Source organism: Nesoenas mayeri (assembly GCF_963082525.1).
Source record: "Nesoenas mayeri genome assembly, chromosome: 3".
Classification (NCBI taxonomy): Eukaryota; Metazoa; Chordata; class Aves; order Columbiformes; family Columbidae; genus Nesoenas; species Nesoenas mayeri.
This window is the reverse complement of record NC_137544.1, coordinates 110,188,057-110,260,145: the sequence shown is the minus strand read 5'-3', so window position 1 is coordinate 110,260,145 and position 72,089 is coordinate 110,188,057. Positions and strand designations below refer to the sequence as shown.

The 72,089-nt window shown below is 47.2% G+C and overlaps 2 protein-coding genes across 2 annotated transcripts; one reads left to right on the top strand and one right to left on the bottom strand.

Annotated features, from left to right (window-relative positions):
• Window positions 1-35,737: 35,737 nt before the first annotated feature.
• On the bottom strand, window positions 35,738-40,068 carry LOC308038724 (tau-tubulin kinase 1-like; the record flags this gene model as incomplete). The annotated part of the gene is given in 5 exon segments (XM_080341498.1): window positions 35,738-35,894; window positions 35,896-35,984; window positions 35,986-36,172; window positions 37,279-38,861; window positions 40,033-40,068. Coding segments are annotated over 5 exon segments (2,052 nt in total).
• A 24,499-nt stretch (window positions 40,069-64,567) lies between these two features.
• LOC308038723 (tau-tubulin kinase 1-like) lies at window positions 64,568-66,148 on the top strand (the record flags this gene model as incomplete). Its single annotated transcript, XM_080341497.1, has 1 exon — window positions 64,568-66,148. One exon carries the CDS (start codon window positions 64,568-64,570, stop codon window positions 66,146-66,148), a length of 1,581 nt encoding a protein of 526 aa, XP_080197623.1.
• Window positions 66,149-72,089: the final 5,941 nt, after the last annotated feature.

Sequence of the window (72,089 nt, the reverse complement as noted above, 5' to 3'; positions counted from 1 at the left end):
CAAATTTCTTGGCCATAAAATCTGGCATGTATCACAGGGGCCCTGTCTGTGTACAGATCCACCTGCCATTTGTCATATCTTCAGATCACATTTTAAAAAATAAAATAAATGATGCGGCCATTTCTTCTTCCTATCAGACACAAGTGTCATTAATTTTGTTTTTAAAAGGGGATTCTTGATCATGCCATTAAAAACCTGTCTACCTTTTCATTGGTGTCTTCTCCCATTTGTTGGTGTTGCCATGTGAAGCAGAAATACCACCTGAATTGCTGCCAAGGGACATTGGCTAGGTCTAGGTTTCTACATCACAACAACTCAGCTGGCTGCAACCAACCGCAAAACACAATGTGGCAAGGAAGAAGAGCCTTCCCTTTTTTCAAGAGGAGCATCAATGATGTGGCTCCTGCCTTTTGCATGTAAATAGGTATGCAAAAGCTTAGAGCTCTCTGAAGCCTAGATGTCACAGCCAAGTGACATTTGTGCATCTGTTTGCGGGAGCAACACCTGGTTGGTCCATGAGGATTTTCACTGAACTGCAGAGCTGTCCAGGGCCAGTGTTTTACATGACCGGACTCTTCTGTTTTATATGGTCTTCCAAATTTGAGCACTACTGGGAGCATTGCAATATTTTACTGGCCCTATCTGTAGTCTTTGCTGAGACCAGCCAGCTGGGGCTGCAGTTGGACCTGTACATTAATATGCTGTAAGTGGAACAGAAGCAAACCAGTAACTTGGCATGGTTTGACTTTTAATCCCCTTTGGCAGTCTGACATATAAGCTGAGGACAGCTCTTGTTGTCCCAAAACCAGGGTTCTTAGCCAGTGTGCACGCAAATAAGCCAGATTTAGCATGCAGAGACAAGATAGTGTTTACTATAGAGCTGTGCAAGTCTGGATGCTGAAATAAAGCCAGCACACCAGAAAGGAAAGTAAAAGCCATTATATACAAAACCTTTTCGCTACATTCACACCCTCAGGGCAAGTCCTAAGAGCCAGTTGGTTACATATTTGCATATTGGTTACATAATCATTTTACCACTACGCATACTTGTTGAGGAAGGGTCCCAGGCTGGGCCTGCGTCTAGGGGTGTGTATTTTACTATTATAATGAGCACAGAATGAGCAAAGTTCAGCTAAAGGACACTTTAGCTAAGAGTTTTGAGATACATGTTCATGATTAGGCATTTTGCAAGTTACTCTTACATTTGTTAGAGGAGCAGACTGACCAAAACTGAGAGGATTTACCTGTCTTTAGGGTAGCAGTTGCTGGCAGGATTCATTTTTAGTAATAATGACTACACTTCTACAACAGTAATTTCACCATGTGCACGTTGCCTGGTGGCTATTGTGTGCAGACCACATCCAGGTATGTGTAGTATAGTTTCTTACCAAGTTTGGGAAGGACTGGTGGAAGGGGGAACAGGGTAGCCATGAAAGCTCATTTTCATCAATTGGTAAGTTCATACGCTTTCATCACCTTCACTTAGGTACCTTTACTGAACACAGGAGATTCTGCAGGCAGGACTAGACACAGCCTACAAGGAGACAGCTGTCGTTTGTAGCCTGATGTACGCAGTACAGGGCTCAAACACATTACTTGTCCAAACATTCATAAACTCGCAGCCACCTTGCAGGCACACAGCAGACGTCTGCTGGTAAGTTGCTGTCAGCTTCTGTGGCTTCCTGAAATAGGCTCATTCTCCTGTTGCTCAGTTGTCACCTCAGTTTCTCTACTGCTTTTTTTTGAAGGTCTTGTCTGTGAGTTCTTGTGCTACACAGTGGCATTATCTCAACGATTTTACCTTTGCTTTTTTTTTTCTTGTTCCTTTTTACTTTACTTTTTTAGATTTCCTCTCTGGCATTGCTTTAGCTTAAAGGTTCTCTCACAACAGTCTTTCCCACAACCTAAATATATTGTTGCTAAACTTGAACCAGGGTTTGACATCAAATATGGTCTTAGTTCCCAGAAGTCTGAATGTTTGGTTGAGGGTTGTAAGTTGAGCTAGCAAAAATAGGAGCTCAGACCCCAGTAAACACAGAAGTATTTATGCATCCTGTCGCCATGGAATGGGACATTAACCTAGCTTGATGCTACAAACATATTTGAGTTTCCTTGAAGCCACCTTGTGTCTGATTCAGATTACCTTGTGTGTAACTATGCCTGTATTTCCATGCCTGTGACTCTGTTAATGTGATCAACACAAGCATATTTCACATGAAGCTCCATGTAGTGGATTTGCTTGCCTTTTCTAAGTAAAGAATAAAAAGTATCATATATATTATTATAACAATATTATATATATATTACATATTATTATTATAACAATATAAGTAGTGCTCATTATATATAGTGGCTAAAGGCTGAAAACAATCCTGCGGCCTTCAAAGAAGTGTGCTTCTTTGATGCTGTGTGACTTCTGATGTGTGCAGGACTGATGGCTGTATACGATGGATGTGGATGTAGGAACAGGGTACCTGTACAAAGCCCAAGAGAGCCTGAAAGGTATTGACGGAACCCGACTAAGCCCAACAGTGCCTGACAAAGCTTGACAGGGCCCAGCAGAGCCAGATAAATCCTGACAGAGCCCGGCAGATGTCCACAAAGCCATACAGAGCTAGACAAACCCGACAGAGTGTGACAGGGCCTGACAGAGTACTACAGAGCCCAACAAAGCTGGACAGAGTTCCACATTGCCAAACAGAGCCTGACAAAACATGACAGGTCCTAACAGAACCATACAGAGTTGGACAGAGCCTGAGAGAGTCTGACAGAGACAGACAAAGCTTGACTGAGCCAGCTGGAACCTGACTAAGCCTGAAAGAGGCCAGCAAACCCAACAGAGATCGAAAAAGCCTTACAATTTTTGACAAATCTGACAAAGCCCTACAGAGTCTGACACAGACAGACAGATCCGCACATGACTAATAAAAGCCCGACAGTACTTGACAGGACCCAACAAGGACTGACAGGGTCAGACAAATCACAAAAAACCCGACAGTGCTCGACAGGGCCTGACAGAGCCCGACAAATCCTAACAGAGACCTACAAATCCCAAAAGAGCTTGACAGAGCATGAAAGGACCTGAATGAGATGGCTCTTTATGGCTTTGTGGAGATCTGTCAGTCTCTGTTGGGCTCTGTCAGGATTTGTCTGGCTCTGTCGGCACCTGTCAAGCTTTGTCAGGCACTGTTGGACTTAGTCGGGCCTTGTCAATACCTGTCAAGCTGTATCAGGCTTTGTTGGCCTCTTTTGATCCGTGTTGAACTCAGTTGGGCTTTGTTGGGCTCTGTTGGGCTTTCTTGCCCTTATTCAGGCTTTGCTGGGCTCAGTCGGGCTTTCTCGGGATCTTATCGGGCTCTGCCAGGCCATGTCAGGATTTGTCGGATTTTGTCGGGCTCTATTGAATATTATGCAGCTCTGTCAGGCCCCACTGAGTGCTGTTGGGCTCCTTGAAGCTTTGTTGGGCCCTGTCAGGCTCTGTCAGGTTCTGTTGGGATCTGTAAGGCACTGTCAAGCTGTGTCAGGCCCTGTCGTGCTCTGTAATGCTTTGTTGAGCTCTGTCGTGCTTTGTCAGGCTTTGCCAGACTCCGTTGTTTGCTGTCAAGCGCTATCAGGATTTATCAGGCCCTGTCAAGTTCTGTCTGGTTCTTTCAGGCTCTGTTGGGCTCTGTTGGGCCCTTTGAGACTGTGTTGAGCTCTGCCAGGCTTTCTCAGGTTCCGTTGGCCTCTCTAAATCCTTGTTGAGGTCTATTGGTCTCTCTCAGGCTTTGTTGGGCTCTGTCATGCCGTGGCAGGTTCTCTCAGTTTCTGGTAGGCTCTGTTAGCGCCTGTCGTGCTCTTTCAGACCCTATCAGGCTCTTTCAGGCCCTGTCAATTCCTGACAGGTTCTGTTGGACTCTTTCAATCTCTGTCTGGCCCTTTTGGGCTCTGTCAGGCTCTGTGGAGATCTGTAAGTCTCTGCCAAGCTGTGTCAGGCCCTGTCAGGCTCTGTAATGCTTTGCTGAGCTTTTAGTGTCTGTTACACTTTCTCAGCGTCTGTCAGGCGCTGTTGGGATTTGTTGGGACCTGTCGAGTTTTCTCAGGCTCTGTCAAGCCCTCTTGGGCTCTGTCTGGCTCTGGCAGGCTTTGTCAGGTTCTGTCTGGCTTTGTCATGTTCCATAAGTGCTGCAAGGACTGGACGCTCTTGCGATGCTTGTATTCATACAATTATTGCATATTCATTTTAATTTGGGGCAATTTTTAACATACAAAGCATCTACAGTAAGAAAGAATTACGTAAACCAGGTGAGGTGCAGAAATGACCTTACAACCCTAGCAGCTGCAGCTGGCCCACAAACAGACAGCAGCTCCCACTCAGGTACTTTTCCCACTGCGGAAACTCTGGCCACGCATGAGACGTCTCTCTATGGTTTACTGGCTCCCCGCCACATGCAATTAAATGCAATTTTATTACAACATACCTTAACTGCTGTCGTGGCCGTTGTACCTCATCAACAGTCTACATTGCTTTAGCAGCTTCGATTCATATCGCTTCTGTGTCCACATGCAAGCAGGGGAGAGGTCAGCTCCGTATATGCAGAAATTCCTCCCTAAAAACTCACAGTTGTGCACATGCTACAGCTCTTGTATAAAAAATGTTTCAAAAAAACCCGCACAAGCCTATACACCCCATGGAAGGTCTCACAAGCATTTACAAACACAGGACCATGTCCAAAAGTTTGCACCCCTACCATCGTGTGTAAACGTACAATCACATGTATGTCTGTGCAGACTGACACATTTCTATGCAGATGTTTGATACACGAATGGCTACACATGCAGCCATATCACACAGGCTCTGCTACTCTTTCGCTAAATGACCTCTTTGGAAGTGCTGCTCGGGTAGGTCTACCTCAGATTTTTTCTGGTATAACTGTGAAAAGTCAGCGCAGGGAAATCGCCTACATCAAACACACTTCAAATCTGCCTTGTTTTGCTTTTGTTGCCTCTACCTAGATGATTCCCATTTTCTCTGTTCACTTGAGGCGTCATGATTGTTCTGTTGCACACAGCACAACCAACACACACAAAGTGTCAACAGACACACTCAGTTGAGCTCAACACCAGTGCAGATGCACATAGGCAATGAAATTAACACCCATGAGTGTGGAGAGAAAGACATGTACTCACATGCGTGAGGAGACAAGGATAGATTCGGCAGGTGTTTCCGCACACCAGCTTTCAGGGACACTGTCTCTACCCGCACTGGGTCAAATCTGCAGGTATCCTAGATATTAATAGTAGTGCCACCACCTGTAACTGTGCAAAACTACCAGACAGTGACAAGAAAGACACTGGCTCTCACACAAGCACACAAGTGTTTGCCCTCAGCTATATATCGGGACAAGCTTATGAAGGGATGCTCTGCTGCTCTTGCTCATTACAATACGTTTTGTTTCATTTCTCTTGTAGATTGATTGCTAAGCATATTTCCTTGGGTGACAGTGAAGTGTTTGCCATGGGAGAGAAGTACCATGGCACAGCATTCAGTTCTGCCGATGTCTGTCTCTGATTCTGGACTAGCAGAGCTCCTTCACGTCTGTCCACAGGAGAAATGCAGGACTGTGCAACTAGACATACGTGGAACCTTTCCAACAAACAGCTCCGCAGTACACCCACTCAAGCTTAAACATGAAAGGAACCTACAACAAGGCACACGCATGTGGACAGACAAGCATTTATAAGCACAGATGCTTCCACACAGAGGGTCGTCCAAGAACGTGCTCATATCTCAGGTACCCTCCAAAAGTGAATTCTCATGCAGCCATTTAAACTTGTGTGCACTATCCCAGCCATCAACAGACATGTTTACCCTCAAGCATGAAAGTGCATTTCATGTACGTTCTCCTGTAAATATATGCGAGAGGGTATGCTTGCGGAAGTGTGCATGTGTGTGGCCACAGGTTTTCTTAATATGTCAGTGTGTGAAAATGTGCTTGCTTTTCTTCAGCTGTGTATGCATTCATGGTGTGGTGGGTGCACATACCTGGATGCTTGTGGAAAGGTTTCTGCGTGTTTTTGGGTGAGGAATCCTATGTGTGCACGTGGACAAAGAGAAGGGACAGCAACTAGGTTCCAACACTGAAGAAGGTAGATGGCAAATTTTCCTACGCTATCTCGGTCTTTTGGTGTACCTAGTCATACAAAAAAAAAAAAAAAAACGCTAAGCCAGCAATCGAAAAGAGAAATACAACAAAACATGCTGGACAGAGAATAAAGAGCAGAGCATCTGTTCACAACTTTGTTTCTGACATATGGTTGAAGGCAAACCTTGGTGCTTCAATGAGATTAAATGCTTCCATCTAAATTTGTGATGGCGCACACTGGTGCAAGTGCTTGTACAGACATTCAGCCCTTGTGTGCCGGGCTTTCAGAAGTGTGCCTGTAGGCACGTCTGAATATATGCCACTCTCTAAACATGCACACTGGATTGTTTACCAAAACATATGCAGACGTGTTTCAACACGGAGTTTTGCATGCGCACAGGTTGTCACTCTTCTGAAGTGACAAAGTAATCCCGTGTGCACACACAGCAAAAGGCGGACCACTTTGCCTTTTTATGAACATTCAAATTCATACGCTGACCTCTGTATACTCACAGACACATGAACTTGCATATGTGCAGTCACATAAGCACTAGCTTTTTAAGACAGCCTCTTCTGGGGATATTTTTCAAATTTTAGATCCCCCTGCATGACGAGCAAGCGACAGAAGATTAAGTTGTATAAAAGCATATTGCTTGTATTATGTTTTAGTAGAAATTAATAAATGTATTGTAAGTAAGAAACTAATAATTTACTTAATGTGTGTACTAGTTGCACTTCCGAGGAGAGCTGCCAACGTGGAGAGGTCAATCATCAGACAAATGAAAAGATCCCCCCCGAAGCTCCGCTTGAAACAGACTGCATGTACTCTAAAAGATGCTAGATGGCAGCAAAGACCGTGAAATAACTAAATCATCCTTACCCTAGATTTATGCAATTCTTTCTTAATGTAGATGCTTTGTATGTTAAAAATTGCCCCAAATTAAAATGAATATGCGATAATTGTGTGAATACAAGCATCGCAAGAGCATCCAGTCCTTGCAGCACTTATGGAGCATGACAAAGCCAGACAGAGCCTGACAAAGCCTGCCAGAGCCAAACAGAGCCCCAGAGGGTTTGATAGAGCCCGAGAAAATTTGACAGGCCCCGACAAATGCCGACAGTGCATGACAGTGAACAAAAGAGTCTGCCAGGGCCATACAGAGGATGACAAAGTGCCACAAAGCCAGAAGTTCAGTACAGCATGACGGAGCCCAGTGGGGCCAAACAAAGATTGAAAGAGCCCAACAATGCCAAATGGAGCCTGACAGATCTCATAAATACCTAACAGGGCCCGACAAAACCTGACAGAGCCCTACAAATCCTGACATGGCCTAACAGAGCCCGATAGACCCGAGAAAGCCCGACAGAACCCGACAACTCCTGAATAAGGGCAAGAATACCCGACAGATCTTGACAAAGACTGACAGAGTCCGACACGGGTCAAAAGAGCCCAACAAAGCCTCAGAGAGCTTGACAAGGCCCGACTAAGTCCAACAGTGCCTGACAAAGCTTGACAGGGGCCAACAGAGCCAGACAAATCCTTACAGTGCCCAACAGAGATAGACACGTCCCTGCAATGCCTTAAAGAGGCAGACAAAACCTGAAAGAGCGTGACAGGGTCTGACAGAGCACTACAGAGCCCAACAAAGCCCAACGGAGACCCACATTGTCAAAAACGGCCTGACAGAGCACGATAGGGTCCAACAGATACCAACAAAGCCTGACTGAGCCAGATGGAGCCCGACAAAGCCAGATAGAATCCGGCAGAGCCTGACAAGGCCTGACGGAGCATGACAGGGCTTTACAGAGCGTGAGAAAGCCTGGTAGGGCAGAAAGTGCCCAAAGGAGCTTGACAGAACCTGACAGAGCCTGAGAGAGACCGATAGATCTTGACAAAGCCACACAGAGCTCGACAAATCTCAACAAAGCCTGATAGAGCCCTACAGACATTGAAAGACCCCAAGAAAACCTAAAAGAGCCCAATAAGTCTTGACAGAGCCAGCCAGATCTTGACAGAGCATGAGAAATCCCGACTGAGTGCAGCAGACATCCACAAAGATTGACAGAACCCAACAGGGCTTGACAGAGCACGACAGGGACAGAATGAGCCTGACAAAGCCTGAAAGAGCCTGAAGAAGTCCGACAGTGCTCAACAGAGCTCGACAGAACCCAGAAGAGCCTGACAAGGCCTGACAGAGCATGACAGGGCCCAACAAAACCTTACAGAGCCCAACAGAGCCTGACAGGGCCTGAGAAAGCCCAACAGAGCTTGACAGAGCCTAACAGAGCTTGATAGAGCCTGACAGAGCCCAACAAAGCCCTATAAAACGCAACAGAGCCTGGCAAGGCCTGAAAGAGCATGACAAGGCTTTAGAGAGCCTGAAGAAGCCAGGTAGGATAGAAAGAGCCCAAAGTAACTTGACAAAGCCCAACAGAGTCTGAGAGAGACCGACAGATGTTGACAGATCCTGACAGAACCTGACAGGGCCTGACAGAGCACGACAGGGCCCAACAAAGCCCACAAGAGCCTGACAGAGCCAAATAAATCCTGACAACACCTGATAGCGAAAAATAGAGCTTGGCAGGACCTAACAGAGGCTGAAAAAGTGTGACACACTCTAAAAGAGCTCAACAAAGCATTACAGAGCCTAACAAGGCCAGACACAACTTGGCAGAGTCTTACAGATCTCCACAGAGCTTGACAGAGCCTAACAGGGCCAGACAGAGATTGAAAGAGCCCAACAGAACTCGACAGGAATTGACTGCACCCAACTAAGCCCGACAATGCCTGACCAAGCTCGGCAAGGCCCAACAGAGCCAGCTAAAGTGTGACAGAGACCGAAAGAGCATGATAGGACCTGAAAGAGCCTGACAGAGCACCTGACAGAGCACTACAGGGCCTAACAGATCCTACCAGAAACGGAGAGAGTCCACCATGGTCTGACAGATCCCTCCAGGACATGACAGAGCCTGAGAGAGCCAGACATATCTCGACAAAGCTTGACAGAGCCCAACAGAAACTGACAAAACCTGACAGAGCCTGACATAGTCTCACAAGGACCAAAAAAGCCCGATAGAGCCCAACAGGGCCTGACAGAGCCCGACAGTACCTGACAGAGAACAACAGAATCCGGCAGAGCCTGACAGAGGCCGACAAAGTGCGACAGAGCTCAACAAAATGTTACAGCGCGCAACAGGGCCTGAAACATCTTGACAGAGCCTAACAGACCCCAATAGAAGCTGACAGAGCCCGACAGGGCCCAACAAAGATTAAAAGAGCCCAACAGCACCCAATGGAGACAGAGAGAACTCCACAATATGAAACAGAGCCCAACAAAACCCGACAGTGTCCTACAAATCGTGCTATGGCCTGACAGAGCCCAATAGACTCAAGAACGCCCAACAGAGCCCGACAATGCCTGAAGAAGGGCAAGAAAGCCCAAAAAGCTTGACAAAGTCTAACAGAGACTGACAGGGATCAAAAGAGACTAACAAAGCCCAAAAGAGCCTGACAGGACCTGACAGAGACAGCCAGGTCCTGTCAGAGCCCGAGAAATCCCGACTGAGCCCAACAGAGTTCGACAGAGATAGACAGAACCCAACAGGGCTTGACAGACCACAACAGGGCTTGACACAGCCTGACGGAGTGCAACGGTGTCTGACAAGGCTCGTCAAAGCCCACGGAACCTGACAGGGACAGAATGAGCCTGACAAAGCCTGATGGAGCCCGAAGGAGTCCAACAGTGCTCAACAAAGATCGATGGGGCCACACAGAGCCTGAAAAAGCCCGACAGTGCTCAACAGGGTCTGACAGAGTCTGACAGAGCCTGAAAAATCCTGACAGAGACCTACAAAACCAGAAAGAGCTTAACAGAGCCTGAAAGGGCCTGAATGAGCTGACAAAGCACAATAGAGCTTGACAAAGCCTGACGAAGACTGACAGAGCCCAACACAGATAGACAGAGCCTGAGAGAGCCTGACAAAGCCTACATAAGGGCAAGAAAGCCCAACAAAGCCCGACAGAGCCCTACAAATCCTGACATTGCCTGACAGAGCCCGACAGAGCCCAACAACGCCTGAATAAGGGTAAGAAAGCCCCACAGAGCCCAACAAAGCCTGACAGAGTCTGACAGGTATTGACATAGACTGATTAAGACCAACAGTGCCTGACAAAGCTTGACAGGTGCTGACAGAGCCAGGCAAATCATGACAGAGACCAACAGAGATCCACAAAGATTGACAGAACCTAACAGGTCTTGACAGTACAAATGGGCCTGCACAGCCCAACAGAGATCCACAAAGATTGACAGAACCTAACAGGTGTTGACAGTACAAATGGGCCTGCCACAGCCCAACAGAGCACAACAGTCTCTGACAAAGCTCAACAAAGCCTGCAGAACCCAAGAGGGACAGAATGAGTCTGACAAAGCCCAACAGATGTCCTCAAAGTCACACAGAGCTAGAGAAATACTGATACAGCATGACAGGGCCCGACAGAGTATGACAGAGCCCAACAAATCTGGACAGAGTCCCATGTTGCCAAACAGAGACTGAGAGAGCACAACACGTCCTGACAGAACCTTACAGACTTGGATAGAGCCTGACAGAGTCTGACAGAGCCAGACAATGCCTGACTGAGACAGATGGAACCTAACAAAGCCTGACACAGCCCAGCATACCCAACAGAGATCGACAAAGCCTGATAATTTTTGATAAACCAGGAAAAGCCCTACAGAGCTCGACACAGATAGACAGATCCACACATGGCTCACAAAAGCCCAACAGTACTTGATAGGACCCAACAATGACTGACAGGGTTGGAAAACACACAAAAAAGCCCGACAGGGCCCAACAGATACCAGAAAAGCCTGACAGAAACGTACAAAGCCCCAAAGAAGGAAGCGTTTAATCTCACTGTAGCATCAAAGTGTTTGCCTTCACAAACAAGGTTGTGAACAGATGCTCTGCTGTTTTTTCTCTGTGCGGTGTGTTTTCTTGTGTTTCTCTTTTCGATCGTAGGCTTAGCGGTTTTTTTTGTCCTACTAGGTCTACTGAAAGACAGAGATAGCGTAGGAAAATTTGCCGTCTGCCTTCTTCAGTGTTGGAACCTGGTTCCTATCCCTTCTCATTGTCCACGTGCACACATAGGGTTCTGTGGAGGGGTTTTGATAGATAAAGACTTTGTTGCTGAATTAGTCTGGCTCAAAGGAATCTCAAGGCCGCTTCGAGAAGCTTGGAAAAGAATCTGCTGTGAGAAAGGGGGGCATTCCTCAATCAGTGGGATCCTGGCATGGCATGAATCATCAGACGTATCATCAGTGAGACTCCAGTGCATGGACAGCCCATGATACTGATTTAGCAAATCCATGCTTGAAGCGTGGACGCATGATTAGAACATAGTTGCATGTATAGGGAGGCTTGTTTCTGTAATAAATGGCTTTAGCGTGATTCACATTGAATCAAATTGTTTGCTAAGTCCTTTATCGCTCCAACAGGATTCCTCACCGAAAAACAAGCAGAAACCTTTCCACAAGCATCTAGATATATGCGCCCACCACAAGGTGCACGCATACGCAGCTAGAGAAAAGCACCTACCTTTTCACACACTTACAAAATAAGCAAACGCATGGCAACACGCATGCACACTTCTGCAAGCACGCCCTCGCACATCTATTTACAGGAGGACGTACGGCAAATGCATTTTCATGCTGGAGGGTAAACACGTCTGTTTGAGATTGAGACACTGCACACATGTACACATGGCTTCACATTTGGAGGGTATGCACAGATATGCTCCTGTTTGGGGATGAAACTGTGTGTGAAACGCTTATAAATGCTTGTCTGTCCACATGTGTATGCCTTGTTGTGGATTCCATTCGCATTTAAGCTTGAAGGAGTGTACAGCTGTGGTGTTTGTTGGAACGCTTCTGTGTCTGTCCAGTTGCACAGTCCTGCATTTCTCATGTGGAGAGACGCAAGGGAGCTCTACTAGGAAAGAATGAGCGAGAGACATAGGCAGAACTGAATGCTGAGCCACGGTACTTCTCATCCATGGCAAATGCTTCACAGTTGCCCGAGAAAAGATGCTTAGCAATCAGTCTACAGGAGAAACCAAACAGAACATGGCATAACGAGAAAGTGCAGCAGAGCATCTCTTCATAAGCTTGTCCCTGATATATAGCTGATGGCAAACACTTGTGTGCTTATGTGAGAGGCAGTGTCTTTCCTGTCACTGTCTGGTAGTTTTGCACAGTCACAGGTGCTGGCACGACTGTCAAAGTCTAGGATACAATTGCCTAGGACGTGCCTGTACTCTCCTCCCTTCCAACCCGACTCATCAGCCGTTCTGGGATACTCACAGGTATTTCGTTTGTCCCTGTGCACACAGACGACTCCTCACAGAGAACCAAGCAGAATCCTTCCCACAATAACCCAGCTCTGTGCACACATCACCACGTACACACACACGCAGCTAGAGAAAAGCATCCAGCTTTTCACGCACCGAAAGGCACTGAATAAGGCAAACGGTAAGTTCTCCTACGCTATCTCTGTCTTAGCAATCGACACACAAGAGCGCAGTCCTGCATTTCTCATGTAGACAGATGCAGTGAGCTCTGGTAGGAAAGGAACAAAGACAGTCGCAGGCAGTACTGAACGCTGTTCCGTGGTACTTCTCCCTCTCCTATGGCCAATGCTTCACAGTCAGCCAAGGAAAGACGCTTAGCCTGCTTTTGAACACAGGCTCTGCTGGTTTGGGCACTTTTCAGGCACAGTCCTGACTGCCGCGCACACTGCCGTTCATTCGCTACATCAACTCCACGGAAACATTTCTCCGGTCGACGTACCGCTCAGATTCCTTCTGGTGTAACTGTGAAATGTCAGCGCGGGGAATCCGTCTCTGTCGAGCAAACGTCAATCGCGAATGGGTTTTGCTTCCTTGCTTCTACCTAGGCGATTTTCCTTTGTTCACTTGCGCACTCATGACTGTGCTGTGTTACACACAGGCACAGCCAAAGCACACCAAGCGTCAAGACACACACTCAGTTGAGCTCGACACTAGCACAAGATGTACATGTGCGACGAAATCCACCCACATGCTTTTGGAGAGAAAGACATGGACTCACACGCGTATGGAGCGACGGATAGATACAGCAGGCGCTAACGATCGCAGACTTTCAGGCACACTGTCTCCACACAAGCAGGGACCGGTCTGCAGGTATCCTACACCTAGATTATCGAGCTTGAGCACACTAGACCTGAGCGAAATTCTCCAACACTTACAGGAAAGACAGATGATCTCCCACCAGCACACAAGGGTTTGCCCTCAGCTATAGATCAGAGGTATATCTTGGAAGAGACGCCGTGCTGTTCTTTCGCTTCAAGGCGCTACGTGTTTGGTTTCTCTTGTGGACCGATTGCTAAGCGTCTTTTCTGGGGCGATTGTGAAGCATTTGCCATAGGAGATGGAGAGGTATCACGGAGCGGCATTCCGTACTGCCTGCGGCTGTCTTTGTTCCTTTCCTAGCAGAGCTCCCTTGCATCTGTCCGCATGAGAAATGCAGGACTGCGCAACACGCGGAACTTTGACAAGAAACAGCACAGCTGTGCATTCCCTCCAGCTTTTAAGCATGAATGGAGCCTGCAGCAAGGCACACGCATGTGGACAGACAAACGACTGTAGGCACAGATGCTGTCACGCACAGGGTCGTCCAGGAACAGGCGCGTATCTGCAGCTATCCTCCAAAAGTGTATTCTCGTGCAGCCACCTATGCTTCTGGCTGTACGCTACACATCAACAAACGTGTATACGCTCGAGCGTGTCACTACGTTTCACGTACGTCTTTCTGTCAAGAGACGGGAGTGGGCGCGCTTGCGGAAGGGTGCGTGTGTGTGGCCAGGCGTTTGCTTTGCGCATCGGTGTGTGAAAAGGTAGGTGCTTTTCTCTAGCTGCGTGTGCGTGCACGTGGCGATGTGTGCACACAGCGGGGTGATTGATTGTGGAAAGGTTTCTGCGTGGTTCTCGGTGAGGAATCGTGTGTGTGCACGTGGACAAACGGAAGGCGTAGCAACTAGGTTCCAGCGCTGAAGTAGGCAAAAGGCAAGCTTTCCCATGCTATCCCTATACATAGTCGTGCAAAGCAAGCCGATAAGCCTGCGACCGTCAAGAGAGCTACAACGAAGCATGCCGAACAGAGCAAATACCAGCAGCTCATCTGATCACACATCCTTGCGGATACATGCTTGAACGCAAATCCGTTCGTGCTTCTGTGAGATTAGAGACGTCCGCCTTGAATATGTGGTTGCGCACACCGATGCAATTGGTTGTTTCTACGTTCAGTCCACGGGGGCGGGGCCTTCGGAACTGGGTCTGTGGAGACGTCTGCGGAGATGCCGCTATCTCAACACGTCTACTCCATTGGTTACCAAAACACAGGCAGACGCGTTTGACCACGTCGTTCTGCATGCACAGAGGTACCGGTGTTCGGAAGAGACAACGTTATCGCGTGTGCACGCACAGAAGAAAAAGCGGACCCGGAGCCTTTGTGTTAAAATGAAACTGCCGTCTATACATTCGCAGACACGGGAACGTGCCTCAATGCAGTCACATCGCCACCAGCTTTTGAACACAGGCTCTGCTGGTTTGGGCACTTTTCAGGCACAGTCCTGACTGCCGCGCACACTGCCGTTCATTCGCTACATCAACTCCGCGGAAACATTGCTCCGGTCGACGTACCGCTCAGCTTCCTTCTGGTGTAACTGTGAAATGTCAGCGCGGGGAATCCGCCTCTGTCGAGCAAACGTCAATCGCGAATGGGTTTTGCTTCGTCGCTTCTACCTAGGCGATTTTCCTTTTCTCTGTTCACTTGCGCACTCAAGACTGTGCTGTGTTACACACAGGCACAGCCAACGCACACCAAGCGTCAAGACACACACTCAGTTGAGCTCGACACTAGCGCAAGATGCACATGTGCGACGAAATCCACCCACATGCTTTTGGAGAGAAAGACATGGACTCACACGCGTATGGAGCGACGGATAGATACAGCAGGCGCTAACGATCGCAGACTTTCAGGCACACTGTCTCCACACAAGCAGGGACCGGTCTGCAGGTATCCTACACCTAGATTATCGAGCTTGAGCACACTAGACCTGAGCGAAATTCTCCAACACTTACAGGAAAGACAGATGATCTCCCACCAGCACACAAGGGTTTGCCCTCAGCTATAGATCAGAGGTATATCTTGGAAGAGACGCCGTGCTGTTCTTTCGCTTCAAGGCGCTACGTGTTTGGTTTCTCTTGTGGACCGATTGCTAAGCGTCTTTTCTGGGGCGATTGTGAAGCATTTGCCATAGGAGATGGAGAGGTATCACGGAGCGGCATTCCGTACTGCCTGCGGCTGTCTTTGTTCCTTTCCTAGCAGAGCTCCCTTGCATCTGTCCGCATGAGAAATGCAGGACTGCGCAACACGCGGAACTTTGACAAGAAACAGCACAGCTGTGCATTCCCTCCAGCTTTTAAGCATGAATGGAGCCTGCAGCAAGGCACACGCATGTGGACAGACAAACGACTGTAGGCACAGATGCTGTCACGCACAGGGTCGTCCAGGAACAGGCGCGTATCTGCAGCTATCCTCCAAAAGTGTATTCTCGTGCAGCCACCTATGCTTCTGGCTGTACGCTACACATCAACAAACGTGTATACGCTCGAGCGTGTCACTACGTTTCACGTACGTCTTTCTGTCAAGAGACGGGAGTGGGCGCGCTTGCGGAAGGGTGCGTGTGTGTGGCCAGGCGTTTGCTTTGCGCATCGGTGTGTGAAAAGGTAGGTGCTTTTCTCTAGCTGCGTGTGCGTGCACGTGGCGATGTGTGCACACAGCGGGGTGATTGATTGTGGAAAGGTTTCTGCGTGGTTCTCGGTGAGGAATCGTGTGTGTGCACGTGGACAAACGGAAGGCGTAGCAACTAGGTTCCAGCGCTGAAGTAGGCAAAAGGCAAGCTTTCCCATGCTATCCCTATACATAGTCGTGCAAAGCAAGCCGATAAGCCTGCGACCGTCAAGAGAGCTACAACGAAGCATGCCGAACAGAGCAAATACCAGCAGCTCATCTGATCACACATCCTTGCGGATACATGCTTGAACGCAAATCCGTTCGTGCTTCTGTGAGATTAGAGACGTCCGCCTTGAATATGTGGTTGCGCACACCGATGCAATTGGTTGTTTCTACGTTCAGTCCACGGGGGCGGGGCCTTCGGAACTGGGTCTGTGGAGACGTCTGCGGAGATGCCGCTATCTCAACACGTCTACTCCATTGGTTACCAAAACACAGGCAGACGCGTTTGACCACGTCGTTCTGCATGCACAGAGGTACCGGTGTTCGGAAGAGACAACGTTATCGCGTGTGCACGCACAGAAGAAAAAGCGGACCCGGAGCCTTTGTGTTAAAATGAAACTGCCGTCTATACATTCGCAGACACGGGAACGTGCCTCAATGCAGTCACATCGCCACCAGCTTTTGAACACAGGCTCTGCTGGTTTGGGCACTTTTCAGGCACAGTCCTGACTGCCGCGCACACTGCCGTTCATTCGCTACATCAACTCCGCGGAAACATTGCTCCGGTCGACGTACCGCTCAGCTTCCTTCTGGTGTAACTGTGAAATGTCAGCGCGGGGAATCCGCCTCTGTCGAGCAAACGTCAATCGCGAATGGGTTTTGCTTCGTCGCTTCTACCTAGGCGATTTTCCTTTTCTCTGTTCACTTGCGCACTCAAGACTGTGCTGTGTTACACACAGGCACAGCCAACGCACACCAAGCGTCAAGACACACACTCAGTTGAGCTCGACACTAGCGCAAGATGCACATGTGCGACGAAATCCACCCACATGCTTTTGGAGAGAAAGACATGGACTCACACGCGTATGGAGCGACGGATAGATACAGCAGGCGCTAACGATCGCAGACTTTCAGGCACACTGTCTCCACACAAGCAGGGACCGGTCTGCAGGTATCCTACACCTAGATTATCGAGCTTGAGCACACTAGACCTGAGCGAAATTCTCCAACACTTACAGGAAAGACAGATGATCTCCCACCAGCACACAAGGGTTTGCCCTCAGCTATAGATCAGAGGTATATCTTGGAAGAGACGCCGTGCTGTTCTTTCGCTTCAAGGCGCTACGTGTTTGGTTTCTCTTGTGGACCGATTGCTAAGCGTCTTTTCTGGGGCGATTGTGAAGCATTTGCCATAGGAGATGGAGAGGTATCACGGAGCGGCATTCCGTACTGCCTGCGGCTGTCTTTGTTCCTTTCCTAGCAGAGCTCCCTTGCATCTGTCCGCATGAGAAATGCAGGACTGCGCAACACGCGGAACTTTGACAAGAAACAGCACAGCTGTGCATTCCCTCCAGCTTTTAAGCATGAATGGAGCCTGCAGCAAGGCACACGCATGTGGACAGACAAACGACTGTAGGCACAGACGCTGTCGCGCACAGGGTCGTCCAGGAACAGGCGCGTATCTGCAGCTATCCTCCAAAAGTGTATTCTCGTGCAGCCACCTATGCTTCTGGCTGTACGCTACACATCAACAAACGTGTATACGCTCGAGCGTGTCACTACGTTTCACGTACGTCTTTCTGTCAAGAGACGGGAGTGGGCGCGCTTGCGGAAGGGTGCGTGTGTGTGGCCAGGCGTTTGCTTTGCGCATCGGTGTGTGAAAAGGTAGGTGCTTTTCTCTAGCTGCGTGTGCGTGCACGTGGCGATGTGTGCACACAGCGGGGTGATTGATTGTGGAAAGGTTTCTGCGTGGTTCTCGGTGAGGAATCGTGTGTGTGCACGTGGACAAACGGAAGGCGTAGCAACTAGGTTCCAGCGCTGAAGTAGGCAAAAGGCAAGCTTTCCCATGCTATCCCTATACATAGTCGTGCAAAGCAAGCCGATAAGCCTGCGACCGTCAAGAGAGCTACAACGAAGCATGCCGAACAGAGCAAATACCAGCAGCTCATCTGATCACACATCCTTGCGGATACATGCTTGAACGCAAATCCGTTCGTGCTTCTGTGAGATTAGAGACGCCCGCCTTGAATATGTGGTTGCGCACACCGATGCAATTGGTTGTTTCTACGTTCAGTCCACGGGGGCGGGGCCTTCGGAACTGGGTCTGTGGAGACGTCTGCGGAGATGCCGCTATCTCAACACGTCTACTCCATTGGTTACCAAAACACAGGCAGACGCGTTTGACCACGTCGTTCTGCATGCACAGAGGTACCGGTGTTCGGAAGAGACAACGTTATCGCGTGTGCACGCACAGAAGAAAAAGCGGACCCGGAGCCTTTGTGTTAAAATGAAACTGCCGTCTATACATTCGCAGACACGGGAACGTGCCTCAATGCAGTCACATCGCCACCAGCTTTTGAACACAGGCTCTGCTGGTTTGGGCACTTTTCAGGCACAGTCCTGACTGCCGCGCACACTGCCGTTCATTCGCTACATCAACTCCGCGGAAACATTGCTCCGGTCGACGTACCGCTCAGCTTCCTTCTGGTGTAACTGTGAAATGTCAGCGCGGGGAATCCGCCTCTGTCGAGCAAACGTCAATCGCGAATGGGTTTTGCTTCGTCGCTTCTACCTAGGCGATTTTCCTTTTCTCTGTTCACTTGCGCACTCAAGACTGTGCTGTGTTACACACAGGCACAGCCAACGCACACCAAGCGTCAAGACACACACTCAGTTGAGCTCGACACTAGCGCAAGATGCACATGTGCGACGAAATCCACCCACATGCTTTTGGAGAGAAAGACATGGACTCACACGCGTATGGAGCGACGGATAGATACAGCAGGCGCTAACGATCGCAGACTTTCAGGCACACTGTCTCCACACAAGCAGGGACCGGTCTGCAGGTATCCTACACCTAGATTATCGAGCTTGAGCACACTAGACCTGAGCGAAATTCTCCAACACTTACAGGAAAGACAGATGATCTCCCACCAGCACACAAGGGTTTGCCCTCAGCTATAGATCAGAGGTATATCTTGGAAGAGACGCCGTGCTGTTCTTCCGCTTCAAGGCGCTACGTGTTTGGTTTCTCTTGTGGACCGATTGCTAAGCGTCTTTTCTGGGGCGATTGTGAAGCATTTGCCATAGGAGATGGAGAGGTATCACGGAGTGGCATTCCGTACTGCCTGCGGTTGTCTTTGGTCCTTTCCTAGCAGAGCTCCCTTGCATCTGTCCGCATGAGAAATGCAGGACTGCGCAACACGCGGAACTTTGACAAGAAACAGCACAGCTGTGCATTCCCTCCAGCTTTTAAGCATGAATGGAGCCTGCAGCAAGGCACACGCATGTGGACAGACAAACGACTGTAGGCACAGACGCTGTCGCGCACAGGGTCGTCCAGGAACAGGCGCGTATCTGCAGCTATCCTCCAAAAGTGTATTCTCGTGCAGCCACCTATGCTTCTGGCTGTACGCTACACATCAACAAACGTGTATACGCTCGAGCGTGTCACTACGTTTCACGTACGTCTTTCTGTCAAGAGACGGGAGTGGGCGCGCTTGCGGAAGGGTGCGTGTGTGTGGCCAGGCGTTTGCTTTGCGCATCGGTGTGTGAAAAGGTAGGTGCTTTTCTCTAGCTGCGTGTGCGTGCACGTGGCGATGTGTGCACACAGCGGGGTGATTGATTGTGGAAAGGTTTCTGCGTGGTTCTCGGTGAGGAATCGTGTGTGTGCACGTGGACAAACGGAAGGCGTAGCAACTAGGTTCCAGCGCTGAAGTAGGCAAAAGGCAAGCTTTCCCATGCTATCCCTATACATAGTCGTGCAAAGCAAGCCGATAAGCCTGCGACCGTCAAGAGAGCTACAACGAAGCATGCCGAACAGAGCAAATACCAGCAGCTCATCTGATCACACATCCTTGCGGATACATGCTTGAACGCAAATCCGTTCGTGCTTCTGTGAGATTAGAGACGCCCGCCTTGAATATGTGGTTGCGCACACCGATGCAATTGGTTGTTTCTACGTTCAGTCCACGGGGGCGGGGCCTTCGGAACTGGGTCTGTGGAGACGTCTGCGGAGATGCCGCTATCTCAACACGTCTACTCCATTGGTTACCAAAACACAGGCAGACGCGTTTGACCACGTCGTTCTGCATGCACAGAGGTACCGGTGTTCGGAAGAGACAACGTTATCGCGTGTGCACGCACAGAAGAAAAAGCGGACCCGGAGCCTTTGTGTTAAAATGAAACTGCCGTCTATACATTCGCAGACACGGGAACGTGCCTCAATGCAGTCACATCGCCACCAGCTTTTGAACACAGGCTCTGCTGGTTTGGGCACTTTTCAGGCACAGTCCTGACTGCCGCGCACACTGCCGTTCATTCGCTACATCAACTCCGCGGAAACATTTCTCCGGTCGACGTACCGCTCAGCTTCCTTCTGGTGTAACTGTGAAATGTCAGCGCGGGGAATCCGCCTCTGTCGAGCAAACGTCAATCGCGAATGGGTTTTGCTTCGTCGCTTCTACCTAGGCGATTTTCCTTTTCTCTGTTCACTTGCGCACTCAAGACTGTGCTGTGTTACACACAGGCACAGCCAACGCACACCAAGCGTCAAGACACACACTCAGTTGAGCTCGACACTAGCGCAAGATGCACATGTGCGACGAAATCCACCCACATGCTTTTGGAGAGAAAGACATGGACTCACACGCGTATGGAGCGACGGATAGATACAGCAGGCGCTAACGATCGCAGACTTTCAGGCACACTGTCTCCACACAAGCAGGGACCGGTCTGCAGGTATCCTACACCTAGATTATCGAGCTTGAGCACACTAGACCTGAGCGAAATTCTCCAACACTTACAGGAAAGACAGATAATCTCCCACCAGCACACAAGGGTTTGCCCTCAGCTATAGATCAGAGGTATATCTTGGAAGAGACGCCGTGCTGTTCTTTCGCTTCAAGGCGCTACGTGTTTGGTTTCTCTTGTGGACCGATTGCTAAGCGTCTTTTCTGGGGCGATTGTGAAGCATTTGCCATAGGAGATGGAGAGGTATCACGGAGCGGCATTCCGTACTGCCTGCGGCTGTCTTTGTTCCTTTCCTAGCAGAGCTCCCTTGCATCTGTCCGCATGAGAAATGCAGGACTGCGCAACACGCGGAACTTTGACAAGAAACAGCACAGCTGTGCATTCCCTCCAGCTTTTAAGCATGAATGGAGCCTGCAGCAAGGCACACGCATGTGGACAGACAAACGACTGTAGGCACAGATGCTGTCACGCACAGGGTCGTCCAGGAACAGGCGCGTATCTGCAGCTATCCTCCAAAAGTGTATTCTCGTGCAGCCACCTATGCTTCTGGCTGTACGCTACACATCAACAAACGTGTATACGCTCGAGCGTGTCACTACGTTTCACGTACGTCTTTCTGTCAAGAGACGGGAGTGGGCGCGCTTGCGGAAGGGTGCGTGTGTGTGGCCAGGCGTTTGCTTTGCGCATCGGTGTGTGAAAAGGTAGGTGCTTTTCTCTAGCTGCGTGTGCGTGCACGTGGCGATGTGTGCACACAGCGGGGTGATTGATTGTGGAAAGGTTTCTGCGTGGTTCTCGGTGAGGAATCGTGTGTGTGCACGTGGACAAACGGAAGGCGTAGCAACTAGGTTCCAGCGCTGAAGTAGGCAAAAGGCAAGCTTTCCCATGCTATCCCTATACATAGTCGTGCAAAGCAAGCCGATAAGCCTGCGACCGTCAAGAGAGCTACAACGAAGCATGCCGAACAGAGCAAATACCAGCAGCTCATCTGATCACACATCCTTGCGGATACATGCTTGAACGCAAATCCGTTCGTGCTTCTGTGAGATTAGAGACGCCCGCCTTGAATATGTGGTTGCGCACACCGATGCAATTGGTTGTTTCTACGTTCAGTCCACGGGGGCGGGGCCTTCGGAACTGGGTCTGTGGAGACGTCTGCGGAGATGCCGCTATCTCAACACGTCTACTCCATTGGTTACCAAAACACAGGCAGACGCGTTTGACCACGTCGTTCTGCATGCACAGAGGTACCGGTGTTCGGAAGAGACAACGTTATCGCGTGTGCACGCACAGAAGAAAAAGCGGACCCGGAGCCTTTGTGTTAAAATGAAACTGCCGTCTATACATTCGCAGACACGGGAACGTGCCTCAATGCAGTCACATCGCCACCAGCTTTTGAACACAGGCTCTGCTGGTTTGGGCACTTTTCAGGCACAGTCCTGACTGCCGCGTTACGTTTTTGATTTCTCTTGTGGACCGATTGCTAAGCGTCTTTTCTGGGGTGTGCGTGCACGTGGCTATGTGTGCACACAGCTGGGTGATTGTGGAAAGGTTTCTGCGTGGTTCTCGGTGAGGAATCGTGTCTGTTTGCTTTTGTTTCCTCTACCTAGATGATTCCCATTTTCTCTGTTCGCTTGAGGTGTCATGATTGTTCTGCTGCACACAGAGACAAGCAACACGCACGAAGTGTCAAGAAACGCACTCAGTTGAGCCCAACACCAGTGCAGATGCACATAGGCAATGAAATTAACACCCATGCGTGTGGAGAGAAAGACATGTACTCACATGCATGAGGAGACAAAGATAGATTCGACAGGTGCTTCCACACACCAGCTTTCAGGGACACTGTCTCTACTTGCACTGGGCAAGCCTGCAGATATCCTAGATGTTAATAGTAGTGCAATCACCTGTAACTGTGCAAAACTACCAGACAGTGACAAGAAAGACACTGGCTCTCACACAAGCACACAAGTGTTTGCCCTCAGCTATATATCGGGACGAGCTTGTGAAGGGATGCTCTGCTGCTCTTGCTCATTATGACAAGGTTTTTTTTCATTTCTCTTGTAGATTGATTGCTAAGCATATTTCCTTGGGTGACAGTGAAGTGTTTGCCATGGGAGAGAAGTACCATGGCACAGCATTCAGCTCTGCCAATGTCTGTCTCTGATTCTGGACTAGCAGAGCTCCCTTGTATGTGTCCACAGGAGAAATGCAGGACTGTGCAACTAGACATACGTGGAAACTGTACACCCACTCAAGCTTAAACATGAAAGGAACCTACAACAAGGCACACGCATGTGGACAGACAAGCATTTATAAGCACAGATGCTTCCACACACAGGATCGTTCAAGAACGTGCTCATATCTCAGGTACCCTCCAAAAGTGAATTCTCATGCAGCCATTTAAACTTGTGTGCACTATCCCAGCCATCAACAGACGTGTTTACCCTCAAGCATGAAAGTGCATTTTTCATGTACGTCCTCCTGTAAATAGATGCGAGAGGACGTGCTTGCGGAAGTGTGCATGTGTGTGGCCACAGGTTTTCTTAATATGTCAGTGTGTGAAAATGTGTGTGCTTTTCTCTAGCTGTGTATGCATTCATGGTGTGGTGGGTGCACATACCTGGATGCTTATGGAAAGGTTTCTGCATGTTTTTGGGTGAGGAATCCTATGTGTGCACGTGGACAAAGAGAAGGGACAGCAACTAGGTTCCAGCACTGAAGAAGGTAGATGGCAAATTTTCCTACGCTATCTCGGTCTTTTGGTGTACCTAGTCATACAAAAAAACCCCAAACAACCGCTAAGCCAGCAATCAAAAAGAGAAATACAAGAAAACATGCTGGACAGAGAATAAAGAGCAGAGCATGACAGGGCCCAACAAAGCCTTACAGAGCCCAACAGAGCCTGACAGGGCCTGAGAAAGCCCAACAGAGCTTGACAGAGCCTAACAGAGCTTGATAGAGCTTGACAGAGCCCAACAAAGCCCTATAGAACCCAACAGTGCCTGGCAAGGCCTGAAAGAGCATGATAAGGCTTTAGAGAGCCTGAAGAAGCCAGGTAGGGTAGAAAGAGCCCAAAGTAACTTGACAAAGCCCAACAGAGTCTGAGAGAGACCGACAGATGTTGACAGATCCTAACAGAACCTGACAGGGCCTGACAGAGCACGACAGGGCATCAAAGTGTTTGCCTTCACAAACAAGGTTGTGAACAGATGATTTGCTGTTTTTCCTCTGTGCGGTGTGTTTTGTTGTGTTTCTCTTTTCGATCGCAGGCTTAGCGGTTTTCTTTGTCCTACTAGGACACTTCGATGCTACAGTGAGATTAAACGCTTTCTTCTTTGGGGCTTTGTAGCTTTCTGTCAGGCTTTTCTGTTATCTGTCGGGCCCTGTCGGGCTTTTTCGTGTATTTTCCAACCCTGTCAGTCATTGTTGGGTCCTATCAAGTACTGCTGGGCTTTTGTGAGCCATGTGTGGATCTGTCTATCTGTGTCGAGCTCTATAGGGCTTTTCCTGGTTTATCAAAAATTATCAGGCTTTGTCGATCTCTGTTGGGTATGCTGGGCTGTGTCAGACTTTGTTAGGTTTTATCTGTCTCAGTCAGGCATTGTCTGGCTCTGTCAGACTCTGTCAGGCTCTGTCAGGCTCTGTCCAAGTCTGTAAGGTTCTGTCAGGACGTGTTGTGCTCTCTCAGGCTCCGTTTGGCAACGTGGGACTTTGTCCAGATTTGTTGGGCTCTGTCATACTCTGTCGGGCCCTGTCATGCTGTATCAGTATTTCTATAGCTCTGTGTGGCTTTGAGGACATCTGTTGGGCTTTGTCAGGCTCATTCTGTCCCTCTTGGGTTCTGCAGGCTTTGTTGAGCTTTGTCAGAGACTGTTGTGCTCCGTTGGGCTGTGGTAGGCCCATTTGTACTGTCAAGACCTGTTAGGTTCTGTCAATCTTTTTGCATCTCTGTTGGTCTCTGTCATGACACCTCAAGCGAACAGAGAAAATGGTAATCATCTAGGTAGAGGCAACAAAAGCAAAACAAGGCAGATTTGAAGTGTGTTTGATGTAGACGGTTTCCCTGCGCTGACTTTTCACAGTTATACCACAAAAAATCTGAGAGGTAGATCTACCCGAGAAACACTTCCAAAGAGGTCATGTAGCGAAAGACCAGCAGAGCCTGTGTGATATGGCTACATGTGTAGTCATTCGTGTATCAAACATCTGCATAGAAATGTGTCAGTCTGCACAGACATACATGTGATTGTACGATTATACACGATGGTAGGGGTGCAAACTTTTGAACATGGTCCTGTGTTTGTACACGCTTGTGAGACCTTCCATGGGGTGTATAGGCTTGTGCATTTTTTTTGGAAAGTTTTTTATACAAATGCTGTAGCATGTGCGCAACTGTGAGTTTTTAGGGAGGAATTTCTGCATATATGGAGCTGACCTCTCCCCTGCTTGCATGTGGACACAGAAGCAATATGAATGGAAGCTGCTAAAGCAATGTAGACTGTTGATGAGGTACAAAGGACTAACCCATCATTAACCAATGACAAGATAAATGCTTTCTAACCACTTGCCTAACGAAGGGATATTTTTCAAATTTTAGATCCTCCCGTGTGACAAGCTGGACACAGAAGATTAAGTTGTATAGAAGCAGGGTTCTTAGCTTATGTTTGACTAGAAATTAATAGATGTATTTTATGTAATGAACTAATCATTTACTCCATGTGTGTACCAGTTGCGCTTCAGAGGAGAACTGCCAACGTGGAGAGGTAGATCATCAGACCGATGAAAAGAGACAGAATCTCCGCCGAAACAGACTGCATGTTCTACAATTGACGCTAGATGAAAGCAAAGACCGTGAAATAACTAAATCTGTCAAACCCCGTGATACAGGGAATTCACCATTAATTAACTAACGATTAACTTACTAACAATTAAAGACACTTAGACAGCTAACCCTTTAACTTACATCACTATTGCCTAGCCTTGCTTAGTTTGGTGTAACTTATTGTACAAGAAACAGGACTTTCCTGGTGCCTTACAAAGGTAATATTTCTTGGGTGCCTCCTTGGTGCATCCTTGGGTGAAGAAGATAGAAACTTGGGCACAGGACAGGAGATATGCCAGTTTTAACCAACTCAGCAGTCTGAGACCTAACCAAGTCATCACACTGGACCAAAGGTGAATGTGTACAGAGAAAGTGATCCTGAGTTCACGATCATTGGGCAGCTCCAACCAGGGGGAGACGGAGGTGTAGACTATTTATATGGTCTCCCGGAACTCATTGTAATATGAACCACCTTCTTGGGAATAGGTTATGAATATGTATAGGTGTTCCTAAAAACTTTCATGAGTATGTAACACTTTACTGTATTCAACCAAGCTCACAACTACTGTAAAACACACACGCATTTTGAGTGAAGCTATTCCCTGTGTGTGTACGACGTTGTAAAATACATACGTTCCTTACAACCTCAAGGGTTGTAAGGTCATTTCCACGCCTCATTTTGGTGAGACAGCCAGGAGGGCATTGTGCTTGGCTGCTTGGACAACTGAGGAGGTCATCTTAGGCGTGCCCCAAGGTTTTTTTTTGAAAGATCTCCACCTCTGTTGTTCATTGTGGGAGCAGACAAAAGACCTCCAGCCATGACAGCAGTTAAGGTATGTTGTAATAAAATTGCATTTAATTGCATGTGGCGGGGAGCCAGTAAACCGTAGAGAGACGTCTCATGCGTGGCCAGAGTTTCCGCAGTGGGGAAAGTACCTGAGTGGGAGCTGCTGTCTGTTTGTGGGCCAGCTGCAGCTGCTAGGGTTGTAAGGTCAGTTCTGCACCTCACCTGGTTTATGTAATTCTTTCTTACTGTAGGTGCTTTGTATGTTAAAAATGGCCCCAAATTAAAATGAATATGCAATAATTGTGTGAATACAAGCATCGCAAGAGCATCCAGTCCTTGGAGCACTTATGGAGCATGACAAAGGCAGACAGAGCCTGACAAAGCCTGTCAGAGCCCAACAGAGCCCAAGAGGGCTTGACAGAGCCTGAGAAAACTCGACAGGCCCCGACAAATCCCAACAGCGCCTGACAGACACTGAGAAAGTGCGACAGACACTAAAAGAGCTCAGCAAAGCATTACAGAGCCTGACAGGACCTGACCCAGGTTGGCAGAGACTTATAGATCTCCACAGAGCCTAACAGAGCCCAAAAGGGCCAGAGAGAGATTGAAAAAGTCCAACAGAACCTGGCAGGAATTGACAGGGCCCAAAAGAGCTTGATAGGGTCTGAAAGAGCACAACAGGGTCTAACAGAGCCTACCAGAAACTGAGAGAACCTGCCACGGCATGACAGAGCCCAGCAAAGCCTGAGAGAGACCAATAGACCTCACCCAAGATTTAGAGAGCCCAATGGAATCTTAGAAAGCCTGGCAGAGCTCAACACAGTCTCAAAGGGCCCAACAGAGCCCAACAGAGCCTGAAAGAACCCGATAGAACTTGACAGGGCCCGACAAATCCTGACAGCGCTTGACAGCAAACAACGGAGTCTGGCAAAGCCTGACAAAGCATGACAGAGCTCGACAAAGCACGACAGATCTCAACAAAGCGTTACAGAGCACGACAGGGCCTGACACAGCTTGACAGTGCCTTACAGATCCCAACAGAACCTGACAGAGCCTGACAGAGCCCAACAAAGCTTCAAGGAGCCCAACAGCACTCAGTGAGGCCTGACAGAGCTGCATAATATTCAATAGAGCCCGACAAAATCCGACAAATCCTGGCATGGCCTGGCAGAGCCCGATAAGATCCCGAGAAAGCCCGACAGAGCCCAGCAAAGCCTGAATAAGGGCAAGAAAGCCCAACAGAGCCCAGCAAAGCCTGACTGAGTTCAACACGGATCAAAAGAGGCCAACAAAGCCTGATACAGCTTGACAGGTATTGACAAGGCCCGACTAAGTCCAACAGTGCCTGACAAAGCTTGACAGATGCCGACAGAGCCAGATAAATCCTGACAGAGCCCAACAGAGACTGACAGATCTCCACAAAGCCATAAAGAGCCATCTCATTCAGGCCCTTTCAGGCTCTGTCAAGCTCTTTTGGGATTTGTAGGTCTCTGTTAGGATTTGTCGGGCTCTGTCAGGTCCTGTCGAGAACTGTCAGGTTTTTTTGTGATTTGTCTGACCTTGTCAGTCCTGGTTGGGTCCTGTCAAGTACTCTTGGGCTTTTATGAGTCATGTGTGGATCTGTCTGTCTGTGTCGGGCTCTGTAGGGCTTTGTCAGATTTGTCAAAAATTGTAAGGCTTTTTCGATCTCTGTTGGGTTTGCTGGCCTCTTTCAGGCTTAGTCAGGTTCCAGCTGGCTCAGTCAAGCTTTGTCTGTCTCTGTCAGACTCTCTCAGGCTCTGTCCAATTCTGTACGGTTCTGTCAGAACCTGCCATGTTTTGTCAGGCTCTGTTTGGCAACGTGGGACTCTGTCCAGCTTTGTTGGGCTCTGTAGTACTCTGTCAGGCCCTGTCACACTCTGTCGGGTTTGTCTAGCTCTGTATGGCTTTGTGGACATCTGCCGGGCTCTGTCAGGATTTGTTTGGCTCTGGCTGGCCCCTGTCAAGCTTTGTCAGGCACTGTTGGGCTTAGTCGGGTTCCGTCAATACTTTTCAGGCTCTCTTGGGCTTTGTACAGGTACCCTGTTCCTACATCCACATCCATCGTATACAGCCATCAGTCCTGCACACATCAGAAGTCACACAGCATCAGGACACTTCTTTGAAGGTCGCAGGATCGTTTTGAGCCTTTAGCCACTATATATAATGAGCACTACTTATATTGTTATACTACTAATAATATGTAATATATATATAATATTATTACAATAATATATATGATATTTTTTATTCTTTATTTAGAAAAGGCTAGCAAATCCTCTACATGGAGCTTCATGTGAAATATGCTTGTGTTGATCACATTAACAGGGTCACAGGCATAGAAATACAGGCATAGTTACACACTAGGTAATCTGAATCAGAGACGAGGTTGATTCAAGGAAACTCAAATATGTTTGTAGCATCAAGCTAGGTTAATGTCCCATTCCATGGCGACAGGATGCATAAATACTTTTGTGTTTACTGGGGTCTTAGCTCCTATTTTTGCTAGCTCAACTCACAACCCTCAACCAAACATTCAGACTTCTGGGAACTAAGACCATATTTGATGCCAAACCCTTGTTCAAGTTTAGCAACAATATATTTAGGTTGTGGGAAAGACTGTTGTGAGAGAGCCTTTAAGCTAAAGCAATGCCAGAGAGGAAATCTAAAAATGTAAAGTAAAAAGGAACAAGAAAAAAAAAAAAGCAAAGGTAAAATCGTTGAGATAATGCCACTGTGCAGCACAAGAACTCACAGACAATACCCTCAAAAAAAAGCAGTAGAGAAATTGAGGTGACAACTGAGCAACAGGAGAATGAGCCTATTTCAGGAAGCCACAGAAGCTGACAGCAACTTACCAGAAGACGTCTGCTGTGTGCCTGCCAGATGACTGCGAGTTTATGAATGTTTGGACAAGTAATGTGTTTGAGCCCTGTACTGCGTACATCAGGCTACAAACGACAGCTGTCTCCTTGTAGGCTGTGTCTAGTCCTGCCTGCAGAATCTCCTGTGTTCAGTAAAGGTACCTAAGTGAAGGTGATGAAAGCGTATGAACTTACCAATTGATGAAAATGAGCTTTCACGGCTACCCTGTTCCCCCTTCCACTAGTCCTTCTCAAACTTGGTAAGAAACTATACTACACATACCTGGATGTGGTCTGCACACAATAGCCACCAGGCAACGTGCACATGGTGAAATTACTGTTGTAGGAGTGTAGTCATTATTACTAAAAATGAATCCTGCCAGCAACTGCTACCCTAAAGACAGGTAAATCCTCTCAGTTTTGGTCAGTCTGCTCCTCTAACAAATGTAAGAGTAACTTGCAAAATCATGAACTACAAAGAATACTGTCCTTGCAGTGCAGATTGTCTGGCGCCAGCACAATTAGTTGAGTCTTAACATGTATCTCAAAACTCTTAGCTAAAGTGTCCTTTAGCTGAACTTTGCTCATTCTATGCTCATTATAATGGTAAAATACACACCCCTAGACCCAGGCCCAGCCTGGGACCCTTCCTCAACAAGTATGCATAGTGGTAAAATGATTATGTAACCAATATGCAAATATGTAACCAACTGGCTCTTAGGACTTGCCCTGAGGGTGTGAATGTAGCGAAAAGGTTTTGTATATAATGGCTTTTACTTTCCTTTCTGGTGTGCTGGCTTTATTTCAGCATCCAGACTTGCACAACTCTATAGTAAACACTATCTTGTCTCTGTGTGCTAAATCTGGCTTATTTGCATGCACGGTGGCTAAGAACCCTGGTTTTGGGACAACAAGAGCTGTCCTCAGCTTATATGTCAGACTGACAAAGGGGATTAAAAGTCAAACCATGCCACGTTACTGGTTTGCTTCTGTTCCACTTACAGTATATTAATGTACAGGTCCAACTGCAGCTCCAGCTGCCTGGTCTCAGCAAGGACTACAGATAGGGCCAGTAAAATATTGTAATGCTCCCAGTAGTGCTCAAATTCGGAAGATCATATAAAGCAGAAGAGTCCAGTCATGTAAAACACTGGCCCTGGCCAGCTCTGCAGTTCAGTGAAAATCCTCATGGACCAACCAGGTGTTGCTCCCGCAAACAGATGCACAAATATCACTTGGCTGTGATATCTAGGCTTCAGAGAGCTCTAAGCTTTTGCATACCTTTTTACATGCAAAAGGCAGGAGCCACATCATTGATGCTCCTCTTGAAAAAAGGGAAGGCTCCTCTTCCTTGCCACATTGTGTTTTGCGGTTGGTTGCAGCCAACTGAGTTGCCGTGATGTAGAAACCTAGAGACAATCCTAGCCAATGTACTTTGGCAGCAATTCAGGTGGTATTTCTGTTTCACATGGCAACACCAACAAATGGGAGAAGACACCAATGAAAAGGTAGACAGGTTTTTAATGGCATGATCAAGAATCCCCTTTTAAAAACAAAATTAATGACAATGGTGTCTGATATGAAGAAGAAATGGCCGCATCATTTATTGTATTTTTTAAAATGTGATCTGAAGTTATGACAAATGGCAGGTGGATCTGTACACAGACAGGGCCTCAGTGATACATGCCAGATTTTATGGCCAAGAAATTTGCCATGCAATTGAACCGGATTATGGTTCCTCGGTCGCAGTTGTACATTCTGTTTGCAGTATGTAAACATTCTGCAGCTGCTTTCATAAAGAATGCAAAAGAAGACAGGTAGACAGATTTAGCCTTCGGAGTCAGTCACATTTCCAGGCAGGCAGTACCAAGGAGTGAAGTCGAGTTTCCAGGCCAAAAGACTTTGTCAGACTGTGCCAGAGGCAAAAGAAAATGGCATGGGTGCACCAGATACAATGTTTCTGAGTGTAGAGTCACATGTTATCATGTTAAAAGGCAATATACACAAATCATCTGTGTTTCCAGCTCCAATTCCTGTCCAGAGAAGCAGCAGCCCAGGTCCCAGAGCACAGCAGTGTTGCTGACATTGGTTTTCACACACACAGGGCTCCTTGCCTAAAGCCCCGCGGTTCTGCAGAGCTCCTCACACCATCTGCAGGCGACAGTTCAAGAGCCTCTGCCTTGCAGCCCTACTGTCATTTAGCCAAGCGCTGAGTGAACACCAGCCCCTGTGTCCTTGCAGCGACCCCGTGTCAGACCTCACCCCTGCAGCCTCCTCTAGTTTAACAGCTAAGACGAGTTCTCAGCTTGGTACCTAACAGGAACCCACTTCTGGATTTGTTGTGGCAGCTCCCTTCCTCCTTTTAGCACAGAGGGCAACATCAATACATACTTCAAACCTGCTTACCAGACATTTGCAGCTCCAAAAATAAAAGGGATAATGTTCTTCCTTATAACCTAGAGCACCAGTCTGCATGATAGAGGGTCTGCTGCATGAGTTGGTGGACAAGTCTGCCTCAAGCTTTGTAGAAAACCAGGAGGGCTTCAAGCCCCCAGCCAGAAAGGGACTGACCTGCAGGGAATACACAGTGACTTCGAAGACAAGATCTGCTTGAGGAGGTAAAATTAGGGACCAGGGGAGAGGAGAGTCATGGTGTACAAACCACTGTTATTTCCTAGGATCCTGGCTATGCTTGGGGTCACGGTTCACCACAGTGTTGCAACCAGGGCTATTCTCTGGCCTCACAAAGATACCAACCTCAATGCACATGGAGATGCTGCCAACCTGCCTTCAGGCCAACTGGCTCTGCTGTTACAATCAGCATGGTCCCAGCCCCTTGGAGCACAGCGACAGGCTGAAGGAGGGCAATACCACCATTCAGAGTTCTGCAGGAGACCATGGGAGCCAGCACACAGTGAGGCCATGGGCACCCACCCGGGACCCATAGAAAGGGAAAAGGGCCTGTACAGGAGCCCAGCTCACTGCTTTGCATGCAACTGAGTAGCTGGCAAACAGACAGAATCAAAGGTGGTTGCAAACTCCCAGGTGCTTTGTGAAACTAGCCTAGCGGTGCTAGGGCATATGTATATAATGAGCAATATTTATATTGTCATAATAATACATATGATACTCTTTACTTAGAAAAGGCTAGCAAAGTCTCCTGCCTCTCACATATTCCAAAGACAACTGACTCAGAAATGTTTGCTACTGAAACACAAAGACTCCCATCTCAACAGAGCATTTGCAGTATCTCATGATACCTGGCAGTCCCAAAGACACTTCTGCTCCCAACACACGACCCCACAGTGCTCCTCCTCTCTGTTCCTACCACCCATGTACATGTATGCACAGACGCAGGCACGGTGGCAGCCTGTCTCAGGGGGTCACCTCAAAACGCACATGAGCACAAGCATCTGCAGTTGGCCATGACAGATTCTGCAGCAAACACACTCATGGGGAACACACGTAGCGTCAGGCTCTTCACAGAAATTCCTGCAAACATGGAAAAGTGCTGAGAAGTCTGCTTCTCCTCCTCTTACCCCAGTTTCCTTTATTCCTCCTAGCCATTTCACCTGCTTTGGTCAGCTCAGTCTTCTCTTTGATCTTCTCTTCTTTGCAGTGAAGCAATGATGCAGCTAGACATCAGCAGCCTTGTGTTTCCTCAAGGCTTGACGGAGCTTGCACACTATGTTTCATGGGCAGAGAACAGCAGGGTTTTGCATCTCCTGCATTTCAGTGATGTGACAGCCCACCACGTCCTGTGATGCCATACTGAATTGTCTGGCATACCTCAACCACTTAATCCTAACATCACAGGCCTTGTCCCCTGCTGCCAGAGCAGCATCCACATGGCAGGAGCTTTCCTGTGTCCCTCTGCTGACACCTGAAATAAGGATCCAGGCACCACCTGCTGCAGCACACTAACAGGGCTGTTAACAGGGGGCTTGCAAGCATCCCTCTGACCATGTCTGCCAGAAAAATGCAGCTGTGTGGGACACCTCTTGTTACCAAATTCTTGAAATCCACTTGACTGGAAAAGCCCAGCACTGAAACTCCTGTAAAAATAACGTCGGTGAAGGAATGAAAGAGGTAATGTGACACCCAACCAGGATCACAGCATCACTTGCTACTGGGAAGGAGAGCAAGTCTGGACACCCAAGCCTGTGGGACACAGGGGGACAGTCAGGCCCTGCAAGAGTTACCCTTAGAAGCCTTTCAGTAGTAACAGCACCTGGTACCTCCTGCACAGGCTGTCTGGGGAGGAATCATTGCTGCAGTCAGTCAGCTTTCACTTCCATCACAGCTCTTTCTCATCAGAAATAACTGAGGGAGCACGCTGCTTTTGACACACTCTCCTGCTCCCCTCTGTGCCAGGGACAGCAGGGATGCAGGACTGTGCTGGATCAATGAGGCTGGTAGCACAACCACAAGGAGAGACAACTCATGCCAGGCCCAGATCTCTGTGGAGCCAGCTGCACCATTAGCCCAGCCCTGTCAAACAACACTAGGAACAGATGATGTTTTCTGTGCTGGAAATAATTCACTGGCTTTCTGGAATCTGTTCAGATGTCCGCAGAGTACCCTGTTCTCGCAGCCACCCCATCACAGCTCTCATGCTCCTTTCCCCAACAGTTCCTGTAGATGTAAACAACTTCAGGATTCCTCAGATTCAATGGCCATCAGTGTGACTCTTTGTATATATGTTCAAATGAATCAAGGTTATTATTGTCCAGACACCTCTATCAAGCTTTGTTGTCTGCAAAGAGTAAATATGCAGCTGTGGGGATGGGTGTACAGAACAGTCGTATTTTTGTTCTGCCTCATGCAAAACATCTTTTAGGCAAGTCAATGGTGCGGAATCCAAAGTATTTGGGTCTGGAGTGTTTACCCCTGCAAGACATTGAGAAAATTTTGTGGCTACAAGATCTCACCAAGCTCAGACAGGTATTAGTCACGCTGGCTTTCATTTTCAAACATTCCTAATTAGTCCGGGGGCTAAAACCTTGGTTAATTTATTTCTAGCGGAACACTAAGCTTCTGCTCTGATAATATTACTTGAAGAATACAGCCCTTGCTTTTACATTCCCATTGTTGTATGGAAGAGCTGAGCACTGGGAAACATAAACGTGACCTCCACAACTCAGTCCACTGTACTCTTAGACAGAAACGCACAAGGTTTCCATGGCATGCTAGCAAACCTCCTCAGAAAGCAGCAGCTTTTGACTGTGCTACAGGATAATTTCCCACCCTTCCCTGTAGGGGAGCTGTGGCTGAAACCACAGTACCAAAATTCACAAACACCAAGATCATGACAGTAATAGCACAAGGAATTTAGGTGCAAGGGGCACCTAAGCCAAAGGCATCCAGTGACTATTTGCATCTTCAGCATGGAGCTGTGTTTGGTGGACTATAGTCCTATGGCACCAACCACACTCGGCTCGAGAGGAACCACGCATGTTGGGAGGTATGGTCTCCACAGATCACAGTTTGGTATTGGAGACAGAAGCAGCTGCAGTGTGCTCCCTTCTACATCAGTTAGTAAGCACTCTTGATTTCCCAGCAAGCTGCCCATACCGCCCTGCTACTATCTAACTATTCATCACAGAGGAATCTACTGAAAGAGCAGCCGTGTCGCTGAGCAGAAATGCCAGATGGCCTCCTCTGTGGGACACACTGGAGCAGGTAGCAAGACCTGCCTGTCTCCTATTCTCACCTGCAGAGGCATCCCTGGAAAGAAGATCCCCTGCTCCAGACTGCCCCTGCTCTTATCTCAGCACACAAGGATGCATTCATCCTTCTTGGCTAAGCTGGTGACAATCCTTTGCTAACACAGGTGACAGGAAGTGAGCCAGCACTCAGGTAGATGGTGGAGGTCAAGGCTAAAATTTTCCCAGACACAAGAGAGGAGGGATCTGCCTGCAGAACAGGAGCCTTCCTGTCCAGCAGACCTTCCTCTCATCATCTCTGCTCCTCTTTCCAAAGCCAGGGTTGGTGTTGGTGACTGGTATTGCTAGAGAGAGGGGAATGCCTGGGGACGGAGGGGACTTAGGCACTAGGCAGGCTGCCTGGGTTGCTGCTTGGTGCTGTGCATTAGCAAGCGTGAGCTGCAGGCTGGATGTCTCCCTTGAAGAAGGTTCTGTGGCTCACATGCTCTCAGACCCTCGGGAACTGATCACAACTATGTGGGGTGAGAGTGTGTGAAGCATTGAACTACAGCTACTGCTATACACTCGTGGGTCCAGCACGGAAGGCTGTGCTGCAGCATCTCAGCTGTATACTATATGCTGAAGTTACCCAGGGCTGGTAGAAGAAGACCATTATCTGGCAGTTGCCTTACTCTCCAGGGACACTTGCTTTCCTTTGGTTGCTGGACTCTGAGTCTGGGTTTTTGCTCTTTGTTGCTTTTTGGCCACACCAGGAGAGGTCAGGGAATCCCCTGTCAGCCGCAGGGCCTGAGCTGCACGCTGAGGGGGAAGGAGAAACTCGCTGGAGAGCAATCCCTGGCTTATGCTTTTGGCAGGGAGAAGGATTTTCCCTCCAAGGTGGCAGCAGGCTTCTGGGAGAAAACACTGGGGTTTCTTGAAGGAAGGACAGGGCTCTGAGGGGCTCTGAGGGGAGATCCACAGCTGGACCTCCATGAGCTGCTCCGTGGAGGAAGAGAAGTGGAGCTCAGCGAAGGAGGAAGCCGACTTTGTGTCTGTGTAGTTCGCCGCTCGTTTGGGACACTTCCAGGTGGTCTCTGTGCCTGAAGCCTGCAGAGGAAGAGAAAAGGGAGGATGAAAGGGAATTTCTGCAAGGGGCTTAGGGCTCCTGGCAAGTTTGGCATGAATGTTGCTGAGCAATTATAAGAAGTCTCCAGCACCAGGATGACAGGAGTTTTGCTGGGAACAAGACAGGGCACTGGTTTGAACACTTGTGCTGTTAACTAGTGTTGACCCCGATGCTCTAGTGCTCTCTGAGACAATGCACAAGCATGGTTTGGCCAATAGCACATATCTGTGACTCTTCTTGACATGCAGCATGGATGTAGCAACTTCTTTCAAGGTAGCAGGTACAATCTGGGAATGTGGGGATGAGCTGGATTGCACCAGCTGGCCTCTGACAGTAACTACTGGTAGATAAACCAACCCACAGGGATGCCCGCCTTTCACCCCACACCTATGAAAGAGCAGAATTTGCTGGACCTGTGGCAGAGGCACATCAGCATCTCTGCTCCTGGGCTGGACCTCCAGACCCAAGTTCAGGAAGAAAAACCAAACACTGCAGAATTCAGAAGGCCCACTTCCCCTTATATGTCTGTGCTTACTTGATAGAGAACAAAGTACCTACAAAAAAATCCCAAGACACAGGGATATGTAGGAACTCAGACCATGTGGAGGTGGTCCGCGCTGTTCTGGGTCACTGACAGAGCCCATGCACGTACATCTCCCTCTCTCCACCTCTTTGCATGCTGGCCATCTTCTGAGGCAATCACAACTGGCAACCTTGCAGCCCTTGGAGCTCTAATCACAATAGCCAGGTCAGTCACAACTGTGCCAAGTATGCTGCAAAACTGAGAGCTCAACATGGGAGGGCTCTGCTATTAGCAGGATCAGACCAAATGAACGAGCTTGTGGAATGGAAGAAGGTCTCAAAGCCAGGGCAAGAGAAGAGGGCTTTGGCCCTTTGGCCAGACTGAGCCAAAGAAGGCAGAGAGGTGGCAATTTCACACATCAGTGAGCTGAAATTACTGTAGGAAACAGGGATGGACCACTCATTCAACCCAAGTGAAAGGTAAAGCAGTAGGAGGTGAGCAAAGTCCTGGCTGCACCTCCTTAACAAGTCCAACATTTTGCATTGCTCAGCATTTTGGTCTTACCTGTAGGCAAGAGCCGCATCCTGTGGGGAGCTACATAGCATGGCCATTGCAACAGCCATGGAGCTCTCAGACTTTGCCGCCTCTAGCGTTGTTTTCACTGGTGTGATGGGCCGAGGAATTCTGCTCTTTGTGCTTATGGGTCTTTCTTCTTTCCCCAGGGGGGCAGCCGTCTCTTTCCCAGCCTTCCTTGGGACTGAGTCATCAGAGTCATGTGTGTCCTCCTCAGAACCAGTGGCTGAGAGGGTTTCTGAAGCCCGCTGCCTCTCATCGCTGGAGGACGCTGAGGAGGAGGCCCCTGAGGCCAGCCGAAGAAGGCAGTTTTGCCTCCTCTCCATCACGAAGCGAGCCAAGTCAGGTTGCTTTGCCCTCTTATAAAGCCTCTCTTTGGCAGAAAGCGATGTTGAAAGGTCTGAGCCAGTGTCCTCCTCAGAGAACAAAATGGGTATTCGACTTCTATACCTGGAACCAAGAGGCCTCCTGGGGCCTTTATGCTGTGTGTTGAAGAGGATCTCTGCTCGTTTCTGGTGTTCTGCCACCAGTGCTGACTTCTCAAGGTCAGGATCCCTTGTCACCACCTTACCAGGCTCATCCAAATCCAGCGAGAGTGACACTTTGTCAGAGAGCTCTGGCTTGTCTTTGAGAGGCTTTGCTTCAGCATTGGGAAGGGCCAGCTGCTCCTCTGCTGTTTCTGAGGTGGTTTCAATGTGATTAGCTGAAAGCGCAGAGCTCTCTGTCTGTGCCCCTTCCAGTCCTGAATGTATGCTTTCATTCTCTATCTGCACCAGGTTGTCCTCCAGCTCTTCTTCAATAATGACCTCCTCAAACTGGCCCGGAAGGCAGTTCTCCTCATGCCTCATCAGCTCACCACCGGAAGACATGACATGTAAGTGGGTCTTTTCAGCAATATGAACAAATGTGCACTCAACTTTGGTAAAGGGGGAGGAAGCTGTAGCCACTGTCACGGGGGGCTTTGGTTCAGATTTAAGGACTGAAGAGAGGGTCCCTGGCTTGGATACATCCAGTTGGCTACCCATAGGCTGTGGCCGCTCACTCTGAGGAGTCAGTGCAGCAAGAGTGCCCAGATCAACTTCTGGAACCAAGTCTGTGGTCACTGGAGACTCTTTCAGATCACCTGGCGAAAATAGCACTAGTGTTTTGGAGCCTTCCTCCAGCTCCAGGTCCCCACCAGCAGTGGAAGCGCGACCCTTGGATCCCTTCTGGTCATCAGCCAGGAATGTGGAGGGTGCACACTCCTGGCTGTGCTCTGTGCTTTTTTGACTCAGGCCACTGCTGGAACCATTGTGCATATCAGTCTCATCCCCTTCCTCCTCTTCCTCCTCCTCGTCTTCTTCCTCATTGTCTTCTTCCTCCTCCTCCTCTTTTCCATTTATTTCCAGATAAGGTTCCAGAGGTTTGCAAGGGGCAGTCAAAACAACATTTGAGAAATCAACTTTCTTTATCCGCTGGGATACCTTAGGCTTTTCCCAGTAGTCCGACATATCTTTTCTGAAGTCTTGATAAGGCAAACTTAAAGGCACTGCCTTGGGCAGACCATTCATTTCAAATGACTTCAGCATATATGCCTGCAAGAAGACACATGTGACAAAAGAAAAGGGTTAGTATTCAGACATAGCATGGACACAGACATCAGAATCAAGAGCAGTGGGAAGCATCAGTCGAAAGGTTCTAGTCCATGACACTTTCAAAATACATGCCTGAGCAGTGATCCCTCAATCATTTAATTCATACAAACCTTAGAGAGATTCACACATACTCACAAATGAAGGCAGAAAAATGTGCCAAAGGAGTTCCTTTGTTAGCAGTCTTTACCTGGACCTAAAAGAGATTTTTGCAAGCAATTCCTCAGGATTTTTTTCATGTTTAACAGTCTTCTTCAATATTTATATATATTTATTGCAATATTTAAATATTTACATATTCACTTCTTCCTTACTGGAACCATTCAGCAACTCTCTTTCATTCCTAGGCCATGGTGAATTCAAGGGGCCCCTCAGGGCCAGCTACATTTGCTGATGACTTTTCCATATTATCCACCATTGTCTTGGGGGCAATACCCTTGTAGTGCTCCTGTGTTCCCCTCTATGCTATTCATCCCTCGCTCCTGCTCTCACATCCCTCCAGCAACTCATACTTCTGACTCTTACAGGCTCCTTCAGCTTTCACTAAAATGATTAGCAAGTTAAGTCATGAAAGCTGACATATAAAGTATCATTATTAGACTCTGGGGTGTCCAAAAACTAAAAACAATGGGAGGACAGAACAGCTGGTCTTTCTTGAGTAGCAGTCTGTGGTGGAGAGATGGCCCATAAGGCGCCAGGGGTAGGTTGTGAATTGATCACAATACCAACAGAAAAGCAGCAACTCACACACACATGCACACACTTGAACAAATAAGCAAAATAAGCAAAAAAATCGCAAAATAAATAGGCAAAATAAATGTCCATTGAAGTTTAGTCTAATTAACTATTAGTTGCAAATTAAAACCACAGAAGCATCACTCTGTAAAATGGATTAAAAAACCAAACCAAACCAAAACCAAATCCCAAAACATTTAAGTCACTCTTCTTTAAGAGGACTGGGAAACAAAAGCCTCTCTGTAAACTCAACCAATCAATAATGCATCAGGTTACTTTTCAGTCCTAATTATGAACAGCAGGGCTCCAAACATCGGTGTTTGCAAGTGGCATTTGACAGTATCAGAGGCTACGACTAAACAAGCACCCATTTAACTACCTGGGCTACAGAGCTGACATCAGCCAGCACATTCATCTGGCTATGGGAACAGAACATTTTGTCTCTGAGGGGGAAAGAAGCCCTCAATAGCTTTTCAGTCCAATGACACCATTTCAAATTGTGCTGTAAACCTGCATGTTATTCTGTGCAGAGCAACTGCCTTATTAGTATGCCTGAAAAATGTAAGATCTCTATGCTCATGTATAACAGGGACATTTCAAATAGCTCAGTGGGCAGCATCAAGCTGTTATGCATGGTGAAAAATTGTTATCTATTTAATATTTCTTTTTATATCTTATAAATTAAAACACAGGCTGGTGTTGGCAGTACCTCTGGACTCCAAATCATTGTCTCTTATTTCATTAAAGCTGAAGTCTGGTGCTGAAGATGACCCTGTATTAGCCTGAATTAGTCTTTCACTGACCCACTCTACCTTTTCTCTTAGGATGACAGATTTGGGTCTTGAACTGGTAAGAGGGACTTACCACCCTTTGCAAAGGAAATTACCCACTTGACTTCCTCCCTCAGGCATTTTTTGGACATTAGCAGCCTAAAATTGGCTTCTGCCTGTTGGCTGGATGTGGTTTTCCCAGGACATATACCTGCAGTGCTATCCTGGAGTCTTAACCAGACACGCTTCCTCAGTGGAACTGGGACCTGATTAAAGAAGCCCTGAACAACATCTTGCCTTGTGCTGAGCCTCCCACTGGAAGGAGTACCTGATCCCCAATAACAGTTCACCTGCTGCTCTACTTCGTCCCATTTTCTAGATGCTATGATTGATGGTACAGCTTTGTGATCGCTGGTTTCTCTGCATATGTAAACTTTCATACATCCCGTCAGCTCCTATGAGCTTGTGTCATCTCATCTACTTTCTGGTCAAGAAGAACTGAATCCAGTCCTGCAGTGTACATCCTCTGTAGGTCAGAGATACGGTTTATGTGTCCTGCAGTCTGCCCCACCAGCAGCCCTGTCTCCAGCAACCCCTCTTTCCTCAACAGCTCTTACCCTTGCAAGACATCAGAAGTTTTACTGAGATGAGATTCACATGAAGCAGTAAGATATGACACAGAGCTGGACATCATGATGTTGCTGTAATAAAAATAATGCTTCTTTCCTTCTTCTGCTCTGGTACCCCTTTGCTGTCATTCAGTTGTGCAGTAGATACCTTTCTGATCATAATGTACTTCCACCTCTGGCTGTACAAATTCTTTGTGGTATTTAGCAAATGAACTGCCCTTCTGTCTGTAATTCCCCATGTATTTTCTATTTCCCTGCATGGACATTGCACCCTAAGCACAACAGTGATTGTTTGGCTTCTGCCTACCTGTGGGAGACTTGGACTGCTTAACCTGTTGCATGCAATACCCCAAAATTGTCAGAATGCTTTCCTTAAAGAAGCCCGAAGCTGTTGTTGTTTTGCTACTGCAAATGCACCATGGAGAAAATCTGAAGAGCATAAATATGCCAAAAAATATGGAGGACAGAAGTTACCTACAAACTCAACTAATTTAACACATATTTTATTACCTTCATTGCTATCATCACCTGAGGCTGTTAACAAGGAAGAATGTCCTAGGGCATCAAAGTATGAGATTGGCTTCACTGTTGAGTTAATGTAATCAGCAGCTAGCTGTAAGCAAACAGCCTGCCGGACCAGGTGTTCGCAGTTTGTCCTCTCTTGGCAGTCATCATGTGTCTTCTGTACTACAGGTCACTCAGCTGCTCTAGGACTTTTTCCCAAAAGCTGGAGAAGAATTTTTCTGTTCTGCTGTGCCAATGGGGAGGAACTGTGGGAAGATGCCAGAAGATCAAGAGTGGAGAGTCTTAGCTTGCATCTTAAAATTGTAGAATAAAAAAGGTGTAAGGAATCTCTGGAGGTCTCTGCTCCAGCCACTCCTCAAAGCAGGACTAACTCAGAGATGTCTACTCCAGGCCCTGTCCAACTGAGTTTTGAGTATCTTCAAAGACGGAGATCTCACAACCTCTTTGGGACCCTGTCCTAGAGTTTGAGGCTTTTCATGCTGAAAAAGTTTTTTTTTATATCTAATTTCTACATCTAATTTTCCTTTTACCCAGCTTGTGTCCATCACATCTCATCTTTTCATTGCGATCCTCTGAGAAGAGTCTGGCATCATCCTTCCATCAGGTGATTCAAGGAAAAAATAAGATCCCACCCCAACCCTTCTCTTTTTAAGGCAGAACAAACCCAACTCTCTCAGCCTCTCTGTATGTCATATGTTTCTAGTTCCTCATCATCTCGGTGGCCCTCTGCTAGGCTCACTCCACTATGAGAAGGAACTATGCCATGAGTTGAGGCAACCATCCCATTTTAAAAAGCTACCAAGACTGTGAGTGGGCAGAGCTACCCTGGATCTGGACAAATCTGAGTCAAAAAGACTGCCTTTACCTATAGTAAGCTCCGATCTCTGCCTATGTTCCTCACTTTCTCGGAAGACACATTTGCCTGTCTTTGGGCAGTGAACCATTTTTTTCCAACCTGCTTGGGCTTAGATCTTAACTCTTGGGTCTTTTGACTTCCCAGTCAATTGTCCAGGAATGCATATGGCTGTTAATTAGTCTGAGCATGTGTGCCCCACAAAGTCTCTGCATTTCACATCTGTAACACTCTGTCTTTTCACTGAATTTAAATTAAATTTGGCTAGTAACTACTTTGGGCAACAATATGTATTTGGAAGGCAATAAATATGCCTGCTTTGCACAGAGGCTACAATTAGAATATGAAGAGGAAGGAGAGTCAGGAGAGAAAAAGATCTACCTGCTCGTATTTGGTAGAGGCAGAAATCGGAACCTTCAAGTCCATCTCTGTCCCCGTGCTCATCAGCAGCTACGTGGAGTCTGGGAATTTGTCTTTAAACTGGTGGGGTTTCAAATTAGCAGGATCATTGGCAATAGGACATCCTCAGAGGAGACTCACATTACCCAATATGGCAGCTGGAAAGTTTCTACATCCCAGTGATGCTGCAAATACTGCAAAAATCAGCAAAGGTGCAGTCTCCACGGAATTACAGAATAGTTGGGGTTCAAAGGGACCTCTGGAGATCATCTAGTCCAACCCACCTGCTAAAGCAGATTCAGCCAGAGCAGATCACACAGGAATGTGTCCAGGTGGGTTTTGAATGTCTCCAGAGAAGGAGATTCCACAACCTCTCTGGGCAGCCTGTTGCAGTGCTCTGTCACCCTCAAAGGAAAGAAGTTTCTCCTCATGTTTACATGGAACCTTCTATGTTTCAATCTGTGCCTGTTGCCCCTCATCCTATTGTTGGGCACAACTGCAAAGAGTCTGGTCCTATCCTCTTGACACTCATCCTTGAAGTATTTATGAGTCTACATAAGGTCCCCTCTAAGCCTTCTTTTCTCCAGACTGAACAGACCCAGATCTCTCAGCCATTCCTCATAAGAAAGATGCTCCAGACTCCTAACAATCTTTGTAGCTCTCTGGTGGACTCCCTGCAGTAATTCCTTGTCCTTCTTAAACTGGGAAGCCCAGAACTGGCCATGGTACTGCAGATGTGGCCTCACCAGGGCAGAGTAGAGGGGGAGGAGAACCTCCCCTGACCTGCTGGCAACACTTGTCACAGCAAGTTTACAACCATGCATTAGAAGTTCCCAGGTCCTCTTGTCACCAAGAATGTAGCCAGATGTGTTCTTCTCAGACAGCAGCACAGAGCAGACTCATGCTGATGATTTCAAGAGCTGTATCAGCATCCAGGTTGTTAGTGTGCTCTTCTGTGTTCTGCCTCATGCCAAGTCGCACACACTCTGCCCAGGTCCCTTTAGCAATATGGAGTGATGACAGCACTTGCCATGCCTGTATGGCTTTCTGGTGATCTTACAGCTCTTGAATGCATAGAGAAAAGACCCTATAGCTTGTCTGTGCCTACACCTCCACAGCAGAGCAGTCTGTGGCACCGCACAGAGTGGGCCCGGCATTCACCAGAAAAGCCTGCCGTCTCCAGAAGCTCTGCACTGACATGAGGGAAAGGGAACAGTTTCTCAGGTGAGCCTAATCAATTTTCTCTTAGACTGTAGAATTTCAGATTATCATTTTTCTCCCATCTCTTGGTTTTAAACATTTTAAATGCAATAATTTGTGAAACAAAACCAAAACCAAAGCAAACCAAACCAAAACAAAGCACTTTGCGAGTTTTAATGATCTCTTGTAGGGATTTATTTTGTCCTGATCTTCTTGCCTCAAAAACAACATTAATTGCAACAAGATTCTATTTTCTGGACATTTTTCCGAATAACTTAAGTTATACTGCAGCCACCATTGATTACAATATTTTACAAGATCCTCCTTCCTTATAATTCCGAGTGCTTTCCTAAGTTTTAAAACACCTCCTAATACTCATTTTTTAGGAACACTACTGAAAACTACTATTCCTGACCCCATCTTGCAAGTAAAAACCTTGAGAAGGAGTGGGGGGGGGAAGGGGGAGGAAGGCACAGGGCTGCTTGCAGTGAGAATGGGAAAAGTGGGAGAGGGTTTTACAGTGCACTTAAAAACAACTAGTAAAACAATTAACTCACATTCCTGACAAGCTGCTTGATTTTCAGAGACGCAATACACAGGAGCACATAAAGTGTACTGTAAAACTCGCAAATAACACGTTGATAGCAAACATTAGCATTCTCTACTGCTAATCTCAAGAGTAGTGCTTCCTTAGCTTCTAAGTTTTCAGCCTGCTTATTGATGGCGTCTTGAAGATGGTCAATAAATTGCATGTAATTCTCATTGGGACCCTGATGAATAGTTGTAAATGATTTGGCTGCTTTGTTGGATTCAGTCACCTGTCTCATAGCTTGATATGCCAGATCTGTTGACTGTCTCAGGATTTCAGAAACTTATCGTGTCTGTAGTTGCGGTGTGTCAATTAGTGTCTCTTCCAGGAGTTTTGGGATACCTGCCCCCCTCAACGAATCCGCATTGTTCTGTTCTAAATGATCTATAGCTGTTACATTTCACACAGTTCTTTTGACAAATTATCTGACTCCAGTTCCTTGGACTGCTTGGTCTCCTTAGGGTCGTGTGATGGTATGGAAGGCCATCCACTCGGTAATTTTCCTCCCCCCGCCACAAACTGCTGTATCAGTGCCGCCGGCACAACAGGGGATGGAGTGGGGAGGGGGTCAAAAGACACGATCCGGGTAAACTTCACAGTTATGTTTAGGTTTGTTATCAGGCTGCAACGCTGGAAAAATTCTGGCAATGGTAGCCCACTCAGCCTTAAAGACTTTTAAGGTGGAAATTTTAAGCTTCCATTTAGTCACTAGTGATTTAGTTGCTTTATCGTCTCCATTGCTGACCTTATTCCATAATTTCTGCCCTTTATCGTCCCGAAGTTAACGTTTAAAAGCCTTCCCGTTTTCTCCCGAGTAACCATTAATTCTATACCGAATTAGTAGTCCACATATGTTACTTTCTTCTTATTTAAGTCCTCTCATAGAGAGAATAGGCAGGAGGAGTTTAACTATGGCTTCTTCCTCAAAGGATATATTTTGCCCCATAGCTTCACTCTTCCCTCCTCCCGCTCCCAGCCGCTCACCATTTACAGTGACTTCTTCAACAAAATGCGGAACATCCGTACGCCTCCGCCCGGTTTTCATTCCAGCTGATCCGCCTCCGGCTGGGCCGCTCTAGGCTTTTCCCCATCTTTCGTGGTACGCCATTCAGAGTATCATGTCGGGGTCACCATATGTAGAGGGAGATAAGGACTAAGCAAAACAAGTCGATTCAATGTGAATCACACTAAGCCATTTATTACAGAAACAAGTCTCCTTATATACGTGACTATATTCTAATCACGCGTCCACGCTCCAAGCATGGATTTGTTAAATGAGTATCGTGGGCGGTCCGTGCGCTGGAGTCTCACTGATGATACGTCCGATGATTCACGTCACGCCAGGACCCTGCTGATTGAGGAAAGCCCCTCTTTCTCACAGCAGGCTCTGCACTCAGCTTCTCGAAGCGGCCTTGAAATACCTTTGAGCCTGACTAATTCAGCAACAGATTTTTATCTATCAAAACCCAACCACAATGTCTCTCGCTGATTCTTTCCTAGCAGAGCTCCATTGCGTCTGTCCACATGAGAAATGCAGGACTGTGCAACTGGACAGACACAGAAGCCTTCCAACAAACACCACAGCTGTACACTCCTTCAAGCTTAAACGTGAATGGAACCCACAACAAGGCACACGCATGTGGACAGACAAGCCTTTATAAGCCTTTCACACACAGTTTCATCCCCAAACAGGAGCATATCTGCGCTTACCCTCCAAATGTGAAGCCCTGTGTACGTGTGTGTAGTGCCTCAGTCTTAAACCGACGTGTTTACCCTCCAGCATGAAAGTGCATTTGCCGTACGTTCTCCTGTAAATAGAAGTGAGAGGGCGTGCTTGCAGAAGTGTGCATGTGTTTGCTTATTATGTCAGTGTGTGAAAAGGTAGGTACTTTTCTCTAGCTGCCTAGGCGTGCAGCTTGTGGTGGGCGCGTATACCTAGGTGCTTGTGGAAAGGTTTCTGCGTGTTTTTCGGTGAGGAATCCTATGTGTGCACCTGGAAAAAGAGAAGGGATAGTAACCAGGTTCCAGCACTGAAGAAGGCAGACGGTACATTTTCCTACGCCATCTCTGTCTTTCAGTAGACCTAGTAAAACAAAGAAAACCGCTAAGCTTGCGATAGGAAAGAGAAACACAACAAAGCACAGCGCACAGAGGAAAAATAGCAGAGCATCTGTTCACACCCTTGTTTGTGAAGGCAAACACTTTGGTGCTTCAGTGAGTTGAAACACTTCCCTCTAAGTTTGTGATTGCGCACACTGGTGCAAGATGTTGTACAAATCTTCAGTGCTTGGGTGCGGGGCTTTCAGAAGCGTGTCTGTGGGCATGTCTGAAAATATTGCGCTGTCTGAACACACACATTCGATTGTTTACCTAAACATATGCGGACACGTTTTAATACGTATTATTGCAGGCACAGAGATGGTCACCGTTTAGAGCGCACAGAGTCCTCACTTTCCTGCTATCAGAGCGAATACTGCACAAGCGTAGGGCAGTGCTAATGCCCACACGTGTGTAACCAGAGTAGCTGGAGTGAGGAAACGATCAGTATGATGTGAAACTCTTGTCCATGTAGTCTCATCTTGGAGTAAAAAGGGCTACGGAAGACAGCCATGGCAAGGGCTCTTAGCCTGCGTTTGGTAGGCGAATGGCTACACGTGCAGCCATATCACACAGGCTCTGCTGTTCTTTCGCTAAATGACCTCTTTGGAAGCGTTTCTCGGGTAGATCTACCTCTCAGATTTTTTCTGGTATAACTCTGAAGTGTCAGCGCAGGGAAACCGTCTGCATCAAACACATTTCAATCCTGCCTTGGTTTGCCTTTGTCTCCTCTACCTAGATGATTCCCTTTTTCTCTGTTCACTTGAGTTGTCATGATTGTTCTGTTGCACACAGGCACAACCAACACACACAAAGTGTCAACAGACACTCTCACTTGAGCTCAAGACCTGTGTGCAGATGCACACAGGAGCCGAAATAACCACCCATGCGTGTGGAGAGAAAGACGTACTCAGATGCGCGTGGAGAAACGGATTGATTCAGCAGGTACTAAGGCACACAGACTTTCAGGGACACTGTCTTCACAAGTACCGGCTCAAGTCTGCAGGCATCCTAGACACTGATAGTCGTGCCACCACGTGTGACCGTGCAAAACTACTAGACAGTGACAGGAAAGACACTGCCTCTCACACAAGCACACAAGTGTTTGCCTTCAGCTATAGATCAGGGATAGGCTTATGAAGAGATGCTCTGCTGCACTTTCTCGTTCTGCCATGTTCTGTTTGGTTTCTCCTGTAGATTGATTGCAAAGTGTCTTTCCTCGGGCGACTCTGAAGCATTTGCCATGGATGAGAAGTACCGTGGCTCAGCATTCAGTTCTGCCTATGTTTCTCGCTGATTCTTTCCTAGCAGAGCTCCCTTGTGTCTGTCCACATGAGAAATGCAGGACTGTGCAACTGGACAGACGCAGAAGCGTTCCAACAAACACCACAGCTGTATAATCCTTCAAGCTTAAACGTGAATGGAACCCACAACAAGGCACACGCATGTGGACAGACAAGCATTTATAAGCCTTTCACACACAGTTTTATCCCCAACAGGGCATATCTGCGCTTACCCTCCAAATGTGAAGCCCTGTGTACGTGCATGTAGTTTCTCAGTCTTAAACTGACATGTTTACCCTCCAGCATGAAAGTGCATTTGCCATACGTCCTCCTGTAAATAGAAGTGAGAGGGCATGCTTGCAGAAGTGTGCATGTGTTTGCTTATTATGTCAGTGTGTGAAAAGATAGGTGCTTTTCTCTAGCTGCGTAGGCGTGCCCCTTGTGGTGGGCAAGTCTTGGGTCATGTACACAGTGACATCCTCCTGTGGCAGGCGCTTGGGCAGCCTGCTTGTTCCTCTCTGGAAGCTGGTAATTCCATGTCCTATTCCCTCTTGAGCTTATTCTCTAAAGGAGTGTTCACTGGACTGGAGCATGTTAAAAGAGCATCCTTCTGTTCAGGCCTTGACCAGATTCTTCTCTTCTCTGGATCCTGGAGAGGTACAAGAAAAAAGTGCTGTTAATTTGGGCAGCAAAACATGACTGATGCAATAAACTATATGAAAAGAATCAAACCAAAGTGTTCCTTGCTGAGGTGTATGAGGCTGCAGTACTTACAGGAAGGACAGAAATACTGATAGCAGGCTCCAGTGGGACTGTCCTGCTGAGCATGGAATAATAGTAGTACATGCTTCTCAGGAAGACTGCATCCAGTTGCAAGGTTCCTAGGTGGAGGTGTTTGCTTGTAAGAAGCCAAGATGTTGGATGACACAGATATCTGGAGCTTGCACAGGCAAGATCAGCATAATTGAAAGGGTCTGTGTCTGATTTTGCTCTGTCTGAACACTTATTAGGCTGGCCAGTGCAAGATCTGCAAGTTGTGATGAACACAGCAAGAGCCAGCTGGTAAGAACCAGCCGTAGGAACCAGCAGGAACACTTCACTGATGTATTTAGCATAGCTAAAGAAGGCCGGAGATGCCTTCTTGGCCACCGCACCTAATACAGCTATAAGAAATGACTGGGCGAGTTGGGTATGACACAGTATGAAGGCTGCTTATCCCTGCACGGTGATACTTAAAAAGCAGGCAAAAAAGGTAAATTAATGGGATTGTGGATGATTACTGCTAATATATTAGACAGCCTTGGCTCTCCAGCTGACTGAACATTTTTTTGCTCCTGTATTCTGAAACACCCTCTGGTTACTCCTGGACCTAACTTTGTACATATAGACCAACACTGGACTTCTTTGGCTGGCCAGGATTCAGTTGTGCATCCTTTGAGTTCTGGATCCTTCAGTTGCTTCTATATACACAGCTTTGCAGTGTCATTCCTCTTTTTCCATTTGCTGTCACAGAACCAACTGCCAACTCCGAAAGAAAGAATTACTTGGTGCCTGAAGGAAAGCATCAGCCTGTTCTCCTTAGGTGCGGCAGAGTTGGAGGGACAGTTGTTTGGGATGCTAATGATTTGACCAAGGAATTAACTAATGAAAATACTGAACGCCTCACTAGCAATGAGAGATGTTTCCTATAGCTCAGGCTTGGGCTTCCTCTGGGTTTGATTGAAATTGTGAACAGATAGTGTGTGTGTGAGTAAATCTTCCTTTACCTTTGGATATGAACTGAGCCTTTAAAATTATCACTAAATGCAGACCTACCATGATTAAGGTCCTAGGCCCTGTTGTACTGATTTGGGACCTCATTCTGGTCTCCCAGAAACTGGTGATCATCCATTGGTATCAGCAAAGTACAAACCGAGAGCAAATGGGTAATCCCTCCTCTCATGCTTTGTTCTGTTCCTCCATTCTCTGGCTCCAATATATAACCCATTACTTGTTGCTGGCAAAAAGACAGTCACCTCTGGCTTATCATAGAATCACAGCATGACTGAGGTTGGAAGGGACCTCTGGAGATCATCTAGTCCCACTCAGGATTGCTCAGGAGGGCATACAATCAGAATCTCTCTGAGGATGGTGACTCCGCAACCTCTCTGGGCAACGTGTTGCAGTGTTTAATCACACTGATGGTAAAAAACCTTTTTCTTATGTTTAAATGAAATTTCCTGTATTTCAATTTCTGCCTATTTCTTCTTGTCCTTTCACTGGGCACGACTAAGAAGAGTCTGGGTCCATATTCTTTTTCCCATCAGGTATTTATAAATGTTGGTGAGAACCCCCATGAGCCTTCTCCAAACTAAACAGTCCCAACCCTCTCAGCATTTCCCCACATTAGGCCTCTTTTATCCCACAGGCAGCCTTCCACAGCCAGGAGAGTGCCACAAATAGAGTTATTTGAAGTTGTGCGTGTCTTGACCCTGAGAGAGCAGGAGCTGAGGAACTTATGAGCCCTTCCCAGCCATTCCCCGCCATTGACTTCTCTGCTGAGAGATCAAGCAAGGATGCTCAGCATGAAGACCTGTGTTGGTAATGCCATGGGTAAGGCAGGAGGCAGTCAGAGGCACATTGCACAGGCTGCCTGGGACAGATCACAGAATCACAGAATCATAGAATGTCCTGAGTTGGAAGGGACCCACAAGGATCGTCACATCCAGGTCCCGTCCCTCCATTGGACAACCCCAAAATTGACACCACATGTCGAAGGGCATTGTCCAATCACTTCTTGAATAGTGTCAGGTTTGGAGCCGTGACTACCTCCCTGGGGAGCCTGTTCCAGTGTTCCACCTGGGAGTCCAACTTGACCTCTAATCACTGTTTTTCTTCCATAAAAATCTGTGCTGAGACCCTCACTGAGCCAAGAAAATATTCTCAGTTCAGGTGCTGAGCCCATGGGTGCCCCCACGCTCCTGACCTTCATCATTGCCTCATCTGAGGGATGCTATAGTTGTGATGTTGCCCAATACCCTTGGGAGCAGCACGGCTGGTTAGGGGATGTCCACTTCATTGACAACAGTATTGATGCTGTTCTCTTCCTCTGTTGGTTTGAGTTGGCGATGATTATTCCTTGGAAAAAGACACGTAGACACAGGAGAGGGCTGCCTCACAACAAGGACAGGGCTCAAGCATTTTGGGTGATCTGTAGAGCCTCTCTCTCATGTGTTGTAGAGCTCTGGATTGGCCAAGGTCTCTTACCTGGCTGAACTCTGATTTGCACTGATGACTGAAAGCTGAGCAGGGCTTTCTCTCGGTTATATTTTGGGCCTGGTGGCCTCTGTGTCCCCAGACACTGGAGCAGTGATAAGGGAAATCCTTGTCACTCCCAGAGTGCTGAAAGACAACAGGAGGAAAGGACAGAAACTACAAATTCACTGGCTCCAAGGCAGAAAGAAGAAAAGCTGGGTATATAAATATTATTTATACATGTTTATAGTATAGAAATGTATGTATCATAGTATATTAATATATATTGTGTCTAAATAATCAAGCAATGGATAGAACCAAAACACAGCAGGCTCTCAGGTTCATAACCATGGGCAGAAGAGGCAGGCTGGGGAAGAAGGCAACAGGAAAAATGCTATATGAAAAGGTGCTATGTGTCTTGGTGTCCCATTGTCCATGGGCTGCTCTGAGGAGACCTGAGGTACCATTTCTCAGTGGTGAGAAATGGACATTTGCAGAAGGAGACAGACTCTCATTGCCCCTCACTCAGTGTCTTTCCTGTTGAGCTGCACTTGGTGCCTGTTGTAGATGATGTGATTCTTTGATATGCAGCTCTTCCAGCTTCCATCCATGTGAGAAGAGCTTGCCAGCTGATGGAGAAGGATCTGTGTAGAGTTGTCCTCTGTCCCTTAGGCTTTTTAGATTCAGGGTCCTTGTCCATCCATGTGTTAGGAATAAAGGATCAACAAAAAGTGATACTGTAAGAGAAGTAATTCTTATGTATGGTCCTTATATATATACAGGTCATAACAATCGGAACTTCAAGCTCAGTAGAAATTCCTAATTACATTTTAAATCTTTTACATCTATTGAGCTCTATCAACATCACATTTTTCCAGGACTTCCAGGACTTCCCATGCTGCTCCTGTCCAAACAGAGCAGGATAGGCCTGATGGAAGGTGGTCCAGCCTGATTTCTGCCAAGGGCAGAGGGATAGAAGGGCACAGCACCTCCAGCGTCGACTGTGCAATTTAAGCATGTCTGTAACCTGAGCTTCAGCCAAGAGGCAGCAATACCTAAGTGCGCTTGCTGATGGAGCATTGCGATCTGCCCCTTCGTGGCCTGGGCAAGGCCCTTGGTACTGTGCTGGGAAGGAGGTCCATCTGGGTAGTTGGAGTGATTAATTTTGATCTGAGAAGTCTTTACCACGTTGAGATGATACATTGGAAATCATAAAGTATGCTGAGCCCAAACATGGAGCAAAAAGTAATAAGAACAATTCTGGTATACTTAGCTGTGCAGCCTCCAAACAGTATACCCAGGACTGAATTTCTACAGCATCTATGGAGAGATTATTTGCTTTATGACAAATTATAGCTGCTGTCTAGAATTTCTTTGTCTCTCTCAAATACTTTGTATAACAGTATTACATCATTATTATTATCTGAGAGTCTGACCTATGCAGTGAAATACAGTACATTTAAGACTGTAAATAATTGCTCTTCACGTTTAATGCCCACCACAAACTTAGGAATTTAAGATACCTGCCTCAAAGCACTGCAGAGATATTGAAGGTGACAGGAAAGAGATGAGACTGGATGAAGTTCAGTTCTTTTTCTCATATCATTTGCAAAGGCAACATCTCTAGTAAGATAAGGAGAACTGTTTTGGATGAAGAAAATACAATATTGCCTTTTCACATTTCCCAGTTACATTTTGAAACCTACAGAGACTGCCTGAAAAAAAAAAACAAAACACCAAAAAACGCAGCACAAGGAAGGGAATGGATTTGAAAGCAAAAAGGTAATTCTAGGAAAAATGATCTGTTTTTGGAAACTGAGGTTGCTGACCCCTGTGAAAGTGCTAGTTTCATAGCAGAGGCAGAAAGAAGAGGAAGGACTTAGCATTTTCAGGGTGAAGAATCTGAAGTCATTCCTGTAACGTCTCTGTCTTCTAGTCAGTATGTAGGAAGGTAGGGACTGCAATCTCATCCTTGCACAAGTTGTGCTCTGTGAGTATATTTTCCTTGTTCTCCCGGCCATCCCATGATCACAGAAACAGAAAAGGGACCTAAGAATGCATCTTCTCCTCATGTCCTCCTGTGGCTCTGTGTTTTGTATTTCTCACTGAAAGAAGAATTATACTCTGCCAGCCTTTCCAGCTGCTGCCTTTCCCCGGCTTATCAAAACTAGAAGCAGGTACTCAATATAAAAGTGTATCAGGGGACCAGCAGTTTAAGTGTCAGAAAAGAAAAGTCCACCAACAGCTCCCGAAGTTACCTTTCCAAATCTCTGGAGCAAGTTTTATAAGACTTATTGAAAAAAAAAAAAAACCAACTAAGAATCCTTCACTTTTAAATACACATAATCATTTTAGCACCACATGTTTCACCATTTCTCTTACACATGGTTTCCAGGTGTGTTCAGACTTTGACTGTTACCTGTTTGCAAGATGTATGAGTAGCCGAATGATGTGTCCAGATGAGTGATGCCAGAGGAACAGAGAGGTGAGGCAGGTAGCCTGAAGAGATAGAGAAGGGGACTGACATAGCAGAGCTTGACACTGTTGGTGTCGCTTGTGTCTGCATGTGGCTGAGGAGAGCAGGGCAGGCCTCCTCTAATGGCAGACTCCTGTGGTGTCCATACGTGCCCTGGGAATTTACAGATGCAGAGCAGTAAGTAAGCCCCACTTAGGCATTTTACATCTGCTGGCGAAGATGCCTGCAGCATGCGCTTCACAAACCAGGGGCGAGTCAAGTCTTTGCCTGACACCTTTTCCTGCACTCTTCTTGGTCTTTTTCAGTTGGAGGAGGACAGGCCTTCTCAGCACTCCCTCCCGAGGTACAGCCCCCTGAGAAGACTGGCGTCCTCCGTTTTTTTCTCCTCAACTCTGGAGACAGAACACTACCCCCACTTTGATGGCACTTTCATACAGCGCAGCCGTTCGGCGGAGAGCAGCCCCGTGCGCATGCCCCACCGCAGGCACATGCCCCTCACGGCAGGAAACCACAGACTCATGCTTTCCGTCCTTCGCATTTCCAGGTCCCAGCTCCAGCAGGTGTGGGCCCGCTTCACACACAAAACATAGCCTGTTCAGGGAAGCGGCAGCCTCCACAATGCAATAATAGATCCCCACCTGCCCACAGTGTGTCACCACTTAATGCAATACTGAATCCCAGACAACACCGGCCTAAGGTACTGTTACTTCCAAAGCCCTGGCAGCCAAATCCCACAGAGACTGAAAACATCTGGTTTTCTAAACCTCCCAGCAACCTGGGTGAGGGGCAGGAGCATGGCCGAAGATGAGAACACAGATGGTGAACATGTGATATATATGAAAGAGCTGAATGCCAGGGCTCTTCTCAGAGACTCGCTTGCATGTCCTGCAACCTTGGGGTAGAAAGTGCAGGGCTGCCTTGCCGAACACGTGCAATCAAGCCACAAACATTGTCAAATTATGACTGGAGTGGAGAGACTGTGGAGGTATCAGCAAGCGTTACCTTCACTGGGCAAATTGGTTCAAGCATCTTTGTTGGTGTCTTACTCTGGGCCAAATCTGTAGGCAGTTTTACTCCATGTAGAAATAGGCAGACTCCTACTGGAAGCTCACCTGAGGCAGGACCTCAGGATTTGTCCCTCTTATGGAGTTATGATCATGTATCTCTTTGCTGCTTTGGCTTTGGAAATCTCCTTGCTTTTTGTTGCAGTTTGGTTTCCATACAGTCACCACAAATTTCTGTCTCTCTGGTTTTGCCTCTGTTATGTGACAGTGGACCCATTTGTCTGCTCTCCACTCCTAAGCTGGATAGCAAGGCTTTTCTTACCGATCCAGCTGTATATTCTTTTGTTTCTAAATGCCAGAAATTTTAGGCACCTGCAGATTTTCAGTGGCAGAGGAGCCCTGCATCTTGGCCTTGCTTGGAAATGCCTGTGATAACAGATCTCACTTGAGAAATAAGTGGCCTAAATAAGCAGTTAGTATACAGAGCCCCTGTCTAAAACTGACTTGAGTCTCAGAGGAAAAGGGAGATCAAAGTTAATGTAAATTGTTATAAGTATCCTTATTTCCCCAGATTGCGGGGCTATATTGCCCTTCTCAGTATAGCTGCAGTGTAAAACACCAGGCTGTATGAAGACCTGTAGTTAAGTGAATGTAGCAACCATCTTCTACTGAAATGAGCCTTAGGACCAGCTTTCTGGGAGAAGAGGCAGTATGGATGTTAAGGTTAAAGAAGAAGGGGTCATTGCTGGTGCTCAGGGCTTTAGGAAAGTGCAAGTCCAAAATAAAAAATTCTGCAGGAAGCATATAAGCAGAGAATACAGACAAGAAAACATACAGAAAGCTCAGGCAAATGAGAAAATGGCATGGGATAAGTAGGGGTGTTAGAAGAAAGTTGTGACATGGAGGTGTTACTGCATAAGTATGGTATTTCCAGTGGAGTTACAGTCTTCCTTCCAAATACTGACTTCTGTAGGTACATCTACCCTGCCTGAGGCTCCCTTAATATCAGATTCACCCTTCTGTAAGCAACCCCAGACAGTGCAAGCCCTGACAGGGTGGGTGGTGCTGGCTGAAGCTCGTAGGACCTGGCCTGGTGGGTCTGTGTGCCGCAAGATGTGCTCAGGCACAGTCATGCCACAGAGCATCCTGCTGGGCAGAGGGATGGAGATGGAGAGGGCAACACACCCGCATTGAGAAGATTCAGCGTAGGCATGACTGGTCTCTTCCCACAGTCATTCTTGAATTTAAATTTATTTTGATTTGCTGCAAGAACATGAGTGAACAGGGCACTTTACTGCCCAGCCAGAATTTTTACCTGCAATTTGTTGATCAGTTTTATTTTTAAAAAACCCACTGGGCATTGCCAGAAATATGACTGAATTTACCAGTAGCCTAGTCTTATTTGGCAGTTCTTCTCTTGTCAAGCACAGAAACCAGTGTGTGCACAGGCACGTTGCAAGAAGAGCCAGAGGCCATGAATACAATTGCAAAGAGCAAGCTTTATTTTAGTTACCTCTCTACTGGAGGATCTCCGAAGTGGCACCTAAGCTCCCATGCAGAGGTGAGACAAGCAGGGATGCAGGCGCAGCAGTGATTCAGCCCAGCTAGAAGATCACTAGACCGGCTGTGCTTGCCTATATTTCAAGGCTGAGAGCAGACACAGCCTCTTGCTGTGCTCTGCTCTTTCTCAAAACAATGCAGGAATCTCAGACATTATAAGGTGCCATAGGGTTTCTCTCAGGCCTATGTTATCTAATACAGAGTTTCTACTTATCAAGCACACAAGATCACCAAAACAATTAGCGTGATGTATGTGCTTTCTTTATACCCCAGCTGCAGGTCACTTGAGTGTGTTTACATTTCTCCTTCTCGCTCCATCAGTTCGAAACAAGCTTAGTCTATGTTGGCAGAGGATAATGTCACTTCCAGGATATGCTAAGGTCCTGATAGTATCCAAATCAAAGCTGCTACAGGGAAGACCGAACTACGGCTCTTGCTGTTTGTGTGTCATCTGCATCTCTCAGGACTAAGGCCTCTTCCCATTCCCAATGGAACAATTAACGTCATATTGGGAACTTGATTTCCACTTCTCAGACTTTCCAGCTCCCATGAAGAATCTCAGGGACGAGCATATCCTTCCTTTGCATTACCTTGTGTTACCTGTTAGACTTCTGTTGCTGCTAAACAGGAGATAGTCCAAACCATATTTATCCAACCGCTATTCAAGTAGGAGCTGAATGTGGGTTTCTGTAGTAATTTCTACTGAGAGGAGACAAAAGCTGTAGATAACCTGTTATACTTCCTGGCTTGCTTGAGAAACTTCATCTGCTGAGAGTTGAGTTTGCTTGAAGCAGAGGATCTCAGGAAAGTCCCTTTCAAGCAGGTCTCCAGGCTTGGGAGGCACAGCAGAAGGGCTTCCTCAAGTTGCCAGAAGTCCTCATCAGTTTGTTAGAGACAGAAGATTTGAAGAACCTGTGGAAGTTTGTCTCAGGGGGAGGGCAGCAGGGAGATGGAGCAGAAGCAGCCTGCTGTAGCTTTAAAGGCAATGCTGAGTAGGGAGCCATTTGGAAGGTTGTAGTTTACTAAAGGGATCCAAAGCTTATTTTCCTTGAGTCTTTTTATTCTTCCTGTATCTAATACCTTTAGAGTCTAAGGTCAACCCCTTTTTGTACTGCAATAACACTGTAATATATGCTTGCATTAATTCTTTTTGCACACTGAGCATGCAAGACCAATTTAAAGCTTTTTTTCAGAAGAAAAACACTGTACGATTGTGTATATAGAAATACTGAGAGAGAATTTTAATTCTGTCTCCTGTATAAATGCATGCATTGATTACCTGTATGTAGACCATGCTGTAAATGCTGCATAGTACTGTAAAATCCTACACTTGAAACTACAATGAACAGGCAATGTAATCAAAAACAAACAAACAAATAGAAGCTGTGCAATGGATTTTGTGCCTTTTTTAAATCCATGTATGCTAATCCAGACAATCTGAAAAAAAAAAAAAAAAAAAAGAAGAAGAAAAGAAAAAAAACCCTTGTATACTACCAAAACCTTATTAAAGATTTAAAGGCAGCACCTTGTTGATGGCTGGGTTTTTTGTTTGCTTTCTTGCTTTGTTTTTCTGCTCCCTTTGCTTTCCAGCTCTGGGCAGTTTTCCCCTGCTTATCCTTGGGTGCACCAGGCAGGAATATGAAAGAGCTCTGGTAGAACAGAGAGAGTTTTATTATTGTTCACTAATGTGATCGCTGAAAACTCACAGTTAAAACAGATCTGGAAATAGAAACAAAGTTCTGTGACTGTTGGAGATGTGTTTAATGTACTTTGGGAAGGCCACGCTGTGAGTTCAATTTACATAAATTTAGGCTAGTATCAATTTCACTTGAACCCAGTCATATCACAGCAGCAGGTTACAACTAGCCCGAACTTATGAAAGTTTTTAGAGCTCTGCCTTGATGGTTACCAGCACCCAAACTGGCTAAACTTAAGCTAGTACAATTCAACACCTATGAACACAGCAGAAACAATTTATCACATTTCTCTTGGTTTCTTCCACTGAGCATCCTCCACTGGCTGGCAGCATGGTCTGCACAGGGTGGTTGGATGGCTGTCTCCCATCAGCCATTTGACAAGGCATTTAAGAACATCTGGTAAACTTCCAGCCCCTCCACTCCCCGAAGCCCCAGGGAAGCAGATGCAAAATTGTGGTTGTTCTGCAAGTAACATTCTCCTGCCTGGGCTGCTCAGTGGATCCGACCGTGCTGCTTTCATTGTGACTCATATCTGAAAGCAGTCGCCACTGTAGAGCGGCATGTGGTCCAACCCCTATTGCTGTTGGTCTGTCTGGCATCAGGTTGGAAGAGGAGACATGGTGACAGACCCTGTCTGCTTTGGTGTGAATTGCACAGTTACTGATTCAGTGTTTTTCTGAAAGGGGCTGGAGAGGGAGCAAAGGCTCTGGTACCTGTGGAAAGGGTAGTGGAAACCTTCCCGCTTGCAGAAGTACAAGACCTCAACTCCTCACAGACAGAAAGCAGTTTGTGCAGGCAGGTGACAGCCTGGGAGGAAGAGCTGGGATTTGGTTGTGGTCTCTGACTTACAGGATTGTACAGTGTGTGAGTCTCTTTTTTCTCCTGGGAATTGTATGGAGAGTCAGGATTCTTACGAGTCTGCCTCTAGCAGGGTCCAAAGCCCATCTCCTCTGTGATAAACACCTTAAAGTGCATTTTGGTTTGCTTCTGTAAGACTGTTGGTATGTGGGACATGTGCATCTTTGAAACACTGCGGAAGGATGCATGGATGCCATAGAGCCATCCATGCCACTAGCACATGGATGATGCATGGATGCCACTGGCTGAGCGAAGATTTAGAACAAGGTCTGAAACAGAACGGTAGATGGAACAGATGCAGTATTTCCTAGTTTTATGTTAGCCAAATATTGTGATCTTTTTCTTGTACCAGGTGGTTTTTTTTGTTTGGTTTGGTTTTTTTTTAGTTTTGTTATTTTGGTTTGCTTTGCTTTGGTTTTGGTTTTGTTTCACAAATTATTGCATTTAAAATGTTTAAAACCAAGAGATGGGAGAAAAATAATAATCTGAAATTCTACAGTCTAAGAGAAAGTTGCTTAGGCTTATCTGAGAAACTGTTCCCTTTCCCCCATGTCAGTGCAGAGCTTCTGGAGACGGCAGGCTTTTCTGGTGAATGCCAGGCCCACTCTGGGCGGTGCCACAGACTGCTCTGCTGTGGGGGTGTAGGCACAGACAAGCTATAGGGTCTTTTCTCTATGCATTCAAGAGCTGTAAGATCACCAGAAAGCCATACAGGCATGGCAAGTGCTGTCATCACTCCATATTGCTAAAGGAACCTGGGCAGAGTGTGTGTGACTTGGCATGAGGCAGGACACAGAAGAGCACATTAACAACCTGGATGCTGGTACTGCTCTTGAACCCACCAGCATGAGTCTGCTCTGTGCTGCTGTCTGAGAAGAACACATCTGGCTATGTTCTTGGTGACAAGGGGACCTGGGAACTTCTAATGCATGATTGTAAACTTGCTGTGACAAGTGTTGCCAGCAGGTCAGGGGAGGTTCTCCTCCCCCTCTACTCTGCCCTGGTGAGGCCGCATCTGCAGTACTGTGGCCAGTTCTGGGCTTCCCAGTTTAAGAAGGACAAGGAATTACTGCAGGGAATCCACCAGAGAGCTACAAAGATTATTAGGAGTCTGGAGCATCTTTCTTATGAGGAATGGCTGAGAGATCTGGGTCTGTTCAGTCTGGAGAAAAGAAGGCATAGAGGGGACCTTATTTATACTCATAAATATTTCCAGGATGAGTGTCAAGAGGATAGGACCAGACTCTTTGCAGTTGTGCCCAGCAATAGGACGAGGGGCAACAGGCACAGATTGAAACATAGAAGGTTCCGTCTAAACATGAGGAGAAACTTCTTTCCTTTGAGGGTGACAGAGCTGCCCAGAGAGGTTGTGGAATCTCCTTCTCTGGAGACATTCAAAACCCACCTGGACACATTCCTGTGTGATCTGCTCTGGCTGAATCTGCTTTAGCAGGTGGGTTGGACTAGATGATCTCCAGAGGTCCCTTTGAACCCCAACTATTCTGTAATTCCGTGGAGATTGCACCTTTGCTGATTTTTGCAGTATTTGCAGCATCACTGGGATGCCATATTGGGTAATGTAAGTCTCCTCTGAGGATGTCCTATTGCCAATGATCCTGCTAATTTGAAACCCCACCAGTTTAAAGACAAATCCCCAGACTCCACGTAGCTGCTGATGAGCACGGGGACAGAGATGGACTTGAAGGCTCTGATTTCTGCCTCTACCAAATACGAGCAGGTAGATCTTTTTCTCTCCTGACTCTCCTTCCTCTTCATATTCTAATTGTAGCCTCTGTGCAAAGCAGGCGTATTTATTGCCTTCCAAATACATATTGTTGCCCAAAGTAGTTACTAGCCAAATTTAATTTAAATTCAGTGAAAAGACAGAGTGTTACAGATGTGAAATGCAGAGACTTTGTGGGGCACACATGCTCAGACTAATTAACAGCCATATGCATTCCTGGACAATTGACTGGGAAGTCAAAAGACCCAGGAGTTAAGATCTAAGCCCAAGCAGGTTGGAAAAAAATGGTTCACGGCCCAAAGACAGGCAAATGTGTCTTGTGAGAAAGTGAGGAACGTAGGCAGAGATCGGAGCTTGCTATAGGTAAAGGCAGTCTTTTTGACTCAAATTTGTCCAGATCCAGGCTAGCTCTGCCCACTCATAGTCTTGGTAGCTTTTTAAAATGGGATGGTTGCCTCAACTCATGGCATAGTTCCTTCTCATAGTGGAGTGAGCCTAGCAGAGGGCCACCGAGATGATGAGGAACTAGAAACATATGACATACAGAGAGGCTGAGAGAGCTGGGTTTGTTCTGCCTTAAAAAGAGAAGGGTTGGGGTGGGATCTTATTTTTTCCTTGAATTACCTGATGGAAGGATGATGCCAGACTCTTCTCAGAGGATCACAATGAAAAGATGAGATGTGATGGATGCAAGCTGAGTAAAAGGAAAATTAGACGTAGAAATTAGATATAAAGAAAAACTTTTTCAGCATGAAAAGCCTCAAACTCTAGGACAGGGTCCCAAAGAGGTTGTGAGATCTCCGTCTTTGAAGATACTCAAAACTCAGTTGGACAGGGCCTGGAGCAGACATCTCTTAGTTAGTCCTGCTTTGAGGGGTGGCTGGAGCAGAGACCTCCAGAGATTCCTTACACCTTTTTTATTCTACAATTTTAAGATGCAAGCTAAGGCTCTCCACTCTTGATCTTCTGGCATGTTCCCACAGTTCCTCCCCATTGGCACAGCAGAACAGAAAAATTCTTCTCCAGCTTTTGGGAAAAAGTCCTAGAGCAGCTGAGTGACCTGTAGTACAGAAGACACATGATGACTGCCAAGAGAGGACAAACTGGAAACACCTGGTCCGGCAGGCTGTTTGCTTACAGCTAGCTGCTGATTACATTAACTCAACAGTGAAGCCAATCTCATACTTTGATGCCCTAGGACATTCTTCCTTGTTAACAGCCTCAGGTGATGATAGCAATGAAGGTAATAAAATATGTGTTAAATTAATAATTGATCCAAGCAGCATTTCAACAAAGTTTCTTTTAGTTGAGTTTGTAGGTAACTTCTGTCCTCCATATTTTTTGGCATATTTATGCTCTTCAGATTTTCTCCATGGTGCATTTGCAGCAGCAAAACAACAACAGCTTCCGGCTTCTTTAAGGAATGCATTCTGACAATTTTGGGATATTGCATGCAACAGGTTAAGCAGTCCAAGTCTCCCACAGGTAGGCAGAAGCCAAACAATCACTGTTGTGCTTAGGGTGCAGTGTTCATGCAGGAAAATAGAAAATACATGGGGAATTACAGACAGAAGGGCAGTTCATTTGCTAAATACCACAAAGAATTTGTACAGCCAGAGGCGGAACTACATTATGATTAGAAAGGTATCTACTGCACAACTGAATGACAGCAAAGGGGTACCAGAGCAGAAGAAGGAAAGAAGCATTATTTTTATTACAGCAACATCATGATGTCCAGCTCTGTATCATATCTTACTGCTTCATGTGAGTCTCATCTCAGTAAAACTTCTGATGTCTTGCAAGGGTAAGAGCTGTTGAGGAAAGAGGGGTTGCTGGAGACAGGGCTGCTGGTGGGGCAGACTGCAGGACACATAAACCGTATCTCTGACCTACAGAGGATGTACACTGCAGGACTGGATTCAGTTCTTCTTGACCAGAAAGTAGATGAGATGACACAAGCTCGTAGGAGCTGATGGGATGTATGAAAGTTTACATATGCAGAGAAACCAGCGATCACAAAGCTGTACCATTAATCACAGCATCTAGAAAATGGGATGAAGTAGAGCAGCAGGTGAACTGTTATTGGGGATCAGGTGCTCTTTCCAGTGGGAGGCTCAGCACAAGGCAAGACGTTGGTCAGGGCTTCTTTAATCAGGTCCCAGTTCCACTGAGGAAGTGTGTCTGGTTAAGACTCCAGGATAGCACTGCAGGTATATGTCCTGGGAAAACCACATCCAGCCAACAGGCAGAAGCCAATTTTAGGCTGCTAATGTCCAAAAAATGCCTGAGGGAGGAAGTCAAGTGGGTAATTTCCTTTGCAAAGGGTGGTAAGTCCCTCTTACAAGTTCAAGACCCAAATTTGTCATCCTAATAGAAAAGGTAGAGTGGGTCAGTGAAAGACTAAATCAGGCTAATACAGGGTCATCTTCAGCACCAGACTTCAGCTTTAATGAAATAAGAGACAATGATTTGGAGTCCAGAGGCATTGCCAACACCAACCTGTGTTTTAATTTATAATATATAAAAAGAAATATTAAATAGATAACAATTTTTCACCATGCATAACAGCTTGATGCTGCCCACTGAGCTATTTGAAATGTCCCTGTTATACATGAGCATAGAGATCTTACATTTTTCAGGCATACTAATAAGGCAGTTGCTCTGCACAGAATAACATGCAGGTTTACAGCACAATTTGAAATGGTGTCATTGGACTGAAAAGCTATTGAGGGCTTCTTTCCCCCTCAGAGACAAAATGTTCTGTTCCCATAGCCAGATGAATGTGCTGGCTGATGGCAGCTCTGTAGCCCAGGTAGTTAAATGGGTGCTTGTTTAGTTGTAGCCTCTGATACTGTCAAATGCCACTTGCAAACACAGATGTTTGGAGCCCTGCTGTTCATAATTAAGACTGAAAAGTAACATGATGCATTATTGATTGGTTGAGTTTACAGAGAGGCTTTTGTTTCCCAGCCCTCTTAAAGAAGGGTGACTTAAATGTTTTGGGATTTGTTTTTGGTTTGGTTTGTTTTTTTAATCCATTTTACAGAGTGATGCTTCTGTGGTTTTAATTTGCAACTAATTGTTAATTAGACTAAACTTCAATGGACATTTATTTTGCCATTTTGCCTATTTATTTTGCGATTTTTTTGCTTATTTTGCTTATTTGTTCAAGTGTGTGCATGTGTGTGTGAGTTGCTGCTTTTCTGTTGGTATTGTGATCATTTCACAACCTACCCCTGGCGCCTTATGGGCCATCTCTCCACCACAGACTGCTACTCAAGAAAGACCAGCTGTTCTGTCCTCCCATTGCTTTTAGTTTTTGGACACCCCAGAGTCTAATAATGATACTTTATATGTCAGCTTTCATGACTTAACTTGCTAGTCATTTTAGTGAAAGCTGGAGGAGCCTGTAAGAGTCAGAAGTATGAGTTGCTGGAGGGATGTGAGAGCAGGAGCGAGGGATGAATAGCATAGAGGGGAATACAGGAGCACTACAAGGGTATTGCCCCCAAGACAATGGTGGATAATATGGAAAAGTCATCAGCAAATGTAGCTGGCCCTGAGGGGCCCCTTGAGTTCACCATGGCCTAGGTATGAAAGAGAGTTGCTGAATGGTTCCAGTAAGGAAGAAGTGAATATGTAAATATTTAAATATTGCAATAAATATATAAATACTGAAGAAGACTGGTAAACATGAAAAAAAATCCTGAGGAATTGCTTGCAAAAATCTCTTTTAGGTCCAGGTAAAGACTGCTAACAAAGGAACTCCTTTGGCACATTTTTCTGCCTTCATTTGTGAGTATGTGTGAATCTCTCTAAGGTTTGTATGAATTAAATGATTGAGTGATCACTGCTCAGGCATGTATTTTGAAAGTGTCATGGACTAGATCCTTTCGACTGATGCTTCCCACTGCTCTTGATTCTGATGTCTGTGTCCATGCTATGTCTGAATACTAACCCTTTTCTTTTGTCACATGTGTCTTCTTGCAGGCATATATGCTGAAGCCATTTGAAATGAATGGTCTGCCCAAGGCAGTGCCTTTAAGTTTGCCTTATCAAGACTTCAGAAAAGATATGTCGGACTACTGGGAAAAGCCTAAGGTATCCCAGCGGATAAAGAAAGTTGATTTCTCAAATGTTGTTTTGACTGCCCCTTGCAAACCTCTGGAACCTTATCTGGAAATAAATGGAAAAGAGACGGAGGAGGAAGAAGACAATGAGGAAGAAGACAACGAGGAGGAAGAGGAGGAAGGGGATGAGATTGATATGCACAACGGTTCCAGCAGTGACCTGAGTCAAAAAAGCACAGAGCGCAGCCAGGAGTGTGCACCCTCCACACTCCTGGCTGATGACCAGAAGGGATCCAAGGGTCGCGCTTCCACTGCTGATGGGGACCTGGAGCTGGAGGAAGGCTCAAAAACACTAGTGCTATTTTCGCCAGGTGATCTGAAAAAGTCTCCAGTGACCACAGACTTGGCTCCAGAAGTTGATCTGGGCACTCTTGCTGCACTGACTCCTCAGAGTGAGCGGCCACAGCCTATGGGTAGCCAACTGGATGTATCCGAGCCAGGGACCCTCTCTTCAGTCCTTAAATCTGAACCAAAGCCCCCCGTGACAGTGGCTACAGCTTCCTCCCCCTTTACCAAAGTTGAGCGCACATTTGTTCATATTGCTGAAAAGACCCACTTAAATGTCATGTCTTCCGGTGGTGAGCTGATGAGGCATGAGGAGTACTGCCCTCCAGGCCAGTTTGAGGAGGTCATTATTGAAGAAGAGCTGGAGGACAACCTGGTGCAGATAGAGAATGAAAGCATACATTCAGGACTGGAAGGGGCACAGACAGAGAGCTCTGCGCTTTCGGCTAATCACATTGAAACCACCTCAGAAACAGCAGGGGAGCAGCTGCCCCTTCCCAATGGTGAAGCAAAGCCTCTCAAAGGCAAGCCAGAGCTCTCTGACAAAGTGTCACTCTCGCTGGATTTGGATGAGCCTGGTAAGGTGGTGACAAGGGATCCTGACCTTGAGAAGTCAGCACTGGTGGCAGAACACCAGAAACGAGCAGAGATCCTCTTCAGCACACAGCATAAAGGCCCCAGGAGGCCTCTTGGTTCCAGGTATAGAAGTCGAATACCCATTTTGTTCTCTGAGGAGGACACTGGCTCAGACCTTTCAACATCACTTTCTGCCAAAGAGAGGCTTTATAAGAGGGCAAAGCAACCTGACTTGGCTCGCCTCGTGATGGAGAAGAGGCAAAACCGCCTTCTTCGGCTGGCCTCAGGGGCCTCCTCCTCAGCGTCCTCCAGCGATGAGAGGCAGCGGGCTTCAGAAACCCTCTCAGCCACTGGTTCTGAGGAGGACACACATGACTCTGATGACTCGGTCCCAAGGAAGGCTGGGAAAGAGAAGGCTGCCCCCCTGGGGAAAGAAGAAAGACCCATAAGCACAAAGAGCAGAATTCCTCGGCCCATCACACCAGTGAAAACAACGCTAGAGGCGGCAAAGTCTGAGAGCTCCATGGCTGTTGCAATGGCCATGCTATGTAGCTCCCCACAGGATGCGGCTCTTGCCTACAGGTAAGACCAAAATGCTGAGCAATGCAAAATGTTGGACTTGTTAAGGAGGTGCAGCCAGGACTTTGCTCACCTCCTACTGCTTTACCTTTCACTTGGCTTGAATGAGTGGTCCATCCCTGTTTCCTACAGTAATTTCAGCTCACTGATGTGTGAAATTGCCACCTCTCTGCCTTCTTTGGTTCGGTCTGGCCAAAGGGCCAAAGCTCTCTTCTCTTCCCCTGGCTTTGAGGCCTTCTTCCGTTCCACAAGCTCTTTCATTTGGTCTGATCCTGATAATAGCATAGCCCTTCCACGTTGAGCTCTCAGTTTTGCAGCATACTTGGCACAGTTGTGACTGACCTGGCTATTGTGATTAGAGCTCCAAGGGCCACAAGGTTGCCAGTTGTGATTGCCTCAGAAGATGGCCAGCATGCAAAGAGGTGGAGAGAGGGAGATGTACGTGCATGGGCTCTGTCAGTGACCCAGAACAGCGCGGACCACCTCCACATGGTCTGAGTTCCTACATATCCCTGTGTCTTGGGATTTTTTTGTAGGTACCTTGTTCTCTATCAAGTAAGCATAGACATATAAGGGGAAGTGGGCCTTCTGAATTCAGCAGTGTTTGGTTTTTCTTCCTGAACTTGGGTCTGGAGGTCCAGCCCAGGAGCAGAGATGCTGATGTGCCTCTGCCACAGGTCCAGCAAATTCTGCTCTTTCAGAGGTGTGGGGTGAAAGGAGGGCATCCCTGTGGGTTGGTTTATCTACCAGTAGTTACTGTCAGAGGCCAGCTGGTGCAATCCAGCTCATCCCCACATTCCCAGATTGTACCTCTTACCTTGAAAGAAGTTGCTACATCCATGCTGCATGTCAAGAAGAGTCACAGATATGTGCTATTGGCCAAACCATGCCTGTGCATTGTCTCAGAGAGCACTGGAGGATCAGGGCCAACACTAGTTAACAGCACGAGTGTTCAAACCAGTGCCCTGTCTTGTTCCCAGCAAAACTCCTGTCATCCTGGTGCTGGAGACTTCTTATAATTGCTCAGCAACATTCATGCCAAACTTGCCAGGAGCCCTAAGCCCCTTGCAGAAATTCCCTTTCATCCTCCCTTTTCTCTTCCTCTGCAGGCTTCAGGCACAGAGACCAGCTGGAAGTGTCCCAAATGAGCGGCGAACAACACAGACACAAAGTCGGCTTCCTCCTTCGCTGAGCTCCACTTCTCTTCCTCCACGGAGCAGCTCATGGAGGTCCAGCTGTGGATCTCCCCTCAGAGCCCCTCAGAGCCCTGTCCTTCCTTCAAGAAACCCCAGTGCTTCTCCCAGAAGCCTGCTGCCACCTTGGAGGGAAAACCCTTCTCCCTGCCAAAAGCGTAAGCCAGGGACTGCTCTCCAGCGAGTTTCTCCTTCCCCGCAGCGTGCAGCTCAGGCCCTGGGGCTGACAGGGGATTCCCTGACCTCTCCTGGTGTGGCCAAAAAGCAACAAAGAGCAAAAACCCAGACTCAGGGTCCAGCAACCAAAGGAAAGCAAGTGTCCCTGGAGAGCAAGGCTGCTGCCAGATAATGGTCTTCTTCTGCCAGCCCTGGGTAACTTCAGCATATAGTATACAGTTGAGATGCTGCAGCACAGCCTTCCGTGCTGGACCCACGAGTGTATAGCAGTAGCTGTACTTCAATGCTTCACACACTCTCACCCCACACAGTTGTGATCAGCTCCCAAGGGTCTGAGAGCCTCTGAGCCACAGAACCTTCTTCAAGGGAGACATCCAGCCTGCAGCTCACGCTTGCTAATGCACAGCACCAAGCAGCAACCCAGGCAGCCTGCCTAGTGCCTAAGTCCCCTCCGTCCCCAGGCATTCCCCTCTCTCTAGCAATACCAGTCACCAACACCAACCCTGGCTTTGGAAAGAGGAGCAGAGATGATGAGAGGAAGGTCTACTGGAGAGGAAGGCTCCTGTTCTGCAGGCAGATCCCTCCTCTCTTGTGTCTGGGAAAATGCTAGCCTTGGCCTCCACCATCTACCTGAGTGCTGGCTCACTTCCTGTCACCTGTGTTAGCAAAGGATTGTCACCAGCTTAGCCAAGAAGGATGAATGCATCCTTGTGTGCTGAGATAAGAGCAGGGGCAGTCTGGAGCAGGGGGTCTTCTTTCCAGGGATGCCTCTGCAGGTGAGAATAGGAGACAGGCAGGTCTTGCTACCTGCTGCCGTGTGTCCCACAGAGGAGGCCATCTGGCATTTCTGCTCAGCAACACGGCTGCTCTTTCAATAGATTCCTCTGTGGTGAATAGTTAGATAGAAGTAGGGCTGTATGGGCAGCTTGCTGGGAAATCAAGAGTGCTTGCTAATTGATGTAGAAGGGAGCACACTGCAGCTGCTTCTGTCTCCAATACCAAACTGTGATCTGTGGAGACCATACCTCCCAGCATGGGTGGTTCCTCTCGACCCGAGTGTGGTTGGTGACATAGGACTATAGTCCACCAAACACAGCTCCATGCTGAAGATGCAAATAGTCACTGGATGCCTTTGGCTTAGGTGCCCCTTGCACCTAAATTCCTTGTGCTATTATTGTCATGATCTTGGTGTTTGTGAATTTTGGCACTGTGGTTTCAGCCACAGCTCCCCTGCAGGGAAGGGTGGGAAATTATCCTGTAGCACAGTCAAAAGCTGCTGCTTTCTGAGGAGGTTTGCCAGCTTGCCATGGGAACCTTGTGCGTTTCTGTCTAAGAGTACAGTGGGTTGAGTTGTGGAGGTCACGTTTATGTGTTTCCCAGTGCTCAGCTCTTCCACACAACAATGGGAATGTAAAAGCAAGGGCTGTATTCTTCAAGTGATATTATCAGAGCAGAAGCTTAGTGTTCCGCTTAGTGTTCCAAGGTTTTAGCCCCCAGACTAATTAAGAATGTTTGAAAATGAAAGCCAGGGTGACTAATACCTGTCTGAGCTTGGTGAGATCTTGTAGCCACAAAATTTTCTCAATGTCTTGCAGGGGTAAACACTCCAGACCCAAATACTTTGGATTCCACACCATTGACTTGCCTAAAAGAGGTTTTGCATGAGGCAGAACAAAAATACGACTGTTCTGTACACCCATCCCCACAGCTGCATATTTACTCTTTGCAGACAACAAAGCTTGATAGAGGTGTCTGGACAATAATAACCTTGATTCATTTGAACATATATACAAAGAGTCACACTGATGGCCATTGAATCTGAGGAATCCTGAAGTTGTTTACATCTACAGGAACTGTTCTGGAAAGGAGCATGAGAGCTGTGATGGGGTGGCTGCGAGAACAGGGTACTCTGTGGACATCTGAACAGATTCCAGAAAGCCAGTGAATTATTTCCAGCACAGAAAACATCATCTGTTCCTAGTGTTGTTTGACAGGGCTGGGCTAATGGTGCAGCTGGCTCCACAGAGATCTGGGCCTGGCATGAGTTGTCTCTCCTTGTGGTTGTGCTACCAGCCTCATTGATCCAGCACAGTCCTGCATCCCTGCTGTCCCTGGCACAGAGGGGAGCAGGAGAGTGTGTCAAAAGCAGCGTGCTCCCTCAGTTATTTCTGATGAGAAAGAGCTGTGATGGAAGTGAAAGCTGACTGACTGCAGCAATGATTCCTCCCCAGACAGCCTGTGCAGGAGGTACCAGGTGCTGTTACTACTGAAAGGCTTCTAAGGGTAATTCTTGCAGGGCCTGACTGTCCCCCTGTGTCCCACAGGCTTGGGTGTCCAGACCTGCTCTCCTTCCCAGTAGCAAGTGATGCTGTGATCCTGGTTGGGTGTCACATTGCCTCTTTCATTCCTTCACTGACGTTATTTTTACAGGAGTTTCAGTGCTGGGCTCTTCCAGTCAAGTGGATTTCAAGAATTTGGTAACAAGAGGTGTCCCACACAGCTGCATTTTTCTGGCAGACGTGGTCAGAGGGATGCTTGCAAGCCCCCTGTTAACAGCCCTGTTAGCGTGCTGCAGCAGGTGGTGCCTGGATCCTTATTTCAGGTGTCAGAAGAGGGACACAGGAAAGCCCCTGCCATGTGGGTGCTGCTCTGGATCTCCTCCCTGGCTCTGACTTTCAAGGTTCTGCCCTTCAGTTGCTCAGTGGTGAGTGTGAACCCATGGTACGCCTGACATCAGGGTGCATAGCACACCCTGCTTTCAGAAGTTCCCATTCCTCTTGCGTGTCTCTCTGGAGGGATTTTCTGGCAGATATGTGGACCAGCAGTGATGCTCTCTGTTAACATAACTGTTTAAACTGGCCTGCAAAAGGGTCAACAACTCCTCCAGGTCCTCTCTTCTTCTTACCCCACCTTGCAGGGAGGCTAGGAGGACACCTGCCCTAGTTGGAGAAAACATGAAGATCATTTTTAGGGACAGCAGGGGACAAGGCCTGTGATGTTAGGGTTAAGTGGCTGAGGTATGCCAGACAATTCAGTATGGCATCACAGGACGTGGTGGGCTGTCACATCACAGAAATGCAGGAGATGCAAAACCCTGCTGTTCCCTGCCCATGAAACATAGTGTGCAAGCTCCGTCAAGCCTTGAGGAAACACAAGGCTGCTCAAACATTGCTGTTGGTGTCTAGCTGCATCCTTGCTTCACTGCAAAGAAGAGAAGATCAAAGAGAAGACTGAGCTGACCAAAGCAGAGGAAATGGCTAGGAAGAATAAAGGAAACTGGGGTAAGAGGAGGAGAAGCAGACTTCTCAGCACTTTTCCATGTTTGCAGGAATTTCTGTGAAGGGCCTGACGCTACGTGTGTTCCCCATGAGTGTGTTTGCTGCAGAATCTGTCATGGCCAACTGCAGATGCTTGTGCTCATGTGCGTTTTGAGGTGACCCCTGAGACAGGCTGCCACCGTGCCTGCGTCTGTGCATACATGTACATGGGTGGTAGGAACAGAGAGGAGGAGCACTGTAGGGTCGTGTGTTGGGAGCAGAAGTGTCTTTGGGACTGCCAGGTATCATGAGATACTGCAAATGCTCTGTTGAGATGAGAGTCTTTGTCTTTCAGTAGCAAACATTTCTGAGTCAGTTGTCTTTGGAATATGTGAGAGGCAGGAGACTTTGCTAGCCTTTTCTAAGTGAAGACTATCATATATATTATTATAACAATATAAATAGCGCTCATTATATACATATGCCCTAGCAGCACTAGGCTAGTTTCACAAAGCACCTGGGAGTTTGCACCCACCTTTGATTCTGTCTGTTTGCCAGCTGCTCAGTTGCATGCAAAGGAGTGAGCTGGGCTCCTGTACAGGCCCTTTTCCCTTTCTGCGGGTCCCGGGTGGGTGCCCATGGCCTCACTGTGTGCTGGCTCCCATGGTCTCCTGCAGAACCCTGAATGGTTGTATTGCCCTTCTTCAGCCTGTCGCTGTGCTCCAAGGGGCTGGGACCATGCTGATTGTAACAGCAGAGCCAGTTGGCCTGAAGGCAGGTTGGCAGCATCTCCATGTGCATTGAGGTTGGTACCTTTGTGAGGCCAGAGAATAGCCCTGGTTGCAACACTGTGGTGAACCGTGACCCCAAGCATAGCCAGGATCCCAGGAAATAACAGTGGTTTGTACACCATGACTCTCCTCTCCCCTGGTCCCTAATTTTACCTCCTCAAGCAGATCTTGTCTTCGAAGTCACTGTGTACTCCCTGCAGGTCAGTCCCTTTCTGGCTGGGGGCTTGAAGCTCTCCTGGTTTTCTACAAAGCTTGAGGCAGACTTGTCCACCAACTCATGCAGCAGACCCTCTATCATGCAGACTGGTGCTCTAGGTTATAAGGAAGAACATTATCCCTTTTATTTTTGGAGCTGCAAATGTCTGGTAAGCAGGTTTGAAGTATGTACTGATGATGCCTTCTGTGCTAAAAGGAGGAAGGGAGCTGCCACAACAAATCCAGAGGTGGGTTCCTGTTAGGTACCAAGCTGAGAACTCGTCTTAGCTGTTAAACTAGAGGAGGCTGCAGGGGTGAGGTCTGACACGGGGTCG